The sequence below is a fragment of the Brassica napus genome, chromosome A10 (genome assembly GCF_020379485.1).
Source record: "Brassica napus cultivar Da-Ae chromosome A10, Da-Ae, whole genome shotgun sequence".
Classification (NCBI taxonomy): Eukaryota; Viridiplantae; Streptophyta; class Magnoliopsida; order Brassicales; family Brassicaceae; genus Brassica; species Brassica napus.
In genome coordinates this window covers 9678407-9746751 of record NC_063443.1, presented here as the reverse complement: position 1 = coordinate 9746751, position 68345 = coordinate 9678407, and the positions used below count along the sequence as shown (strand labels likewise).

Below are 68345 nucleotides of genomic sequence, written 5' to 3'. Positions count from 1 at the left end.
ACTAAGCGTGATGGAAACACCGACTAGGGAGAGAAAACACACCAGACGTACAGAGATCCTCAAGCGAGAATGGAATTGGACCTAGCAGGAGGAGAAGCCGTCCTCAAACCCCATACCCACCGCCAGAAACACACCAGATCTTCTACGAGGACCGCCAGATCAGAATCTTTGAAGCCCACTGCTGAGGCCAACCTCTCCCTCAACAAGAAAGCAAAGACTACAATAGATGACAGGGAGAAGCGGAAAACAGAGATGGAGGCGGTTTAGTGAGAAATTAATTGGCATATCTATTTGTTTGTTACTGAGAAATTAATTGATGATCATAAAAAGCGCTTTCAAAGAAAACTTGATAACTGTTGCTGGTAGAGAAAATTATAATGTTGCTAGTATTTTGATATAATTAGATGCAGTTATTTAAAAATCAGTTATTTTTAATTGAACATAATCTTTTATCAATAGGTTACACTGATGTTTTAATAGAATAGATTTGCCTTTGATCTCCATTTATTTATTTTGTAGCTTTAGTTGGAACCCATTTTCCTCCGGTGCCACGTAGATTTTATCTGAAAATTTAAGTTTATTGATATTACTACATATTTGGAACCCATTTTCCTCCGGTGCCACGTAGATTTTATCTGAAACTTAAGCTTATTGATACTACTACATACTTGCTTTGCCATCAGAATAAACTTTCATGGGCGATTATAAACGTATTAGAAAAAGTAACTAGTGCAGTTGATGTATCATTATTCAGATCCAAACTTAGTATAATATCGTTGTTGGTGAAAAAGATTAACTATTTTGCATATAAATTAATAATAGGTTACTGAAACTTAAGGTTATGCGCAATATTCAGAGTTTATGTGTACTTCGTCCACAACATCATATTGCTTACATATACTTGTATACAATATATAAATCATAATATATAAATCATTTCTAAACTATCTAATATAACTAATGTATAGTAAATTCAGTATTAAAATATAAATCTTACCTTGTCATTGGCCGGTTTCACGTTAATAATCGTATAAAGCTAGTAGGTGATATAATTTTAATACATAATTAACATATATAATATAAGCTGTCGAAATAACAATTTAAAACCAAGAAAAGAAAGGACACATATTAGTATAATTAATCCCTAAATTGTTGACAAAATAAAATAATCCCTAAGTTCGGCATCTCGATAATAGAAAAATCTTATATATTAAAACAGAAGTCATGACTTTTTTTCATGTGTAATTTTTTTTAGTTTGGACCATTCCTAGAAAATATCATATTTAACATAAGTTCATTATTATATCTTTTAATATCTTTATCTTTTTATTTGAAATACAAATGAATATATTTAAAATGTTCTAACAAAATCTTTTTAAAATCTTCTTAGAATCTTTTTAAATTTACTTTCAAAAATTAGTTAGTTTTAATTTAAATTATCATAAAATATAATTAGAAATTAAAATTGAATATAGTTTTGGTTTATAAACGAAAATTTAAATAAAATAAAATTAATTAATTTCACAAATACATTTATTAATAATTTTTAAAGATTTTGTTAGAAATAAATATTTATTTTTATTTTTATTTTTTTCAAATTTGTTTTCTAATAAAATAAAAATCATGATTTTTTATATTTATTTCTATTTTTATTTTTTTCAAATTTGTTTTCTAATAAAATAAAAATCATGATTTTTTGATGAGTGATATTTTTATTTGGACCATCATTTAAATTTTATATTAAATGTATATCACTAAGCTAATATACATAATATTTTTAACTACTTTAATCATAATATCTTTTATATCTTTTATTTTTTAAAAAAAATTTAAAATTCTAACAAATCTCTTGAAAAAGATTATAATAAGATCTTAATTGTCATAAATTGAATATAAATATTTTCAACTAATTTTGTAATTAGTAATGAAATGTTACTAAAAGAATAAAATTATATCCTATTTTATCAATTTTATAATAATATATATCATTTTAAAATAAAAATGTTATATTGAACAAAATATGATAAAATTATTTTAAATTGATAAGTTAACATATTTTATTTTCATAAATATAAAATATTTATGTGAAAAATATAATATGTTGGTAGAACGGATTAATATTAGTAAACTATATAATACATGTATAAAAATTTAACTTATCTTAAACTTTTTAATATACAGTAATTTATTATATAAAATTAGTGAACATTAAAAAATTACTAAAAAAATCTAGCGATTTGAATTACGGATCATGATAATAATAAATTAAATACAAAATTGTTTTCATATATGTTGTTTCATGCATTAAAAATTTTAGTTTAGTAATCAAACGCAAATTTAATAAGACAAATATGTAATAAGCAACATATATATGTGATGATTTTAATTTACAGCATGAAAACTATAAAATTATTATATTTGGTATAATTATACAAACATTTAAATATGTGAGTAACAATAAAATATATAATAATTATGTAAAACAAATATCTATATATATAAATGTGAAAATATATACCTGCACGGTTGTGCGGGTGAAAATCTAGTTCATTTTTAAATGAAATAAAATCTTCCCAAGATCGTCTATTGACATATGTCAAGGAGTTTTACAAAGTCAATGCTATTAGATTATTAAACTGGAAGTTGACAAATTCTAAAATTCTTTGTTTAGTTATACAACGTTAATAAATAACCTTAGCTTAAAGTAAATTGCAGTGTTCATTTTTTGAATTTTAGATTTATTTTTACTCTTGTGATAATCAATACACACTAATTCAAACTTGAATGGGTTATTACCGATCTTTCTAAGATTAAATTTTAATCACATATTTGAGTCTCAGCAGTTGTGAAAAAGGAATTTACAACCGTTTCTTGTTCCTGATCTAAAATGATTATGAATTTTAACCGATAATTTCTTTAATTCAGGCAAATATACCAGATTTGATAACCGGAACCAAACCCAATCCATCCGATAAAAGTGTGTCTAATTTGGATCTTGCTAAGAAATTAGAGCCTCACATTGGTATCATAGGTGTTCGGTAGGTATTATATATATATCTGAAACCGGATCAAGTATACTCATAATCTGAGTTCATATCTCCCTCAAATCATACTTTTCCTTTTTCATAATTCGATACTAAGTCTGCACATATCTTTTCTTAAACATTCTTCTCAAATATTTACTCTGATTTTTTTTATCCATTCGGCGATTTAAAAACTTGAAACCATCATTTCAGAATTTTATATAATTTTTTTGACTCTTCAAACTGGAAAACAAAATCGTCGATTCCAATCACCTCATCCTTCAGATTGTTTAAGGAAACATTCAAATGTACTAGCAATTCCTCTCCATACTCAATATATACACACACAAAAATTATCGTTTTTTGGTTCGGTTTACCGTGTTCGATTTGTTAGGAAATGATTTTGAACTTTGTTCTCACATATACAATTTGTTTTTTTTTTTTGTATATTATTTGTTGTTTACAGTTTTGCGAGTTTATTTTGAAATTTTCATATGATTTGTTGTTAACTTATATTATTCTCACTACTTGGCTTTGTATTAGTATATGATTTGTTGTTATCTCATGATTCTCTATATTTTAGGTTTGCTCTTTTTTGTTGTAAGCATAATATTTTTGTATATGAGTTATCTTTAAGAGTTATGATTATTATATTACATGTGAATTTTGTTCTTCTTTACTGTTAACATATTAATTTGTATATTCTTTAAAAATATAATTAAAAATAGTTTAATTTATTAACATAAATTAAAGTTTTATTAAAATAAATATATTATATATTATGCACCACTGTAAATTATTTTCTAGATCCGTCCATGTCTACGCATATCTCTCTATTAGATTAATGATTTCAGTCAATCGACAAAAATCTTAAAACCACTCTTTTAAGTTAAATGAGTATATTTAGAATACAAATGAGTTTTTTGTGTTACTTAAACTTAGTTTTGAATCCAATCCGAAAGTTTTTTTTGGTACAACAAGTTTTCACATAATTTACTCAATCTAAATAAAATCCAGAAAAAGATCCGAAATGAACCAAACTTTTATAATATATAAATAGTTCTAAAATTGTGCTCTCAAAAACTCAAACTCATATTAACCCTGCACCAGGAAACCGAAACACTCATCATGCCTAGTATCATGAACCATGCTCCTCAATTCATTAATTACTAGATTATCAATGACAAGCATATAAATCAAATAAACAAACTAACTTAAGTTCGTCTACTTGCACCGTACGAACAGATAGTTTGGTAGTGTAGGTTTTAATACATTACATCTATTAACTATTTCAGAAAATGTGCAACCGGCGCATTTGCTCGTTGATGTATTCGTAATCCAGAAAGTAAATTGATTTTCGATCGTGGGTTTCTTATTGACCAACCAAGTGGATAAATAAGAGAACAATTTAATTAGGAATCTAATGATGTTTCAGTCCACTTTATTCATTAACTTCAATCTTCAATACATCACATATTAGGAAAGAGTGAAAATGCCACGCAATACAGTTTACAGTTGGCAACTAAAAAACCTTTCTCATATATACGAGACTAAATCTTTGTATAAAGTTAACAATAGATTTAGCACAGTATCCATCTACACACTCTCTTTATTTTATAAAAAAAGTTTTAGAATTCTTATTTTATCGTAGGGAATTTTCTATAGTTATTGGATATTATATAACTAAGTATACTCATACAACCTTTTTAATAATTTGTTGAATTCTGTTAACATTTAAAAGGTTTTATCATTCCATATCTAATCTATTAATTTAACGTCCTATTTTTATATACTATTAACAAGTCATAGTATGACCACTTAAGAAATTAGTTAATATGATGTATTGATTATTTACATTAATAATAAACAACCTATAAATTTGATTTTTTTTTAATTATAAAAAAATTTGTTGAGAAAAATTCTAACAAAATCTTACTTAAGAATTTAAATATTTTTATAAAAAAAACATATTACTTAATTTCGTAATTAGTAATATAATATTATTATAAATAAATTTTAATTCAAATTTTATTATAAAACAAGAAAATTAAAATTATCTACTATTTTTTTATAAATTCTATAATTATATTCTGTATTATATAAAAATAGAAGTATTATATGAATTAAATATGAAAAAATTATATTAAATAGGTAAATTAACAAATTTTAGTTTTTTTTTAAATTGTTTCAGTTATAAATTTACTAAAATAATGGGGTTACAATGTTAAACTATATTTTTTTAAACACAAACATGTAAATATAAATTATCTTAAGCATATTTCTTTTATATAATATAAATAAATAAATTTTAAAAATGTATTATACCAAAATGTATATATTAAAGAGAAAACATATTTTCAAGAAGGTTATCTATTTGATTATTTCATATTGTTATTTTATTATACCTAACTCGAAAATATATTAGTAAGTAATAAAAATTATTAACAAAATAAAATGTATTAAATAAATCACTATATATTAATAATACCGAATAAAAAATATAAACAATAATATTATAGAATTACACAATATATAATACTAAATAGAAATTATATATTTAAAAAAATTGTAATAATATCAGATACATTTATAAAATGAAAAAATATTCACACGGTCGTGCAGGTTAAAATCTAGTTTTATGTTAAATAACTTATATTATAAATTAACACATCTAATTATAAATTCATTCATCTTTTATAGTATTGTGTAATATTCAATAACTCTAAACCAATAGTAATGTAATAAATTCAATAATATTTAATTATTACTTTTTGACGTTTAAATTTTATTTATATAACTAGTATAAAGGCATTATAAAGCTTCAAAATCTATCTTGGTTAATCAGAAAGAAAGAAAAACTAAAAATCCTCATTTTAGAAAAAGCGGGAGTATGATTTGCTTGTGCTACTGCTGAATTTCTCTAAAATTTAAATATGATCTTGTAAGAGTTAAGAGTTCAATACATAATTTCATAGCTAGAATTTGTTTTGTCAAATATGGTTAGTTTAAAGAAATTGACATGTGACCCTTATTTTTTTTGATCAAGACATGAGACCCTTATAAGTAGTTTACATGTCGTTTTAAACTACATCATTTCCACCTTTTTTAATATTTATATGGAGGAAAATGTGACACATCTTTCTTCAGCCGTCACATACAAATGCCAACTTCGCTATGTAAATACCTCCGTAATATATATATATATATATATATAATATAGCTAGAGATAACGCACCAAACAATTATTCGATGAAGATGATAAAGTAATCATAGAGTAGTTCGAGAGATATGATGAATATTCGATGAAGATGATGAATACAAGTCCAAAAACTTAGAACCTAAAGCTGAGCGTCTTTACATATATATATGAAAAAAATTACTGTCAGACGATTCAATCTAACATTCTACAATACACCATAGCTTCTGAAATTATGTATACATCATCACATTTTTATATCATATGCTCATTATAAACTTCAAAAAATTTACTAAACACCATATTTTAGTATGTTCATGTAACATTTTGGATAGTTCAAATATTAGCAATTTGTTTAATTCAATACAATTTCATACCTCAACCTTGGATATAATATTTAGTGATTCTGATCCACCTTAAAAAAGATATGTATGTTTTTTGCTTTACATTATTTTAGAAATTTAATTTTTATATTTAAGATTTTTAGTCATATTTATGTTTTTTTGTATAATATATTTTTTTAAATGATTAATAAAAAGTTTTAATAATTGTATTAAAATAATTGGGCCACACTTATATCAATAGATCATATTGCTATTTTAACAGAATAGATTCTTGTTTAAACAATAAGAGGTAACAATATTTAATTGGTTTGAACTTTGAACATTTCAAACCAACTTTTTTTTATCATACCAAAAGCTTTCTATACCCAAAAACTAATCACTACGAGGTCTGTAGCATCCGCGTTTTCTTACCACGCACCGGATGGCCAAGAGGAATTGAACCCAGGGCGGTACTCACACCTGTGAGCTATTTACCATTAGGCCAAGACCACTTGGTTAAAAAATAGACTATATTTATATATTTGATTTAATCATTATAAACTGCTTTATGCTTAAGAAAATACATTTATCAAAACTTCTGCTGTGTATATAATTAACCCTAACGCATGTTTCATCTGTCGCTACCAAATAACAAACTAAAAAGATCTTATTTTTTCTCATCCAAATTTTTCATGGAGAGTTCAATGAACAAAGCGTTCATGACGAGCAAGCATGAAACGGCAACGTTTTCAAGCGACCAAACTCCAGAAGAAAGTAGCTGGACAATGTATTTCGAAGATATCTTTGAGTCTTCTTCAAGTATTGTCGATGTCGGGGAGTTCAGCTCTTCCTCCGTCTCCGACGCAATGTCTTTCGTAGCGACTAAGAAGACCCTCCACGTTTCTAAACAAGAAGCATCTAATTCTTCAAACAAATTCAAAACTAAGAGGACAGGAAATAGAGAGATTCCTTTTGGTCGTCATCATGATCTTGAAGACACTGCCTCTTCTCCCTCACGCAGCCCTAACGTAAGACTCTCTCTCTCTCTCTCTCTCTCTCTCTCTCTCTCTCTCTCTCTCTCTCTCTCTCTCTCTCTCTCTCTCTCTCTCTCTCTCTCTATATATATATATATATATATATATCTCTTTGTTTTTGTAAAGTATTTTAACTTAACATTGAATATATTTTTCTTCTTTGTTTTGGTCTTTTTGGTTACACTATTTGTCTAATTAAGAACGTTGTTATACAAATTTGTACAAAACAGTCTCGTTTGATTTCTTCAAAAAAAAAAACAGTCTCGTTTGGTAATATTGAAGTAATTATTCATGCTTCTTATACTATTTATAACATATTAGTCATATGCTGATCATATATTTTATAAGACACGATAAGGTTAGGCAAGCATTACACTTTTCATACCGCCAAGAGAGGCAAGAAATTAATTAGAATCTTTTGGTTTTGACAAATAATTGAAACAATCTACAATTTGATCAAACAATCTGTGCCATGTTCCTATTTGACATAGATGAACATAATAATCAGCTTTAACAAGTCAAATGTACCTTGATTAATTTAGTCCAGAAATAATTAAAATGTATCAACTACTAACAGATTGTGAATTGTTTTCGTTTTATAGGTCTATAGCATGATGACCTCATTGGACGACAACACGAGACACGGGGGTGGCGTAGTTGGTGAAAACACAAATAATGTAAGAAACACGTCAACTATAGTTGTCTAGCTTTGTTATACAAATTATTTTGTATATCTCACAATCTTACCATGCGGTAATTTTACATAGGTAGTGAAAGGAGAGAATGCAGTGCACAACCAAGTTGGATTATCGGTAGATTTGAAGCAAAAAGGGCTTTGTTTGGTTCCCATGTCTATGGTCACCAAATTTCTTGGTTAATTATATACATAATTCCTTATTCATTTTCAAAATGAACTTTTCTTTCTCTTACAATACTATTATTTTATTAGTAATACGTGCGTGTGTAACAAATTACGTTTTGCACGTGAGTTTTATGGGCATTCCTATTATTATCTGAATACATATTTTTTTATAATAATAGATATAATTTATCTTTTGGATAAACAGAAACAAAGATGCAAATTTTATATATCTCCACCAAAATAATCCGCTACACATTATTTGAAATTTTTGTTTTTAATTTTGCTTATATGTCATCACCATATTCATCTTCATTAGAAAAAGATTACATGTATCTTAGTAAAAATGATGACATGTTTAAATTCTTATAGTAAATGTCAATTTTTTTATGTAGTTTTGAATTTTTGGTAAGATGCTTTAAATATAACAATAACTTATAGATGTATCACCATTAATATAAAATTTAAACTAGTAACATAATTCTAAAAAAATGTTTTGCATTAACTTAGATTTTTTTTTTTAAATTAGATGTGAATAAATTTTAATTAAATGTTTGAATTATGATTTAATTCAATAAATGGTATAAAAAATAATCAATTTAGTAAATTTATTTGTATATGATCACCATAAAATATGTTTGTTGAACAAGTTTTAGTCGACTTATTGAGTTAATTAATAAATTAATTTATATCACTTATATTTAAATATAATTCATATTTTATTGAGTCAGTTTATAAATTATTTAATAAACTAATTTATTATTTTAATCTAATTTAAAAAGATTAAAAACTGAAATGTATACATTTAAATATATGTATACATAAATAAACATAACATATTTTATAGTATAAATTTAACAAAATTTAAAAATAAAAAATAAAATTGATAAGACAAAGAAGTATAATTTATGAAAATTATTTATATTTATACTAAAATGGTAAGAAGTTTTTTTTAATATTAAAATTTGAATTTTTACTTTTAAAATAATATATTAAATTTATTATCCTGCGTATGGCACATGAAACTCCTAGTATATATTTCATAGAAAGAATAAAAGTGAGAATTGTAATTATCTTTGTAACCAAATTGTTTTACGGTGTTAGAATCTTTCCTATATATAGAAATAATAAGTAAGTTATACGAACCACTGAAAGCAAATAATTGGAGTTTTGAAGTCAACAAAGCGAGAGAAAGTGAGAATGTTTTTGCTCAGATATGTCATCTAAGCCACAGTACATTCTGTTTGGCGTGAAAGAAATGGGAGACACGACGGAGAGCATCCCCAAGCTGCGGCTCAGCTTTGTAGGGTTATTGCGATGACAGTCTGGTTTGGAACAAGGAACTGAACAAGGAACTATTAAGTCTGCTTTTTAAGTTTTTTTCAGTACTATTTTTTTTTTCTTTTTTAGACTTTCAAAATACAGACATGTTAAAAGGTCTTTTGATCTGAATAAATTTAACATTCATTCAAAATAATAATAATAAGTAAGTTATTGTGTTCATATGCATCTTTTAAGTTTTTATTTTTACATTGATATCACTCAATGTAACTATCGCTTTGCTAAACGTTTTTTAGTTTGTTAAAAAACTCTTGTAAAATTTGATGAAAAACAATTAAAAAAAAAACTAAAAGGAGTAGAACCACACAAGGTTTTTTCCAACGAACAAAATATCATCTTATAAATTGTTAAATATGTATTCTAATACTGTAGATATGTTTTCTGAATATAGTGGTGAGTAATGATTTTAATAAAAAATATTGGTTGCATTGTTTTTCTTGATCGATCATGAGGAGTTATACCTTAAACTTTAACCGCTTCTAGACTCGGAATCAATCCTTACTAATACTATAAACACAGCGTAGAGATTTTGTTTTACAAATGCTCAAACTAAGAGCACAATAGTCTCAATCACTATGTTTAACCACTTGCATACACAATGGTGGTAATAATGGTTGCATTGTTGCATGATTTTTACAGAAACCACACATCCAATATGGCAACCCAACCCCTATTATCAAGGGAGCTGGGGCCATGTATGCTTGTCATTTTGAGTATATACAATGGGTGTTAAATTTTACTTTGAACTATTGAATATTTGCAATAGACCTGTTGAAAACCTAAAAAAACTGAGATGGATTATTTCGTGTTGGTTGTTTTCAACATATTGAAAGTGTTTTATGTGAACCCACTATATTGATTTTGCTTCACTTTAAACCACATATAGGAAAAAGCATGATCGAATATGAGCAATTTTCTTTAAAAAAATAAAACATTATATATTGGTACACATGTAACTATGTTATTGGTTGTTTGAATTCTTTACATCCTAATAACTTGAGATCAATTATTTTTAATTTTATTGTTTACAAAATAATAAAAAGGAAAATATGAGATAAAATTGTGGATAAGGATTTATGATGTTGAGTTTTATTAAATAAATTATTGTAAATATAAAAATCGGAAAAATGTTAAATTAATAGGTGGAAGAAAGATAAGAGGATGCGTTATATTTGAAGTATAAATTAGGGTGTTGAATGTTAAAAACCATTATATGTAAACCATAATAATATGTTCAAACTAGTGTTTTTTTAGAATATATAACCGTGCAACAAATTGCATATTTTGCATGTAAACTAATGTTAAAAACCATTATACGTAAACCATAATTGTACGTAAATCATAATAATATAACCGTGCAACAAATTATGTACTTTGCATGTAAGGATGTGATTGGTGACTAAACATAGAAATGATAAAGCTATGATAGATGACTGTGCCGCCTCAGATCCAATACTCCAATACCATACACTTATTTTAATGCAAATAGTAAAATATTGTAAAACATTATACACAAAATATTTTTTTTCATCTTACAATGAATTAAATATTATTATTCTTATATTTAGAATATTATATAACAAAATAAAAAATAACTAAAATATATACAATAATATATATATATATATGAAAATAGTAGATACACAAAAAACAAATTTAGTCAATCATAATAGCAAAACCATTTAAAATTATAAAAGTCTATATTTTTTTCTAAGAAAATCCAATTAAAAACAAAACAATAAAAATCATAAGATACACTCGAACTTTGATGTATATTATTGTGCATGGTAGGTCTCGTACTTTTGTTCATGTGATTGAATCACAAGTGGTTCTGTAATATTTTACTGTTTCTACAATAAATTTAATTGTTGAATGGAGGAAAAAAATGATTTTGCCCGTTTCACACTAATGGACCACTTTATATATGCTCGCCATTCAAAACATAAGAGTACTACCAACTCCACTCATTTTCCACTTTATAATGAAATAAAAATAAATTTATTCTAAAATAATAATGAATTACTTTTATTTGTTATTTTATTTTTTACTTAATAATATATTAGAATTGGAGTAAAAGCTTGAAATAGATAACTTATGAGGCTTTCTCTCTCTACTCGTTTCTCTCACTATTTTCCTCTCGTTGAACCCGAGCTTGCCTCCGCTGCATGGCTGTTTTGCCGCCGCCGGATGGCTTTCTCCTCCCCTTTGCTCCTTTGTCTACTCTCTCCTCTCCCGATGATATGTGGGTTACTCTCGAGAAAGAGCTCCCTTGATGACAGATTCACAGCCGGACTTGATGGTTGTTTGACTCTCTGGTGTGACTACGAGGTTGGAAAGTGGCGCGGATCAGAGGCGGCTTTTCTGGGTTTTGAGTGGGTTCAATTTTTTCTCTTTTCAGACTCACTTTCACGAGACAGTGGCGCGTGTGGGGGTTGAGGCAGCTCCTCCTTCAGATCCAGGCTTCAATCTTCTAAATCTTCATGTCGTGGTCTGCTTTGAAGGTGCGGTGTCAAGGTTTCAATTTGGTGGCTTTCCTCGACATCTTGGTTGGCCATATCCTTCGTCTCGGCATCATGTGAGCTCTGGATTACCCTATTCTCGGAGACGTGTCTCTCCTAGCGGCTTTTCTGGTGCGTGCTAGAGCTTCTAGTGTCGGCTTGTGCAGGTTCAATGGTCTACATCCCGATTTGGTAGTCTATGGCCACGTCGTTGTGGTTCCAGATCTCTCTCTCTCATCTGCAGTGTCTTTATCCGGCATTTTTTTAGTCCGCCTCTGAAGCTGCCAGAAAGTTTCTTTGGCGTTTACTCATGTGTTTCCATGTGGTGGTTGTATCTATTTCATTGATGTGACAGTTTGACGGTGTGAAGCTAGCAATGTTCCGGTTCTCAGAAAGTGCAAATAGTGAGGCGGATGTTTAGCTTGGGTGGTCTCCGACTTCACGTTCCTTCCTCAATGGCTCTGCTTGTTGACTTCAACATATCACAATGCTGATGTTGCCTTTGCTACATCGGCAGTGCTGTTTTCTCGTAGTTATAAGTGTTACTATACAGTCTAGAAGTATAACAAAAATAAAGAGATTTTGTATAACTTTAATGATATTTTCATGTTAAATTAAATGATATTTACTACAATAATTAAAAATATTTCACACTCAAGTCTTATAAGCATGTCAAGGTAATTAGTATGGTATGTTTTAAATACAATTATTCTCGTTGATACAAGTTATTTTGTTCTTAATTATTGTTCAATTTTTTCGTAGTCTTATATCTATACTATTAAAGCAAAATCCCTCATAGGATTCTGCCCTTAACTTTTGGAGATAATTACAATGGAATGCCATTATAGATTTTTCTGAAATTCAAAAAAGGTAAACTAAAACAATACATAATTAACACCAACTATTTCAATCGACATATGTAAAAGCGTTTTCCTATATCAACAACCTATGTGACTAGAAACTAGAAGCAATAAAAATATATACTCTTTCTATTAAATTTATTAAGTTTGGGAAAAAAAAATTCTACGATTCTTTTCTAAATAAAAATATTATAACATTGGTTTCTTTCTTAGCTATAGGGAGGAGGTAGCTCTGAGTGGCGGATGCGTCAGAGATGGGAAATGCAGACAGTTTCTTTTTTTTTGTCTGAAGAAAAAAAAGAGAAACTCTGGTTGCTTGAGTATCAAGGTACTTGGTGTTTTCTAGGTCATTAAAAGCCCATCTTGGGGGGAATTAGGGTTGAAGTTTGATGAAACATAGAAATGATATTAGGATAAAAATAACATGTGGTTGTTGAGTATATTGATCAGAGAGATAATCTCTCTTGCTTTTGTTAAAATATTTAGTGCATATCATTCTCTATGATGAGTAGATTATTATCTCAATTCCACACTACTGTTATAAACGTAAGGAGTGAGATTAATTTTGTTCTTAGACAGTTTTGTTTTGACAGAATTAACTGAGATGGCAGAAACCATCATAGGTAGAAATTTCCAATAGATAGTTAGGTTTAAAAAGATTTAATAACACCAATAGTTTAGGAATTTCCAAAACTAATTGTGTATATTCCAAAGAATATATTTTTCATTAACTAACTTTAATATCTACTACCAAACTATAGCCAAAAAAAAAAACTTTAAGATCGACCAACCTAATCCTATAAATACAATTATAGCTACTGTAAGTAGGGGTTATTGGTTCTACTATTTTAATGGATTTGAGAATTCTTCTAGGATTAATTAAGAAATCCGTTGATTCTTAAATCAAACATATAGATTTTGAAATCAAACATACAGAATTCAGAATCAAAATAAATAGATTTTTAAAATCAATCAAATGGATTTGCAATAAATTCAGCTTTATAATAAAACAAAGTATATAAAATGTAAAACACATTCATATATCATACGTTTATAAAATCTCTCCACATATCTGTTGCTATTGTGGCTCTCACTTGATTGGCATGTTCTCTTTGCTGATCCTGAGTTACAAAAATTTCTTCGTCATTGTTATTAACTTCTTGAACATGTTCTACATCCTCAGAGTCTTTTTCTGCAGGAAAATTATCTGTTCTACAAAACTTCCGAAGAAAATTATGTAACCCAACACACGCAAGTACGATCTCTGTTTGTGTCTTGTAAGGAAAAGGGGGTGCAGATTTAAAAATTAGAAACCGAGATTTGAATATACCAAAAATTTTCTCGATAACATTCCTCAAGGAAGCATGACGATGATTAAACAACTCTTTATCATTCTGAGGAGTAGAATCCTGACCAGAAAACTCTTGTAGATGGTATCGAACACCTCGATATGGAGCTAAGAAGTTCCGACGATTTGCAAAACCGGTCAACTAGATAAAATTTTCCTGATATTAAACGATAAAGTAGTTAATTATCTGGAAAAAATATGTATGATTTACAATATATTTATATATATATATATATATATGTGTACCTTCTGGAACTGGTAGTCGATACCTCGAATTTTGACCAACTACAAGGAGAAAATTCTCACTTATAGCAAACTTGGATCTCTTAAAAGTATCTCTTGTATAGCAATACCTCGAATTTTGACCAACTACAAGGAGAAAAGATGCAACCATTTCTTCAAGGCTGATATATCTTGTATCAGTTAAACTTGTCTTCTCTCTGAGAAGATTGCATAACTTCAAAAAAATATTTGGATACATCCGATATAACTCTCTGAAATGAAGAGGATTTTCTTTTAAGACATGATCTATATAATCTTGACCAGCTCTTGTGATTGGGCGTCATGTGGGACGTTCAATTTGCAACTGAAGTTCCCGTTGTCGCTTCTTCAAACACATCATCTGGCAAAGAACTAGGAGCACCAATAAAATAATATGGGCATCTAACTCATCATCTTCATGAGACAAATATGATTCTTTTTCTTCTGATTCTTGTTGGCCAAGAAATTCTGAATCCATGTTTGATAATAAATTGACAAAAGAGCTTAGAACCTATCAAACAAGCACGAGACTTTTAGTAATTATTTGATGGTTTTCTCAATAAGCAACCTAGATCATTATTTATATAAATTTTACATTTTCAGTTAGTAAAGTTTTTTTCAGTTACATAATTCTCATTTATAAATTTATGTAAACTTTACATTCAATAAAAAGTAAAAAAAATGTAAATATTGATGTGTTAAATATAAAAAACTTTACTTTTTAATTGTATGTAAATTTTACATAAATATAAAATGACAATTGTGCAATCGAAGAAACTAAATTTTTTACATATTTACATATACTTTACATTCAATTAAAAAGTAAAAAAAAATATGTTTGTGCTTAGTGCATCGTGCTTAGTGCATCGTAATATTAGTTACATGTGCTTAGTGCATCTAATATGTTTGTATGAAAGACACATGTGCTTAGTCATGTTTCAAACTAAAACAAAGGATAGCAACACTAATTTTATTATAAAAAACCATGTAATCAAATGCAAAAACCAGTATATAAAATCCAATATCAGTAAATAATAAAATAAATAAAAACCACACATAATAATGGCTCAAATCAAAATCCTATCACGTTATGCTTAATCCATCCGTAACGTTCATCAACAGACATGCTAATGAATACGTCTTTCATTCCTAATTGATTGATCAGCTTAACGGCATCAAAACGTACATGTTCTTCCAAATCAGAAACTTCTTTGACTGCTTCCCATAGATTATTTTTCTTTTTCTCTGCTTCTCTTTGCTCAGCTTCTTGTTTTTGTCTTGTCTCTCTTTCTTCTATCAAATTGTAGAGTTTCTGAGTGATGGTTGTCAAAGTATTCAGCTCGTCAGCTTCTTCTACACTTTCTTTTTGAGTGAACAGATCATCACCTTTGTTAAGAGGACTAGTTTTTTGTCTCTTTCTTAAAGGAAGCTTTTCCAAAGTATCGTCTGAAGGACTGCAAAAAAAAGATGATTGTGATTCATAGTTTTGTTGGACATCAAAAGAAAACTCTTCACCACAATTTGCTTGCTCCTTTTCTGTTTCTGCAACTCTAACTGTTTGTGCATCAGTAGTTTCACCTAAACCAATAGCATTCGTACCCGTCGCTATATTCTTGTCAAATATAAGTTTGAGATCATCAAATTCTTCAAATATTTCATCACGAAACTTTTTGAACTTAGGATGTGCCTAAAAAAAATTAAAAAAAAGTTAACATAATGAAAAAAATAATAATAATAATACAGCCTTATGTTTATTTACCTTTAGATATTCAGCCCATACTTCTTTTGAAGCTGTAAACCTTTTTGTGGTTGAATCCCATCCAAATCCAGAACTAAAACGAAGAAGTTCAGCCGCGTTTAGATATTTTGTTTTCAAGATCTTCATTCTGTTTGAGTAGTGTTGATAGGTTTTATTGCATCCATGCATTCGATTGAGAGTAGATAGAATTCGTCTCTCCACCGTAAATTTGCTGAATGTGCCATTACTGTCACGCAAACCCGAAGCAACAGCATCTAAAAGTAAATTGATCAAAGTTTTATTTTCTTCAGGACTCCATTGAATATATGAACCTTTTTCTCGTTCTTGCGATGGGTCTTGTGTTTCTTGATGTGATTCTCCCATTGATGCTTCTGGTTTTAGGTTTTATGTGTTTGTGTGTTTATAAAATTCTGTGTGTATAATGAAGATTATATAGAAATCATGACACATGTATTATGGAAAACGGAAATCAATATAGAAATAATAGAAAATAAAAAAAATCAGGAAATATAACTTTTTGTTCAAAAGAAACGACATACTCCTACCAAAAAAAAAACGATGACATATTCTACTGAAAAATAAAAGTTGGTGTTAATAATAGAATATTGCATGATGAAAGTGCCATGGCTTTTAGGAATTTTTGTTGCATGATGAAACGTGGGATATTGGAATTTAAATGTTAGAAAAAAATTTATAAGACAAATCCATTCAAAATAACAAGCTATAACTCAATATTTGTTTCTTTGTATTTTACTCTCTAAAACACTTATAAATCTATTCAAATCCAAATTCAAATCAAATGCTTAATCAAATCCTTACTATTGAATAACACCTAATTTTGAAATCTATTTTAAAATCATAGAACCAATAACAATGAATTTGAATACAGATTTTAAAATCATAGAACCAATAACACTAGATTTTGCTTGGATTTTCAAATCCATTAAAATCATAGAACCAATAACACCCCCTAAGTTTTCTCATCTTCATTCCAAACAAAAACCGAAAATGAATTCTATTATACAAATCACCTTTTTCAGGCTTTTTGAAAAATGTGAAACCTTTCGAAATAGGTTGTAATGTTAATCTTACATATGTGGAAGCATTACAACTCCATGTATATTAGAAACCTATTACAATAAAACATCTATAAATTAATACTCGATAAATTAATAATCTCTATAAATTAGTAAATTTCGTCCGTCCCAGCTTGGACCGGTGTAAAATGACACAAATCGATAAAATAATAAGATAATAATATTTTTAAAACTCTCATGTAAATATATAACCCCATTAAAATTATAAATTAATAATCTATCTATATATTTTTTATATAAGCACAAACTAAACATTATATTGTTAGTTTTATATTCACAATCAAAATACTTCTATTTTTCTTAATATTTTAATATATTTTGATAATATTTAGTAAAATTATATCGAAAATCACATAACAATTCTATGAAACATAAAAATATACACTACATAAGATAATAAAATAATATGAAAGTCAAATTTTTAAAATTTAAATAATTTATAAACAGTAAAATCAAATATTTTCTTATTTTATTAATAAAAATATTCAAAAATAGAAAAAAATCTAAAAACAGAAAATTTTGTAAATTAATATCTCTATAAATTAATAAAATTTTAAAGTCCTAACATTATTAATTTATAGATGTTCTACTATTTTGTAAACATAAAAAATAATAAAAAAACACAAAAAATCAGCTCGAATATATCAGCACAATTCTAAATGTCTTATACACAAACATAAAATCTATAAGAAAAATACAGTTTACAAATATTTGTCTTTCTAATAAAATCTTGAAAAGAAAACAATCTCGCGCTTTGAAAGCGCGGGTCAAAATCTAGTATACAATTATTTAGATATTAATTTTCTATCAGGTTAATATTTTTTTGTCATTAACTTAACATAATCAAGTAAATATTATAAATTTAAAGAAAATGGTTTATTTAAATATTGGTATTTAGTTACTTATTCTCAACAAGTTAGTTCCTACTTTTTTATAAAGGATTAGTAATTCCTATACATATGTTTTAGGTCATATATAAATATAACTTTAAGTTAATACTATTCTGAAATCATCTACTGTTTGTTTTAAAAATTGATATTAATAATTATAATAAACGATAAACATAAATAAGGATGGGTTGTGATTGTCCTTCGGAGACATCCGATAAAACTGGAAAAATACATAGAAGAAGGATGACACACACAAATCGAAAAAATAGTCCAAATTTTTAAAATCGAATTTCTCTCTAACCCCTTCTTTCTCCTTACTCTCTTTCTCTTAACCAGCGTGTGGTCTCGATTTGCTCCGGCAGTTGGCCAACGTGTTAACAACACCGCCACTGCCGGAGGCTTCCTCCTCACCCTCTCTCCTTTTCCTTTTGCTCCTCCTCCATTTTCACTTTTCTTTTCGATATGCTTCTGGCACTGGGTAATGGTTTGGATTTCTGGAAAAGCTCAGCTCAAAAGGAGTTCAGCCGGAGACTCTGCTTCTTTTTCTGGTCTCACGGCAAGTTTGTTGCTGAGGTTCCTGGAGTAGGTGGTCGGCGTTTAGGGTTTTGAAGTAGATCGCGTTTTACCAATTCAGATCTGCTTTTGGTTTCAATCCCGATGCGGTGGAGGGATGGTTCACTCCTCTTCTCATTCTCTGGTGGTGGAGTTGTCCAGCTTTGGAGGTGGAAATCGTGACTCTCCTCGGTGTCTTGGAGGTTCTGGTGTCTAGTCTTCGAGGTCAAGCAAGCTCCGGAGGTTTACTCTGACTCGAAGGTGCCTCGTGAGCCTGGTTATGGAGGCGGTGATGGTAACTCAGCTCTGTTCCGTGTGGGAAAAAATGAGCAGCTTGGTGGTGGTCGTGTATGGCCTTCCAATTGTTGTTCTGTGGACATTCATCGCTGCAGATCTCTTCTATTTCGTCTCTCTCTAGTCCACTGGTATTTGACGACAGTCATCTTTCCTGTGGTGGTCTGGCTCTTCAGCTTCTACCTTATTCTCCTACGTCAGAGAGGTTTAAGTAGTCACAGAAACCGCTTCTCGGTTCTCAACTTGCTTCAAGTGATGGCTGTTGGGAGCATTGCTTGGTGTTCCCATTTGGTCCTCTCACACGTCCCAGTTCTGATGGGTCCAGCTTGGTTATCATTGGTAGTGTGATGACAATCATGTGCAGGTTTAAAGACTCTTCTACTCAGAAATTGGTATAGTTTTCAAGCCTGCATTTGGTTCTATGGTCGTCATTGGCGGGGACGGAACAGCTAGAGTTCGTGACGGTTTGCTCAGGTGATGTGTTTCGGTACTGTTACTCTTTCAGTTGTCGAGTAATTCAATTATGGTGAAGATTGCAAGACGATAAGATCATCGGTCGCCAGCTACTCCAGAAACGTCACAGGAAGATCCCGACATCCGAGGCCACAAGATGAATATCTAATTCTCGTGGTCAACATTAACGATTGAGAACGGTCATTTCTTCTCGAGGATTTTGGAGACGGCTAGCAGAACTCGCCGGGAACATGGGTCGAGCGAAGCTAGTTAAAAACCGTTTGATTTGAGTTATTTTGTTCAAGTCGGTTTGTAATTGAATCCTAATTTCTGGTTTCGTGTTGATTAATATAATTAATATTATCTAAAAAATGGAGATGTGGGAAACATGTAAACAAATATGTTATCACTAACAATTAAATAAGGTTCATGTCCTCCGGTTCCATTTCGATTGTGATGAGTTTTTTTATTATCAACTATCATGTTTATGTCTAGGGACATTATAAAGGAAAACATAACCAGTTCAACTTAGAGAAGATTCAACTTATGTGGACGCGAACATTTAGACGGCGAGAGTCTGCTTTGCATACAAAAGTTGAAGCATTATGATATACAATGAAGAGTATCTTACAACATTCGACATGCCAGATTTTTGGGACGGATCACAAGGATCTGATCGCGATGATAAAGGAACCGCATGCTTAGCCAAGTTTTACAACATAATTGGAGACGATAAAGACTCTGCAGATATGTTTTCGGACTCAAGATTACTTAAATCCCAAGAGCACAAAATAGAATTTCACGATTCTTTATAGGACTGCGAGGTCTTTTCATAGCGAATTTTGTTTCATTGGTTGTTCTATTCCGGTTACCAAACCGCCTTAAATTTAAATAATAAAACTAGATATTAACCCGCACATCCGTGCGGATATATTTATATTTTTAAATTAATATTTAAAATATAAAATATGTTATAAAGATATATATCTAATATTAATTTCATGTATATATTTTTTATTTTGAAAATTTATATTTGTTGAAATTTGTTTGATGATATTGTACAAATCAAAGATTAATGAAGTATTTTTGTTTATTTATTTAAAATGCAACATCAATATTAATAGTTTAATTTTAAACATTAGTTTTATATGAATTAATAAAAAAAATTAGCTTCTTTGTTTAGAAATTTTTATTCTCGAAATGTTTTTATGTGAATATGTTAAATTATTTTTCTTATATTTTAAAATATTATTTTATTTAATATATTATATTTCAGTTTATTGTTTTTATTTTTACTAAAAATATCAACATAAAATGTTACAACCAATAAAATATTATTTATTTTGTTTTATATAAAAATTTAATTTGATAATTTAAAAATAATTGGGCTATACTATTTAATTTCAAAATTAGTTATTGGAATATATAAAATATGGTCTATATTAAATATTATAAACAGTCAAATGATAATTAGTAATGACAATATATTTATGTTTTCTTAGAAATGTTATTATTTAGATGTATATTGTTTTTGTTAGGAGAATATCATATATGAGTAATTTTAGAATGTTTAGTTAAATTTCTAATGAATGGTCTAACATAGACTTGTGTATGGTAGATAAAAAATAGGACTCTATTTTAATAGAGTAGATAATTGCTTGTTGTAAAAAAAAGGAAAACATAGCTTTTATTGATATGATTTATACGATTCTCCAAGAAAAGCATTTAATTTTAACACTGCATGTTTAAGAACTATTAAATATTTTATATATCTGTGAAAGGGAAAATCTCCTTAGATATGATCTATAAAAGTATATATTACCATTTTTGCCGAGAAAAATAAACAAAATAGTAAGGAGATTTTCCATAGTATCTAAGCTTTCCATAATTCGAAGTTAAATAGTAATAGAAAACATCATCGTTTCGGTTGAATCTACTTCTCATAATACAGACTTTCAGTATATATATACAAGAAGAGTAGTTCATAAACTTCAAAAGGCAGGATGCAGAGCTTGGGACTCGTGGCGGTTATAGGCGTCTCTGTCTGTTTAATAATCATGATTTGTTTCGCAGTTTATGTAAGTTACGTATACTTTTGGAAAAATGTCGATGATTCACAATCGTGATTGTAAGTTATTTAACGATGTTTAATATCTCTTTTGAATCTTAGGCAGTTTAGTGTTTTTTTATTTATATGTTTGGTAGTGTATCTCAATTTTTTCTCGTCAATAGTGTACATTACTATATAATTGGTTTGTTTATAACGAAAAGAACATAAATATCTACTGGGAAGAACAGTAGAAAACCTTAAAAAGTCTTGCCCTTTTTCTTAACCGAGAGTCATGATCATGTGTCAAAATCATCATCTTTTGAATACGTCAAACGAAGACGACGTACCTCTACACCCGTAATATAATCTTCAAAAACAAGTAAACCTGTCTAGCGTATTGTTTTTGACCTAATTCCTTTATAAGATCTGCCGAAAAAACTAAAGAAAATCAAAATTAATTTTGGTGCAAACCAAACCGACTCAAATACGACAGAAAAAGAAAATCAATTTTCCAAGCCAAACCGACTTAAAAAGAAAAATCTTTGGCCTAAACACCTACCAACGTGTACGCCGTCAACAAACGCAGATCTATGAATCGTCTCTGTGGAACTCGTAAAGAGAAGGGATGGTTCAACGAGCTTGGCCAAAGGATATCAGCTGATATTCACCGTCAAAAAAGCATTGCTTCTCCAAACACCAATCAATGAAAAGGAGGAAACAAATGATTAGGTAGTACCCCAAAAAGAAAAGGTCATGTCTTTGATCTTTTCTTTTCAATCCTCCAAAGCTGGACCCATCTTAAGATAGAGAGAACTATCTTTAGTTTCCTTTCTACTCCGATCTTGTTTCCTTCCTGGTTCGGTGTAGAGAAGTTTTGTAATCGTTTGTTTCTCTGTTGTTCCCGGGTAAAGTTTTCATTTTTATTTGGATTGAAAAACTTTATAAATGTGGGGAGCTGTGTAAAAACTTTATAAAAAGTTTTCATTTTTATTTTTATTTGGAGTGCACCCATGTCCCCAGTATCAGATTGAAGAACAAAGTATGCTCCTTTCCCTTACAACTTGGAACCGTTTCTCTGTTCTCAATGAGATTGACCATTGCAGTTTCAAGATCAGATTGAAGAGAACGGTGCTGTTTGTTTGCTAAGGTGATTCATCTGGGCGAAGATACAACATTATAATGCTACGTCCAGATGGATCATCCAACTGAATTTTTAAAAAATCATCTCAAATTCTCACCCAACCCAACCTAAATGAGGGTGAGTTTTAATGGTGCATCGGGATGCACATACATGTAGTTCAGTCCAAAATCATGACAAAATAACTTTTTAAAATCAAAATATTATTTTCAAACAAAAAATATATATTATTCTATATATATCTCCGCCATAACAGAAAAATATATTTTTTTGCCAAAACCGCAAAAATAGACTTTTCCGCAAAAGGCGTAAAATCGCACATTTCCATAAAAACACACATTTCTATAAAAACGCACTTTTCGGCCAAACCAGTAAAACACACTTTTCGGCCAAAACAGTAAAACACACTTTTCCGTCAAAACCGTAAAACCACACAAAAACCAAAAAACACACTTTCCCGCTAAATCCGTAAAACACACATTCCTGCCAAAACCATAAAACACACACTTTTTCACCAAAATCGCAAAAATGCATTTTCTCGCCAAAACCAGAAAAAAAAACATTTCCCCGCAAAAATCGCAAAAACGCATTTTCCAGCCGAAACCAGAAAATGCATTTTCCCGCCAAAACCAGAAAAACAACTCATTTTCCCACCAAAAACGCATGTTCTCGCCAAAACTGAAAAAAATGCATTTTCCCGCAAAAAACGCAAAAACGCATGTTCCTGCCAAAACCGCAAAACACATGTTCCAAAACCACAAAACTCACATTTTCGCCAATTCACATTTTTTCGCAAAAATATTTTCCGCCAAAAACGCGAAATACATTTTCTTAGTCAAAAACGCAAAAATGCACTTTTACCGCCAAAACTACAAAAATGCATTTTCCCGAGAATATCGCGAAAAAATATTTTTCCGTCAAACCCGCAAAAATACACTTTTTCGTCAAAACTACATTTTTCGCCAAAACCGCTAAAAAGTGTTTCCCACCAAACCATGAAAAGTGCAATGTTACCACAAAAACCGCAAAACGTATTTTCCGGCCAAAACAAAAAAAATATACTTTTCCGTCAAAACATTTTTCAGCAAAAACCGCAAAAATTATTTTCCGCCAAAACCTTAAAATGTTATTTTCCCGCCAAAAATTTTAAAAATATATTTTTATCATTTCATTAACATATCCACCTGGATGCAGATGCAAGTTAAAAAAATATAAGCAAACGAACATAGTTGCATCCAAATAAATAACCAAACATATGAGATATTATATCCAAAATCATATGTTGACTTTTTCGTCCTTATAAATGGATATAAATATTTATAAAATAAATAAATTCTAATTAGTTAATGTGTTGTTTTTACTTGTTCATTTGGTTAAGAATTTTCTTAATCATATGTATGAAAATAATAAAAAGTTGTGTTCAATCAGATTAAGTTGTTATCTCAATTAAATATGTAATTTCTTGTATAATAGTTAAGATCGATTCTATTTTTATTTTTTTGTATATTGAGATGAATCTATTTTAATTGAATCACAATTTATTTTAGTTTTTCAACATATTGAAGTCAAATATTTTTAATTATTTTTAGTTTGATTCATGCGATTATTTTTAAATATATTCTATAACTATTTGTATATTTTAGTATATATTAATTTATGAAGAAAAGAAAAATGAAAATGAAGTATTAATGTAATGAAAGTTCCATTTGCCAAGATAATCAATGATATTCTAAAAATCAATACACATGTTTAAATATTCATAAAATAAATTATCAATTCAATTTGTTTTGTTTTAAAAATTTTAGATGGTTTATTTAAATCAAAATTAAATAGAAATTATTATATTTTAAATTAACTTATTATCTTAGTTTGACATATAATTTTAGGTACAAAAATTTATACCAATTTGACTGTTTATATTAACATCTCGAATTGCAACTATTCATGTAAACTGATTAACTTTTTATCTTAGGCTGGGCAATCGAGTCCAATTCGAGTTTTGGTTTGGGTTCATTCAGATTTCGTATATACGAATTCATCAATTTCAGCCCATTCGGATATCATAAAATTCTAGGTCGAGTTCAGTTCGGGTTTGTTTAGTCGGGTTTAATTTTAGTTACATGTCCGTGATCCGGTTGAACCCAAAATAAATTCGGTTTTGGATATTAATCAGGTTATCAGTTCTAAAGATATTAATTTTTTTTTGATTAAACTCAATATATTTCCAAAATTTTTAAAACATTTGTGTAAGTGGCATCCTCAAACCATATTATTGTCTCTCAAAATAACTTTGGAATTATCTCAAAATAACTTTAGGAGGCTCGTTTATCATCCATATGATACTTATACTTGAACTATACGTGAATACATCATACATATGATTCATGACAAACCAAAGCCTTGTATGAACGAGAAATATACAAAATGAAATATACACAAATTAAAATTAAAAACTATCAACTCAATAAACGTAAAAAACACTATTTAAACTTTCAAAATCAACAACATTGTTTAATCTTTAGAAACAATACTTATTTACAATGGAATCTCCAATGCTATTTCCAAAACATAAACATTAATATTGACCAAATACCAAAAATATATATTAAACTAAGTTTTTGAGTTAATTATTTATGTAATAGATAATTATTTTTGGTATTCAATAAATTCTTAGTGTAACTTGGACAAATATTAGGGACTGAGATCAGGTTTGGTGCAAGTTTTTTATTAGGATTTTTTAATTTTCAGGTTTTTTCGGATATCCATCTAAGTTTGGATTTGGTTCAGTAAAATTCATAACCTAGAATACCGCAAAACAAGATCCATTCAGTATTCAGGTTCATATTGGTTTAGATACATTTTTATTGGTCAGGTTAGTTTTGGATTTTTGTTCTTAGTTCTAGTTAGGCTAAAATTTGAATTCTTTTAGTAGTTTCATTTAATTTGTTTTCTTATATTTTAAAATATATTTATAAAATTCTATGAAATTTGATATAGACTAACATTATAAAAATATAACAAAGATTAAAACTATTTACTCTCTCACTTTAAAATTGAGTAATTATTAATTTTTATTTCAAAAAGAAACAGTAAAAAAATTAAAACCTGTATATATTTTGTAAATAAAATTCCCATAATTATCAAATTAAAATAAATTATATATTCGTTTATATATAATTGATTACATGTATTAATTTATAAAAAAAAACTACAATAGCTTATAAAATTATTATATGTTTAACTAAATTTTTACGTATCAAATATATATGTATTACTGTCTTTTGAAAACTCAGTGCAAAAATGGTTCATAAGAAGAATCCTAAGTAGCTTCAGAAAGATTCGTATATATTTTAATTTTTGTTATTTAAAAAAATAAATAAGCTATTAATAAAAACTAAAATATGAATATTGATAATGGTAGTTATTACATAATAATTTTAATTCATTAACGATATAAATGTAATTGACCTTCGTAAAAATTAACGTGAACACTACATAAAAATTAATTTTTCAAATAATATTATAAAAAATATATAGATGTCATCTACTCTTTGTTTTATTTTAACAAATAATATTAATAATTAAAATTAAAAAGAAATACAAATAAGGATCAGATGGGTTGTGATTAAGACTCGTGGGAAATTGGTTATTTTTTTTACAGTGTAGCACATATTACATCATCGTATAATTTATAACTTTATTACATATAATTATCAAATACTTGCAACATATATGATATTGATGAACAATTTCACGAATAATTATTTAATGATGAAACTCTCGGCAAAACATTTAGACTGGCGGACATTTATGCATGTACATTTTTCATAGAGAAGCTCTCTCCGCAGCAGAGGACACTTTTATTAGTGTGACTAGGGTTAAATAAATTTCAAAAACAGCTAAAAATATTTCAAATTTTAGTATATATTTGAATATAGCTTCTTATATATAACTGTTTTATAATTTTTGTATTAATGCTGCAAAATATTATAATAATTAGATATTATGTTTTACATTGTGAAAATAGATATTAATGAATATTTGATTGTGATATATCATTTACTCATTATTCACCTTTCAAAACTGAAAAGTGATTTTGTTTTGTTACTTTTAATCTCTAAATGAATAATAAACCAAATGATTATTAAAAAATATAATTAAAATAAGTGTGGGGGGGGGGGGAGGGGGGGGGGGGGTTAAACCTATAATTGTTATTAATAATTAAATTTAATTTCTAAATTATCAATCTCTAATGAATTTACAGAATTGAATTTTTGTGTTTGTGAAAATATAATTTTAACCTACTTTGTTTATATTTAAAATAAGATATTTGAAAAGTGTTACTATAACTATCATAATTACCATAGTCTAAGAATGAAAAGTTAAACTGAGCAGTTCATTGAGCTTAATGGAAAATAAAATTATACTCATGTTTTACAAATAAATTTTACTGAATAAGTTTACAAATGTGATAAAGTTCTTCACTTGACGATGTATTTTCATGAGAAAAAAAATAAAATTTTACTTTATTAGTAGTTTTTTTTTAAATATGTTTTGATTATGTAATAATCACTATTGTGTTTATCTTTCAATTTTCATGTGAATATTTTTTAAAATTGAGCATGGTAACAACAAAAAAAAATATCCATGATATTTCTTTCGTTTTTATTTCCATTGTTGGGTTTTGATGAAATGTCAAAAATAATATCGTAGATGAATTTTCTATTTTTGTTCTTATAAATATTTTGTAGTTTTTCTCTAGTTTTATATTTTTGGTTAGATCATGTTAATTTTAAAATAAACTATTATTTGTAAATTATTTTTCACCAAATTCAAGTTATTCAATGCATTATTTACAAATAAATGTACTGTTTAATTTATTATATCTTATTAAACTTTCAAACTGATTTTTATAAGATATTTGTTTTATTTTTTTACTAAAGCCTCATATTGTTTCGCCTAATTACTCATACTGCAACTTAAAAATGTATATTCTTTCTACAATTCTTTGTAGGAGAGAGTGATTATTTTGTGTGCAGGAGAAAGTGAAGGCATCCTATGATGTTCCACGCCTCTTTGATCTGATTAAAGATAACGAATGAAACATCCATTCTTCAATCTTGTTAGCTTAGCTTCCACGGCTTTTGAATTTGTTATTTCTACTTCTTTTCTCGGATTTTAAGCCTCTGTCTCCTTATCAATCAAACTCCCTCACTTTTATCAAATTCAAATTATGATAGATGTTTAATGTAATATTTATATTGTATTTGACATGTTATTATAAAACATTATATATATATAACAATATATTCACAATTAGTAACTGGAAAAATCTAAATTTTTATATCTGAAATCAAAATTTATCTATAATAAGAATATATATAATAGAAATATCATCCAACTATTATAATTAAGTTCTTATGTATAATTTTTATATATGCATGAGGTTCAATAGACTATCATTGCTATTATATAGCTCTGAAATCATCAACACGTTTTAGTTTATTTTTATTATTTTATTCTTAAATAAGGATATGTTAACTTATACGTAATCTGACTAGAATATATTTACAAATCTAAGACAATTAAAAGAAAATTAAAAATTAATCAAAAATGTAAGGACAGAAAAGTAGATTTTACCTTATATATCCAAATAAATAACCAAACAAATGAGATCTTATATATCCAAAATCATATATTGACTTTTTGTGCATACAAATGGATATACATATTTTAAAATAAATAAATTCTAGTTAGTTAATGTGTTGTTTTTACTTGTTGATTTGGTTAAGAATTTTCTTAATCATATGTCTGAAAATAATAAAAAATTTCAATTAGATTATGTTGTTATCTCAATTAAATATGTAATTTCATGTATAATAGTTCAGATCGATACTATTTTTATTTTTTGGTATATTGAGATGAATCTATTCTAATTGAATCACAATTTATTTTAGTTTTTAAACATATTGAAGTCAAATATTTTAACTATTTTTAGTTTGATTCATCCAATTATTTTTAAATATATTCTATAACTATTTGTATAATTTAATATATATTAATTTATAATTAAAAAATTAAAATGAAGTATTAATGTAACTAAAGTTGCATTTGCCAATATAATAAATGATATTCTAATAATCAATACACATGTTTAAGTATTCATAAAATAAATTAATCAATTTTGTTAAAAAAATTAAGATGGTTGATTTAAAATGTATGAAAATTAAATAGAAATTATTATATTTTAAATCAACTATTATCTTAGTTTGACATATAATTTTAGGTACAAAAATTTATACCAATTTGACTGTTTATTTTAACATCTTGAATTTTAACTATTCATGTAAAGTGATTAACTTTTTTTCTTAGGGCTGGGCAATCGGGGTCCGATTCGAGTTTTGGTTCGGGTTTATTTGGATTTCGTGTATACAAATTCATGAATATCTGCCCCATTCGGATATTATAATATTCTAGGTCGATTTCAGTTCGGGTTTGTTTAGTCGGGTTTATTTACATGTCCAAGATCCGGTTGAACCCAAAATAAATTCGATTTTGGATATTAATCAGGTTATCGGTTTTAAAGATATTAATTTTTGTTTGATTAAACTCAATATATTTCCAAAATTTTCAAAACATTTTTGTATGTGGCATCCTCAAACCATATTATTGTCTCTCAAAATAACTTTGGGACTCTCTCATAATAACTTTAGGAGACTCGTCTATCAACCATATGAGACTTACACTTGAACTATACGTGAAAACATCATACATATCATGACAAACCAAAGCCTTGTATGAACGAGAAATATACAAAATGAAATATACACAAATTAAAATTAAAAACTATCAACTCAATAAATGTAAAAACCTTTATTTAAACTTTTAAAATCAACAACATTGTTTAAACTTTATAAACAAAAATTATTTACAATGGAATCTCCAATGCAATTTTCAAAACATAAATATTAATATTCACCAAATACCAAAAATATATATTAAACTAAGTTTTTGAGTTAGTTATTTATGTACTAGATAATTATTTTCGGTATTCAATAATATATTAGTGTAACTTGGATAAATATTAGAGATTGAGATCAGGTTTGGTGCAAGTTTTTATTTGGGATTTTGAATTTTCAGGTTTTTTCCGGATATTCATTTAAGTTTGGGCTCGGTTCAGTAAAATCCATAACCCAAAATATCGCAAAACAAGATCCATTCAGTATCCAGGTTCAGATTGGTTTAGACACATTTTTATCGGTCGGGTTAATTTTGGATTTTTGGATGCGTTTTTTGCCCAGCCCTAGTTTTTCTTAGTTCTAGTTAGGCTAAAATTTGGATTGTTTTAATACTTTCATTTAATTTGTTTACTTATATTTTAAATATATTTATAAAATTCTATGTAATTTTATATAGACTAACATTATAAAAAGATATGAAAAAATTAAAACTATTTACTCTCTCACTTGAAAATTAAGTAATTATTAATTTTTATTTCGAAAAGAAACAGTAAAAAAAATTTAAACATGTATATATTTTGTAAATAAAAATCCCATAACTATTAAAATAAAATAAATTATATATTCGCTTATCTATAATTGATTACATGTATTAATTTATAGAAAACTACAATAGCTTAAAAAGTGATTATATGTTTAACTAAATTTTTACTTATCAAATATATATGTATTACTGACTTTTGAAAAATCAATGTAAGAATGGTTCAAAAGAAGAATCCTAAATAGCTTCAGAAAGATTCATATATATATATATATATATATATATATATTATTTTTTTGTTATTTAAAAAAAATAAAATAAGCTATTACTAAAAACTTAAATATAAATATTCATAATGGTAGTTATTACATAATAATGTTAATTCATCAATGATATAAACGTAATTGACCATTGTAAGAATTAACGTGAACACCACACATAAAAATTAATTTTTCAAATAATATTATAAAAATATATGGATTTCATCTACTCTTTGTTTTGTTTTAACAAATAATATTAGTAATTAAAATTAACAAAAAAATACAAATAAGGAGTGGTTGTGATTAGTTTTTTTATCGACTATAGTAATTTAAAACTATGTCTAGGACTCTAGGGAAATTGTTTTTTTTTTAATTGTGTAGCACACATTACATCATCGTATAATTTCTAACTCTATTACATATAATTATCAACTACTTGTAACATACAGTAGAACTTCTATAAATTAATAATGTCGGGATTTTGAAATTTTATTAATTTATAGAGATATTAATTTAGAAAAATTTCTTTATGTAGATTTTTTTATTTTTGGATATATTTATTTTAAGATAAGAAAAATATTTGATTTTATTATATAGACATTAATTGTTATTTTTTTGAAACTAGACATTTATATTAATTTTATTATATTATTTGGTGTATGTAATATATATTGCATAGAACATAAATGTGGTTTTAGATGTAGTTTTACTAAATCTCATCAAAAATATATTAAGTGTTAATAAAATATAAAGATAATTCCATTGTGAATATAAATCAAACAATATAACATTAGGTTCTTACTTATATAAAATATGTATATATATAAATTATTAATTTATAATTTTAATGGGACCATATATTTACATATAATTTTCTAAAAAAAATATTATCTTATTATTTTATCGATTTGTGTCAAATATTGAACCGACCCAATTTGGGACAGACGAAATTTATTAATTTATAGAGATTATTAATTTATCGAGTATTAATTTATAGATGTTCTACTATATATGATATTGATGAACAACTTCACGAATAATGATTTAACGATGAAATTCTTTCCAAAATATTTGGATTGACGGACATTTACGCATGTGCATTTTTAATAGAGAAGCTCTCTCCGCAGCAGGGACAAAAACATGACTTTTATTAGTGTGATTTATTACGATCCATTGAACATACATGTTTAAGAATTATTAAATAGTTGACGTCAAAAAAAAAGAATTATTAAATAGTTTTTATATCTGTAAAAGGGAAAATCTCTTTAATTAGTTTATCTATAAATTACCATTCTTTGGCAAGAAAAAATAGGAAGGAGATTTTCCATATATTTTGTTCAAAAAAAAAAAGAAGATTTTCCCATATTCTATTAGTATATATCTAAGCTTTCCATAATTCGAAGTTAATTTGTAATATAAAAACATCTTCGTCTCTCGGTTTAATCTACTTTTCATAATACAGATTTTCATTAGATACAAGAAGACTAGTTCATAGACTTCAAAAGGAAGGATGCTGAGCTTGGGGTTAGTAGCGGTTATAGGCGCCTTCGCCTTGTTACTATTCACGATTTGTTTCGCAAGTTATGTATGTTACATAAACTATAAGGATATTGCGGATAATTCATAATCGTGATTGTAAGTTATTCAAAGTTGTTTAATATAATAATATTTCTCTTAAGCAGTTTAGTGTTGTTGGCTTATATGTATGGTAGTTTATATCAATTTTTCTCGTCAATAGTTATCTATTGGGAAGAACAATAGAAAACCATTAAAGTGTTGCACTTAGTTTTTTTTCTTAAACGGCGAGTGATCTTGGTTTTAAAGTCGTCATCATCTTTTGAATACGCAAAAGAGAACCGCTTAACTCGTAATATGAATCTTCAAAAAGGAGAACTAAACCTATCTATGAAATTAGTCCCAAAAAAAAAAAAAACTATCAAAGATATTGTGTGTGACTTCATTACATCTGCTGAAAACCGAAAGAAAATCAAAATTAATTTTGGGTAAAGCAAACCAAACCGACTCAGATACAAAAGTAAAAAAAAAATCTAAAATCGATTTTACAAACCAAACCGATTCAAACAGAAAAAGCATTCAACGGGGTATGTCTAATAACAAACGCAACTCTTTTGTGTAGTACAGTAGTAGAGCCAACTTCTCGCGTGCCCCTATTTTCTATGGGTCAAATCTCCTATGGGCTCTTAGAGTCTCCTATACCCCTATTTCATAATTTTTTTTTAATCAAAATTCAAACTCTCAAATTAAATTCTTCCCGGTCATCAAAACTAAACCCTAACCCCCCTATGGATTAGTGAACCCATGGGCAAATATTTAAATTCTATACATTTCAAATTCAAAAAAATATATTTTAAAATCGGTTTTAATCATATTTTGATGATTTTTTTTTTTAAATTCTATACATTTCAAATTCAAAAAAATATATTTTAAAATCGGTTTTAATCATATTTTGATGATTTTTTTGAAAATAAGGAAAACAACGTTTTTGGATTTTTGAAATATTTTTATCAAATTGTATAAATCAAATTAAAAATATTAACGTTTCCATTTTAATTTTATGATTTTTCGTTTGACATATAAAATTAAAAAAACAAAAGGGTCCTTTTGAGATTATGTTATGAGACATAAGGGTATGAGAGGATTTGTCTCACAGTAGTAGTAGTCTCTGTGGAACTCGTTTGACGAGCTTGAGCAAACGATCCCAGCTCATATCCACCGTCAAAACAAATCACTGCTTCTCCAAAAACCATCCAACCAAAAGAAAAATGTAAAAGAAAAGGTCTCTCGTCTTTGATCTTTTCTTTAATCCTGCAAAGCTGGACCTCCTCTTAAGAAGAATCAATCTCTTGAGAGGGGGGAGGGTCCCAGTTTTCTTTATTCTTCAATCTTGTTTCCTTGTTGGTTCGGTGTAGAGAGTGTATAAGTAAGGAGACACAAAACGTAGTGAGCCGTGACTCTCACGACAACACAAGTCCAAGCCCACAACGGCATAATGACAAGAACGTTACTGCGAGACAGAGACAGAGACAGAGGAGTACGGAAAAGGAGTCGCTCCTGCTGCATAATAAATTTGGTCTTCTTGGTGACTCACCAGAGACAGTTGTAGCCAGTGGATAAGATCTAGATGCTTCTGCAAAGTCTATAAATCAACGTTGTATCCGAAATAATATTGAAAGTTTAAATCTCTCTGTTTTGCTTTCTTTATCATGGTATCAGAGCCTCAATAACCTTAACAGTTGTCTTGATGGCTACTACATACCCGTTCCCAGACAAGGTCCATATTACCAGTATTGTTACCCTCAAGCTAAACGACTCCAACTACCTTCTATGGAAAACTCAGTTCGAGTCATTGCTTGCCAGTCAAAAACTCTTCGGTTTCGTCAACGGTGCTGTCACGGCGCCACCACGTACTCATGCCGTCGCAACTGAAACAGGCACCAATGAAGTCGCAAACCCCGAGTTCGAAACATGGTTCTGCACCGATCAACTTGTAAGAGCGTGGCTGTTTGGTACTCTCTCTCAGAGGAAGTGTTGGGTCACGTTCACAGTCTCGAGACCTCGCGTCAGATCTGGATCTCGCTAGCTGAAAACTTCAACAAGAGCAGCATCACCAGAGAGTTCTCCCTCCGCAGAAGCCTTCAGCTCATCAACAAAAAAGACAAGTCTTTTGCCACCTACTACCGTGAGTTCAAGTCAATATGCGACTCCCTAAACTCCATTGGTAAGCCAGTAGATGAGTCTATGAAAATCTTTGGCTTTCTTAATGGGCTTGGGAGGGAATATGATCCCATCACCACTGTCATCCAGAGCTCTCTAAGCAAGATTCCAGCTCCGACGTTCAACGATGTTATAACATCTCTGATGTCCAAAACTTCGACAGCAAGCTTCAGACCTATGAAGACGCTGAGAGATCTGACTCCACTCCACCTCAGTATGTGCCAAATAATCGAGGAGGAAGGGGCAGATTCAACAACTATCAAGGTCGTGGAGGCTACACGAGTCAGACGTCAAACCGCACATCAGGAGAGAGGCCAGTGTGTCAGATATGTGGAAGAGTGGGTTCTATAAACTCAGAAACGTCGTATCTTTGACCGCACGCTAATAAAGGAGTTTGTGTCTGGCAGTCGTTTTAATTAATAGTCCAGCGTTTTGTTATTGCAGGCGAAGAAATACCATTGAGTAGTGTTTTTGTTTTGTTATTTTTTACATATTTGATAGCTCGCAAAATCTGGTGGCAAAAGCTACTGGTCAGTGATTTACAATTCCTTGGGTGACAAGCAGTCTTTAAAACGATACCGTGGAGCCCTAGTTTACACATGACAACTTTTCGTTGTAAAGTGTTCATACAAATCCATGTTGTAATATTAATTTTGATGCCATGTGTGCCTTTTTCTGGTAATATACCAATACAAAAGGAAATGGACAAAAATTATCTTCCTCCTGAATCCTAAACTCATTGTTGTAGTCGGATCATGTAAATAAAGATGAAATATTTCTTTTTGTACTAAGCCAATCGTACATCCTAGGAAGTCACTGAAAGAATATGGTCTGGTTCTTAGGAGAACAAAAGTTCAGGTTAACGAGTAAACATTTTCGTTCCTTCAAACTGCTTTGCCTATAAATATCCAGCCCACAACCAATCTTTTATCTTATTTCCCCAGCTCAAAAACGTTTTCATGATAACCAAACAGAGGCAGCATTAACGCACAGCTTGGTGTTTTAGATTGGTCAGAGGCTCGTCTGACACGTAGTCTTTCTTTGGGATATACTAGTCTTGAGCAACAGATAGTCAGATAAAATAAAGGTGAACGAGATCGAAACTAATAAATCCAGCCAGATCAGAGAAGAAGAACACACATTACACGAATGAAGAAGATAACTAACGCAATTTTACACTGAAGAAACGTTTTCATTCAGAAGAAACAAAAGACACGGAAAAGTTCATTACATAACAAACACCTAAACTCCTCCTTTATTGCAACTCCTTCCACATCAGAAAGGATCAAGTGAAATTTTTCTTGCATTAAAAAAAAAAAAACATTTTTCCTTAAACATCTACGGTTTCAGCTGAATCAGCAGCAGCTAAGACCAGCTCAGGGCTTAGGTTTCCAACGTAGGATCCATCCAAAACATTAGGCTGTCCCAAAGCTTTCAGAGCAAGATGTGCCGCCTTCTGTCCCGATATCATCATAGCTCCGAATGTTGGTCCCTGCCATCACAACTCATTCACTCAGGACATGATCTTAAAAAAAAAAACTGTGGATATATTGATCAAGGAAAATAAAATTAAAAAAACTCACCATTCTTGGTGCGCCATCGATCTCCGCGACTTCCATACCGGTCACGATCATACCGGGAACAACCTCCCTAGTCAATCTCACAATCGCGTCTTCAGCTGTGTTCATGTCAAGAGCCTTCATTCCAGGAACATGATCGATCAACCCAATGCTCTTCAACCTCTTCACACCGGTGGCTCCAAAAGGACCATCGTGACCACACGAGCTGACGACAATCTTGGCCTCCATGACGTTAGGGTCCATGCAAGACTGTGTGTCGTGGTTCATCGACACAAGAGCCCAGTTTGTCACCACACCACCGACTCTGTTTCCTTTCACAATCAGATCCTCGGCTGCGACCGCGTTGAATAGCTTCACGTTGGGACGAGCCAAGAGCTTGCTCATGATGGTGGATGTGAAGAGAGCGGCGTGCTTGATCACGACGTAGTTGTCTTGCTCATCGTAGGGTACACCGATCTCGTCAAGGAACAGGTGAGCTGGTTTGCGCACAATCTGTCAAACACGAATATACAACAATCTCAGCCTACTAATACGAATTTGGTTAAACATAGTCCTGATTTGACATTAACATCCTCTAAGCTGCGAATTAATAGTCACTGTAATTCAGTATTAGGGCTAGTTCATACATACAAATCAATCTAAATACTCAAGTAAAATATAACTAGGTCTTAACAGAGAGAGACAGAGAGAGAGATGTTATATAAACGTGTTATACCATGGCGGAGAAAAGCTGACCACCGAGCCACGCGCCACCACCGGGACTAACAGATTGTTCGATGATCGCAACCTGAACGTTAGGGTTCTTACTGATCTCGTAAGCGCATGATAATCCAGCGGAACCAGCACCAACGACGACGACGTCAGTCTCGGCGTAAGTGATCATATCCGTCATGTACCTCCTCGTCATCTCGCGAGACACGATCGATTCCTTGATAGGAGCGAACGTGAAGGCATTAAGATCGTAACCAGCGGTACTGGCGCGAACGGAGACGGCAGAAACCGAACGTGGTTTGAGACCAACGGAGACAGGAGCCGCGGAGATGGATGAGCCATGGAAAGAGGAGTCGAAAAGCCTCTGTGGCTTGGTGGAAGAGATGGAGAGAGTAGAAGTCATGGCCGCCATTTGAGAGAGAGAGAACGATTAGGTTTTTGAGAGATGATGAAGATGGTGAAGTGAAACTGTGGTGGTTATTTAAATTAGAAGAAGAAAATATCTGGAGAGTGATGGCCACGTCAGAGATAAGGAATGAAGGGCCGATGAGGTTTTGTAATCAAATTCAGTTTATGGTAATAAAAATATCTCTAAGGTTTTGTCTGGACGTATCTGTAACCATTTGCAGTGAATGTGTGGTGACACGACCACAAGAAAGTGAAATATCTTTGTACTATAGAGATGGACTTGGACAGTTCATTGTTTTGGTGTCCAAATAGAAAAAAAAAACAATTATTTATTTATTATACTGATATATTTTTCTTGTATTTATGAATTATGAGAGGCATGTTCTTTTCTTTTTTTGTCATAATCTTTTCCGTTCATGTGGACCAAAATAAAATCTGCAATTTAGCAGCTAAAATCTGGAATTTATAACTTCAGGTTGTTACTTATATAAAATTTTAAAATTCCGGAGTTAATAAATTATAAAAAAATAATAAGAGCTGATATCACGAATAAGCCGTATGTCCTGAAAGTCAAATGCATTATTTGCTCCCTCCATGGCATAGGCTTATATAAAACACAGTAAAATGGAGATAATACACTGTATTTTAGCAAAGGCAAACCCATAATGTTTTGCAAGTCTCACATAATCTAAGCATTCCGGGATGATCTTGATCTTCCTGTAGGAACATGAATCAAAACCAAAATGCAAGTTGTGTTGAGTTTCTGAAGCTAATTAGGAATTTAGGACGTTTGGCATATATTTAAGGTATGATCTTATTGTTGAGTCTTATCAGGATTTTTAATCTCGAAAGAGAAGATTCTGAAGAACCCTCAAGTTGTGTAAAATCACTCATACGTTTAAGTGAGAAATTACAATGGTTAACCAACCTGGTACAAGACATGTTTCAGAAAGAAAAAGTGTTTCAGAAAAAACCAACCTGTTACAAGACAAAAGTTGAATCGGTTGGTTATCCAGTGACCCAGAGGGAAGGGGTTGGGTTCTGGTTCGCTGTATTTTGAACACATTGATTTATTATTTTAAATAATTATTTCCATTGAATCTCAAATAAATCTTGAAAATATACTTTTGTAAGTTAATATGGAAGAACCAGCGTTAAAAAAGAAGTTAATATGGAGGAAAAGTAAGTATTACTTAATGGATTGAGTGGCTATCAAGTAACTGATATATATTTATAGAAATACTCGTTAATTAAAGCATACTTTACTTTTTTTTTTTTTTTTAAAGCATACTTTACTTAACATGTTGTTCCGGTCTGTTCGTATTGTAGCCAGGTTCTACAACTCCTCGAACACCACGATTCCTCGATTCCTCTATTATCCTTTGATATCTCGTCGCTATTCTTCTGTGTGCCTTGACTCGCCAAGTGATTCAGCACAAGAAAACGAGAGTCGTTCGGCTATTGACTCGGTAGTGAAGATCTTCTCCTTCTATAGGTTGCCAAATGTTGTCTAACCTTGGCAGACAACTGAGGAAGAATACTCAGGCTCTGGTATTCTTATTCATCTCTCTCGTGTGATATTATATCTTCAAATTCAGTTATGTTCTTTTTGTTATCTCCAAAATACTATATGGTATTGTTCTAACTTACTTTGGAACATTAATCTAGGATTTGCAATCTCTGGAAGGAGGATTCTTACAAGTGCTCATGTTGCGAATCACTCATACGTACAAGTGAGAAAGCATGGTTCACCCACCAAGCATAAGGCAAAAGTTGAAGCGTTTGGGTATGAATGTGACTTGGCCATTTTAGTTGTTGATAGTGAAATATTTTTGGAAGGATATGAAGCCTTTGGAGCTTGGAGACATACCCTTTAAACAAGAAACTGTCTTCGCTTTAGGTTATCCTGTTGGTACGTCTGGTTTGAACAATGCATATTAAATTTATGCCAAGAAAAAAAAATATTTGAACGTGAAATTGAGAAAGGAATAACAATCATGCATTTGAAGACAAGTAATTTTGGGAATTAATATGTGATGGAACGAAGAATCAAAGGAATGATTAATATTTTATGATATGCGTTCAAATGCAGGTGGTGACACCATTTCGGTTACAAAAGGTGTTGTATCAAGAATTGAATCACGAAAATATTCTAACAGCTCCATTGAACTACTAGTGATACAAACAGGGTCGGACGCAAGAAGGCGTTGGGTGTGGTCTGTGCCCCACGCAAAATGTTGTTTTTCCTTTAATAGTTAACATAAAATTTATATAGACACCCTTCGTCTAAGCATTTTTTATCCCATACTAAATGAGTGGCTGGCTCCACCCCTGGATACAAAGCGATGCGGTTATTACTAAAAAAAATATTTTTGATTGGAATCCTTAATTAATAACAGTTATTTTTTTATTTCTAAGAACTCCATCTTCGGGAACACCATTGGACACACAGTTTTGATTGGAATCTTTAACTATTCAAAAAAAAAAATATTACTAAAATATTCCTAAGGATTCTAAGGTGGAGTACACCATTGCATATGCTCTTAAGACCATCTTTATCGGTGAGTCCTTAGTGAGTTTTTAAGTATAATAAGGTATTTAATTAAATCAAAACAAAAACAAAATTAGATAATCGATCCTTAATAGAGGGTTTTGGCAACCGATAGTAAAGAGAGTTCTTAATACACGTGTAAGCAAACTGTGCATTATGAATTTTTTTTCTTTTTTTCTTCTCTCCGGTCCTCTAGCGTTCTCCGTTGTCCAGACGATCGATCCTTCGAATTCTAAGTACTTGATGTCCGATTTCAGAAAATTCCTTAAGAGATTCGTACTCGTTGCGCAACGCCGCCGTGAGGCCCGTGACTACGAGGAGGAATCAGCGGCGGAGGCCACAAATACTGATTTTGGCGAGGGGGAGATCGCGAGCGTTCACAGCGCGGGGCTTACGAACATGCTACACAATGTTGGGACTTTAGAGAGTTTTACTTGTCTGAATGGAGACCATTTTAACTAGTGTGTGGGAGTTTGAACAGTTGGGGATCTGATTTTCAGTGTTTTTATTGATCTGCTGCAGAGATCATACGTTCACAAGAAGAGGAACAGAAGAATGAGGGAGAAGCAAGAGTTATTGCGTGGTGTGAATGCTTTCGCAGCAAACATGTTTACGGTATTACCTCATCTGTGTGTTCTGTTTTTTTTATCTTGCCTCATCTGTTGTTTGTTTCTGTATGCAGTTGTTGCCCCTCCTCTTTCATTATTTGTAGAAAAATTGGGTTGCTTTACGGATTGAGCTTCTTGCAAAAAGGTACATGCAAATTTAGTGTTTCTTGCTTTGCTTCTCCCATAAGCTGAAACTTTGTCCTATAGGCCACTGCTGGTTCTTCTTATGCTCAATTGCTCATAGTATTAGCTTCTTCAGTTACTAGAATGTTCTTTGTGAAGAAATTAGAAGGTAATATTTGTTAGTTGTTCCTCTTTATGAATAAGATTGCTAGAAGCTTTTGAGTCTCTGTTAGTGGATTCCATTAAAGCTGAGCATGTTGTAACATTGTTGTGTGTGTATTTAGCTGTTGATTGAGTGGAAACATGAGCTTGATTCTGTGGAGAACACTGAGAGGAGAACTGCTAAAGGAAAGAAGATTGTAGCCACTTTTAAGCAATGTGCTAGGTATCTTACTCCTCTCTTCAACTTATGCAGGAAGAAGGTATAAAGCACAACCCCTTTTCCTTTTATTGCAAATTCTTGGCTTTGCTTTCTGTTGGGGTGTGAAACATATTAGTAATAAGAACGTTTGTGTACTTGTTGTTTGAACTTATGTATAAGATAGCAAATTGTTATGTAGTTAAATTTTTTTTTTTTTAAGAAACTCAAATCAAGAAACTACCATTGTAGGTTAAAAATTAGGTGATTCTTAACTAAAATCCTTAGCTAACATTTATTAGTTAAATAATCATTAAAATGTACTTAATAAACTTTATGGGTTTCTAGGGATAATCATGCTCACAGGGGAGATAATGGTGGTCCGGTGGTCATGGGGAAAAAGGTCGTTGGTATGTCAATTAAAAGTCGTTCATTTTCTGAAAACAAGTGAGTTGACACTAGTATGAATGTGTAGAACTTTGAGATTGAGAATCTATTAGTACCTAAAATCGTCACAACAATTTTGAATATATATAATATTTTTCTTGAGATTGAAAACAAAATGTTTAACTAATTAATGATTCTTTTGTGGCTTTTTCTGCATGCAGCTATATAATTACAACTCCAATAATTAACCATTTCTTAAGTGGTGTTGAAGAAACCGGTCAATACATTGGTTTATGTTCTCTGAATATAACATATCAATCTATGGAGGATGCTCAAATACGTAAATACTTCAAAATGAGTCCTGAAATGACAGGAGTACTTATAAACGAAGTGTATCCGCTGTCTGGCGCTCATGGGATTCTGAAGAAAGAAGATGCCATTCTTGCCATTGATGGTGTTTCTATAGGAAATAATGGGACAGGTAATACTCCTAAAAAAGTATATATGGGTAGTACTATACTCCCAATGATGAGTGTTTGTTGAAATGGATTTATATTTGTTGCATGCATGCAATTCCTTTTCGCGAAGAAGAACCCGTGGATTTCAATTATTTGTTTCCTCTAAAGAAACCAGGCGAAACAGTCTTAGTTAAAGTCTTAAGAAAGGGAAGACAACATGAGTTCAATATCAATTTAGAACTTGTAAGTCATATATCTACGTAAACCATTTTGGCTCCTTGAGATCTAATGATTAAATCATTGGCTTACATTTGTTTACGGTTATCTATGATACGGAGGAGAAACTGCTGGTTCCGGACCAATATCTTCTAAGTTATTACATACTTTCAGGTTTTGTCTTTGTGCCTCTTTCCAAACCATTCATTGATGATTCGGCTGATATGTGTGAATGTCCAACAAACGAAAAGGCTAGAATGTCTGGTGAACAGATTGTTATCATATCAAAGGTTTGTGTTTTTCGCTACCCAATTCTTTTTAAACGTGAAACCGGGCATGGTCCCTCTTTGTATTGAAAGCCTGTACAAGAGGTTGATATGTATCTTTTGGTGTAGTTCTTAATGAATGACACAACCAAAGGATACAACCATTTAAAATTATTGCGGGTAAGTTATTTATTTATTCTTCTCAAGGGAAAGTAGTCTGCAGCACCATGACTATATAGTTTTACTAAATCCTACAGGTGATGAAAGTGAACGGAGTCGAAGTGTTGAATCTCAGACACCTAAGACAGCTTGTGGAGGAGTGTTGTGCTGAACAGTTGAGTTTTGACTTAGAAAATGGAAACGTTATTGCCGAGAACTGCAAATCTGCAAAAGAAGAGACTCCGTTAATGTTGGAACATCATGGAATACGGTCGGCCCTGTCGAAGGACCTTATGAAAGAAGCCAGTGAACTAGCTTCCTCTGCAGTAGCTTGAAAAATTAGGAACATGTTTTTTTAAATAAAATTTCAAATTTATTAGATCAATAAAAATAACATTTACAAAAGAATAGATCTATAGAATGATCCTTTATGTGAAATAGAAACGAATGATGTCGAATGAAAGCTTCAAATCGAGTACTGAAAGTCCGAAAACATCTCATAAGCAATCCTGCGCATTTGTGTTCTGATGGATATTTCAGTGACACAATTCTGTTCCTCATCGTCTTATCCACTACTCGTGCAAGCTGATCAGTCTTTGTCCACTTTGTATGATGACGATGAGCACTAGCTCTCTCCATATGTGATAGATGGTGGTTTGGAAAACCATTTTAGCTCAAACAGAGCCAAGGTAGTTAAGCCGTGAGCTTTGCAACAATGTCATTGTTGTTTTCCAATCCGGGTTTGTTCCGAGTCCCAACGGCTTCCTTACCAACTTTTTCCAGACTGTATAAGACTGGGAACACACAAAAAAAGATGGTTTCTTGTCTCATTTCTCTCTCCACATAATTCACACCCCTGGATCATTCCCCAATTTTGCATTTTATCTCCTGTAGCCAACCTGTTCTTGACTGCTAACCTGACAAGTTCATGAACATGTAGAATTTCACGCTCTGTTTAGTGAGCCGAGTTAAAGTCACAGACACACTTTCCACAGCTGCACTCCTTAGAACTTTCCACAGCTGCACTACTTAGAATTCGTACACTCACGAATTCCATCCCATATTTCTGTTCATTCGCCGAAGTAATCATCAACAGACGCCCCATTCTGTTTGCAAGTAGCTAGAGAGTTACAAAGTTGCTGAAGCTGTGCACAAGTCTTCACAAAGAATCTCTTTTTGATTATATCCTGCAGCTCCTTTGCTACCTCTCAAGTGGATATAGAAGACCTTAGTTTTGGTTATGTGGTCTATTTGATCCATCCTACCAACATGTGATTATTTCAAGGGTTGAGGAGTCTACAGCTGGTTTCGGGATACTACTGTCAATAAAGTCAAATTTCTTACGTGAGCTCAAGGGCATACACAAGTTAATTGCCCACTCGTTATAGTTCTCACCGTTAAGTAACAGTGATGAAATCACTGCACACGGGTTGTCACCGGATGGGAGGTTGTTGGTGAGATAGTACGTCTTTTGGGTTCCCCTGCGGTGTATGCCATCTTTCTCAATGATTTCAATTTGAGAAGAAGAGAAAAAATAGTAACTCGAGATTCTTCAGACAAGCGGCTCTGAATGAAAACAAAGGCAACTCTAGATCGATTAACTAAAAGGAATTATACCATAACAAGTTTATGAATTGATGAATGTTAACTTGTGTATTAAGATGGCCTTAGCCGAGTATTTATATAACCATCATGATATCTCCTAAACCTAATAAGAATAATGTAAACATCTAGAATATGAAATATAGATATACACAAATCTATGTAATATCTATCGTAATATAACCGTGATAAAAGAGAAGTCGGGAACTCTTTGTGGAAACCATAATACATAATTCCAACCAGCTCTAGTTCGTTTTGGTCTGATTTTCTCCCACGTTTTGTCAGCTGAGAAACTGGTATGGTAATCATTTTCCCCATGTTTCCAGAGAACAACATCATTACCCATCGTGAGAGAAGGGGCCAATTCTTAAAGAATATGGCATGAAGTGAGTGAAAACTTTGGCTTCGTTGTCCCCTAAGACTCCAGCCCGCCTGATTAACAACATAACAAAATAACAAAATTTAGTTTGGTGAGACACTCTAAGGTATGTAGTTCCAATGGCACCCGTAGCTTCAATCAGTTTCCCCATGTTCAACCAATCATCAAACCAAAAGTGCGTAGATATACCACTTTTGACCTCAATCCTTAGAAACTTGTAGCCCAAATATTGAATCTTAAGTAGTTTTTCTCATATCCAAAAATCTTTATCGGTATCTATGATGTCCCAAAACGAGTTATACCTCAAGTAGTAGTGTATCCAACAGACCCATAACGAGGAAGGCTGTGTGTATAAGCGCTATATAATAGTCAACAAAAACACCTAGGTTGAATCTCTAAACCTTCTCACTCCTAGACCTCCCTCCTCTTTAGGATAACACGTCTTCCCAACCAACTTTCGCTTTATGAGTTTGAGTAGGTGAACTTGACCAAAGAAAACCGAAGCACATACTTTCAGTAGTATCAAGGCATCTGTAGGTAAGATGAACACAAAACACCAAAATTAACAATGCAAGAAATTATGGATTTTATCAGCTGCAGTCTTCCTGCAAAGGACAAAATTCTTATTTGACCAGCACAACATTCTACTTCTGATTTTATCAATCAATGGTTCATAATCATGAGATGTGAGTAGGGATGTTAACATGGGTAATTATCCATGGGTTTACCCAAACCCACTAATAATGGATTGGGTTTTTACCCGTTTAAGATTTATTGGGTCGATTATGGGTATTAATTTTGAAACCCATATTTATATTGGGTAAATATAAAAGGGTAATGGTGTACCCATGGGTTTTCAGTTATATTATTATATTTTCACCATTTTAATTAAATTATATAAAATTTGCAAAAAACGTTTTTTCCGCCAAAACCGTAAAAATAAATTATCTCACAGAAACCAAAATATGAGTTTTCCCGCTGAAACCGAAAAATCGAGTTTTCCTGTCAAAACCGCAAAACCGAGTTTTTCCGCCAAAATCATAAAACCAAGTTTTTCTGTCAAAACCGCAAAACCGAGTGTTCTCGGAAAACCGCAAAACCGAATTTTCCCGCCAAAACCTCAAAACCGAGTTTTCCGCCAAAACCTTAAAATCGAGTTTTCCGACTGAAAACCGCAAAACCGAGTTTTCCGACTGAAAACCGCAAAATCGAGTTTTCCCGCCAAAACCGCAAACCCGAATTTTCCCGCCAAAACCTCAAAACCGAGTTTTCCGCCAAAACCTTAAAATCGAGTTTTCCGACTGAAAACCGCAAAACCGAGTTTTCCCGCCAAAACCGTAAAACTGAGTTTTCTTGCCAAAACCGCAAAAACAAGTTTTTCCGCCAAAACCGCAAAACCCAAATTTTCCGCCAAAACCGCAAAACCCAAATTTCCTGCCAAAACCGCAAAACGAGTTTTCCTGCCGAAACCAAAAAACCAAGTTTTTCCGCCGAAACCGAAAAACGAGTTTTCCCGCCGAAATCGCAAAAACGAGTTTTTCCGCCAAAAACGCAAAGCAAGTTTTTCCGCCAAAATCGCAAAATCGAGTTTTCCCGCCAAAATCACAAAATGAGTTTTCCCGCCAAAACCGGAAAATCGAATTTTCCTGCCGAAACCGCAAAACCGATTTTCTCGTCAAAATCGAAAACGGGTTTTCCCGCCAAAATCGTAAACGAGTTTTTGCGCCAAAACAAGTTTTTTTATAAAATTGTGAAATCTTGTTTATATATTAAAACTGACATTAATGATATTAATATTTTATATGATATTTTTAGAATAAATAAAATAATATTTTGGGTACCCATGGGTAAACCTATACCCTATTGGGTTATTTTTTGGGTTTGAATTTCAACTTTGATGTTTCTGGGTTTTTACAGGTTGGGTATAAACTGGGTTGGGTTATTTGTGGGTTGGGCTGGGCTGGGTTATTTTACCCTAAGTTAACATCCCTAGATGTGAGAGATTTTGTTGTCAAAAGAATCCCAAGATATCTTATCGGTATATTTCCAACACCTTTCCAAAGAAGTAGCCTTGATAAGGAGAGGAGTCACATTTGGCCCAAACGAAAAGATGGAAGATTTCGTAGCATTGATGTGTAATCTCGACATCCCAGTGAAACACTTCATTACCTCCATTACACCCTTAAGAGATCCAACAGTTCCATTAGTGAAAAACAAATTGTCATCAGTGAAGCTTAGGTGAGCAAGCTTGAAGCTTTTACATTGTGGGTGATAATCGAACTCCCTTGCTTCTGATTACTGGTTTAATATCTTAGAAAAAATATTATTGAGAACAACGTACAAATATGGCGTGAGTGAGTATTCCTGCTCGCACGGGTAAAAAAAAAAGCCTAGCGAACAAAGTCAACTACACAAAGAGTTTGTTTTGGTCATAATTAGAAAGTTTCTGAGCTGGTTATTGATTGGTTGAGCGGAACCAGTCAAATCTAGATTAAACCGAGTTGCCCCAAATTAGGCTATTTAAAAGTTTTAACCAATAAACTAATCAAAACAAACAGACAACCAAAAGTAAACTAATCAGATTCTTCATATAAGACTAGCGCACCTCACGGAAAAAAAAAAGAGTAGAGCACACGTCGTACGATTTTTGGTGGGATCTGATTGGGTTATCAATTAGGTTATGAAGGAAGATAGTTCAAAATCGAAAATCCTCTATATATTAAAGGAAACATTTGAAAAATTGTAACCTCAATTTTGTAATAATTAAAAAAGACCTCATACTTAGGGTGTCATAGATAGTTAATTCCATTCTTTTGAAAAATAAGTAGATCCACATTCGATTTTTATATGTTGTTAGATACATTCGTTGGTCTATATGATATGATGATATGATATTTACGATAAAAACATTTATGATTGTTCCACTAGATATAATTACTATTTTATTTTTTTCCTTAAATAAAACCTACAGAATTACCATAAATGACTAATATATATATGATAATTAATGATTCTAATAATAAATATTTGATAACAATTTATATTTCATCCATCATTTTTTGTTTATTTTTTATTATTAAAATAAATTAAACAATCAAATTAGCTATAAAATTAAACTTTAGATTTTTTCGTATATGTTATATTTTGAATTTAAAAAACGAGAATAAATGACTAAAACTATTAAAATTATTATGTTAAAAATTAATGATCAATGGTTTAACATTTTTATTATAAAAAGATACACATGATTTTAAAACCATATGAGTAAAAAGTATCATTCAATAATAAAACAAAAAATATATATATATATATATATTAAACTATATACCATATAAGATTACATAAATATTTTAATTTCAAAAATTTCAATGAATTTTCAAGAACATTTATAAATTATAAACTTATTAAATTTTTTACATTGAATTTTTTTGTTATCAATGATTTAAATATCTTAGTTCTTTTTTTTTAATTTTATATTATTAAAAGATATTAAACAATCGATAATATGGTTTTTTGGTATATACCATACAAACCGAATGGATGTGATTTTATAAAAACTGTAAGATTTGGATATGGTTTGATTTATAGCCGATTAACTGAAACATGTAAATATGTATATATTTATAGCGACGCATGAATATCTATTTGTTACATGAGTTGAACTATAATTATAATTTGTAAATCACTTGAATCACTTGAACTATAATTAAGTAACAATTTACTGCAACTGAAGTTTATTATTTTCTTAGTCTTTTTTTGATATTTTTGCTTTATTTTAACAGTAACTAAATTGAAGTAAATATTATAAATTTGATAGATAACAATTAGTTGAAATTCTTTACAACTTTTTTTTTATTTAAACAAACAGAATTGTGTTCAATCGAAGACATATTAATTTGATGAACACTAAATATGGAAGAATATAAAAACTTTTCTTTTATGCTTCTGTTTTGTTTTTTTATTTTTATTTTCAAAATTTAGAGCTTTGATATTAATTCTAGATTTGATCATTTTAGTAGATGATATAAGCCTTTTTTTATTCTTTTATTTAAATATAAAATATTTTTTAATAAATGACTTTTTGACAATATGACTCTAAAATTCGTATAATATATAATATGATTTCAAACTAAATAATTATGTTTTTTGGTATAAAACTGAATAAACTGAAAACCGATGGTATATAAACCAAATCGAACCGAAGTAAATATAGATTTAGAATAGTAGTTATATTTTAATAACCGAAATACCGAAAAATTGAACTGAACCGAAACCCGATATACGGATTAAAAATCCCTAATCCAAATGAAACCGAACTATTGTTTCATTTTCCAAAACATAATAAAAATAACAACTTCATCTATCCTAGTGTAAAATATTATAGTCAATAGAATATTTAGGTTAATTTGGTTTAATTACATTACAGGTAGAGAACCAATAAAACCAGACATTTGACGATGATTCATTCCTTTATATAGGGAAAGAGACGTGGAAGGTGAGTCTCTTCTCTTCTCTTGTCTTGTCTGTAGTATATACCAAAGACGATACGTAAAAGAGATCCTTTTTTTTTGTTTTTGCTTTTCAGTTAATATATATATATAAATAAAAGAAAGATAAAAAACAAGAAGTTTGAAACAGCTTAAGGTCTTCTTTGGCTCTCTTATCCTAAGATCATCTCCCTTTTTTCCTCCTAAACGCTTCCAACAGTCTAAATCAAATTCCTTCGGGTTTCAATTCGCGTCTTCTAGTTTTTGAAATTCATTCTTAATTTACCTCTTGATTCCACAAAATAAAAACCACAAAAAAAAATTGTTGCTTTATTTGTTCGTTCTTAATTTAATTAGCGATTCAGCTTAAGTTTTGTTTTGTTTTTTTTTTTTTTCAGTTTGATTCGCTTATTCTTTGTTCTGGGTTTTGTAAATATTCAAATTTTATTGTTTTTTTTTTTGTTTTTGGTTTGATCAATGTGTCTTGCTTGAAGCAAGTTTCTGAGTTTGCGTGTATCTTGTTTCTATTTTTAGATTCCATATTTTCGTTAGCGATCAATTTCTGTTGGATTTTGAAGTGGAGATTATCGGCTCCCTCTTTCCCGGAGAGATATTTTCTCAGGCGTAGAAATAGAGAGAATCATTTGATTTGGGAGGCTACCCATCTCAAGTCTAATGAAAGAGTAGTCCATTCAACATTATTATTATTATTATTATTATGACTTCTCAGAAGCAGCAGCCGCCCACCACTTCCGACGCCGGAGTTGTGTCGCGATCAGCCAGAACCTCCTTTCGTGCTTTCTCCAACTGCCTTCGTCTTATTTCCTCTGGTGCCTCCACCGTTGCTCGCTCCGCCGCTTCCTCCGTTAACCGTGACATTGTATCTCCCAACGATCAGGTATAATTAAAAAAAAGTTGCTTTCATTACGGAACAAAGCTGCCATCTGAAAGTAAGAGCTTTTGTTATCATGGGTCAAGATTCTTTCCTGTTCGTTGAGTTTGTGTTTCTCTTTAGGTGACAATAGTCTCTACTGGGTTTTGCTTCATTTGCTTCATTATAACTTTAAAAGCTTGGACCTTTACGTTGTGGAGTGTTTTGTTTTTCTAAAAGTTGGATGCTTTCAGTGTTTTTGGTTTACCATTTAGAGTCAAATATAGAAGATGTCCTAATGGGTAAAGATTCTTCTTCTTTGGGGTTTGGTTGATAGCTTTTAAAAGATTGGACCTTTTAGGTTGTCTAAGTGTTTTGTTTTTTTTTAAAACAAAGTTGGATGGTTTTGATGCAAAAGGTACTATGGGCGGGGTTTGATAAACTAGAGAAAGAGGGTGGCTATGCTCGAAGAAGAGTTCTTCTACTAGCATTTCACTCTGGTTTCCAAATTTGGGATGTTGAAGATACAGACAACGTCCATCTCATAGTCTCTGCGCATGATGGCAAAGCATCCTTTATGCAAATGCTACCCAACCCGGAGGCCTTAGCCGACATGTTTTCTGATAGCCGTCCGCTTCTGGCTGTGTGTGGTGACTCTTCTTGGGAAGAGAACTCGAGTATAAGACAGAGCGTTTCTGACAACCCTGGAAGCGAAACTCTGGTGCCTACAAATGTGCATGTCTACTCGTTAAAGTCTCAGTCTTATGTGCATACGTTGAAGTTTCGGTCTATCATCTATACGGTTAGGTGCAGTTCTCGGATTGTTGCTGTGCTGCAAGCATCTCAGGTTCGAGATTTTTTTGTCGATTTTGTTCCATGTGATTCGGAACTAACAAGTAAAACCATATTTGACTTTGCAGATAAGTTGCTTTAATGCTAAAACATTGTAGAAGGAATACATGATTGTCACTAACACCATCTCCTATGGCTCCTTTGGTGTTGGATATGGTCCTCTTGCTGTTGGTCCGCGATGGATTGCTTATAGCGGAAGTCGTGTTGCTGACTCAAGTTCCACACTTTTCACTCCAGAACTGATCACACTGTCATCATCACCCAATGTTGCACAATTTGCAATGGAATCGAGCAGGCAGATCGCTTCTGGGATCTTGAATATTGGTATGAAAAGCGTTGGAGTTACTAATGACAGTGTGTCAGAAGAGGACAGCATAGGAATGGTAATAGTCAAAGATATGATAAGCAAAAGCGTCATTGCGCAGTTTAAGGCACACAAGAGTCCTATCTCGGCTCTGTGCTTTGATCCAAGCGGCATGCTTTTGGTGACCGCTTCGATTCAGGGACACAATATTAATGTCTTTAGAATAATGCCGAGAAGCACTGCCTCTTTTGTGCATTTGTTCAGGCTTCAGCGTGGTTTTACTAATGCGGTGATACAAGACATCAGTTTCAGCAGTGATAGCGGTTTGATAGTGATTAGCTCTTCAAGAGGGACGAGTCATATGTTTGAGATTGATCCTCATAGAGTGGGGAATGCTCCGGTTCCTCTATCGGCGGTTAATAGGATAAGAAGCGGAAACATCAGCGGATGGATGGGAACAATGAGCGGTGCTGCAGCTGCAGCTGCTGGAATGGTTGGTGGCTCTCTGACTGGTGCAGCCGCATCGACTTTCTGTGACTGCGTTGAACAGAACAAGAACAACCGGTATGGTTCTGCTGCTTCTGGTAATAGCTCAAAGAGGAGTCTTCTTGTTTTTGCTCCTTCTGGATGTATGACTCAGTATCCGGTTGGGGGTAGTAGTCGTGTGTCCGGGTTCGATTTTGAGTCTGGTTCGGAGATTGAACCGATACGAAGGTGGTCCATGCTACAAAACCAGTGTAGAAGAGAGATGCAAGATCAACAACACAGTGACATATATGGAGGTGGAACAGTTTCTGATTCTAAGAGTAGAGTGTTTCCTGAGATTGTTAGGAAGCAGAGTGCTGAGGAGTCATGGAAAGTGACTCAGAAAGAGGATAAGCATCAGATGTACATGTCTGAAGCAGAATTGCTAATGTATCAGCCGTCTCGGCTACCGTTATGGGGAAGGCGACATGTAAAGTTTTCCTCCTTAGTTTTGGAAACTGGTAATGTGTTTGTGTGGATATGTGTCTGATACTTTGTGTTTTTGCACAATAACAGTTTAGGTTTCAAGAGTTGGTGTTGAACCGGGATGATGAAGAGAGTAGTAATGGTGGAGGAGGGGAGATGGAGATTGAAGGAATCCAAACTCGAACGATTGAAGCAAGAACAAGAGATTTGGTTCCAGCCTGGGGCTATCTCCACTCTCCTAAATCACAACAAGTTATGAAAGAGTGAGTTTCAGTAGTTTGGTTTTCTTTTCTGTTGGTCTCTGTCACAGGTTCTTGACACTGATTTTATGCCACAGATCATTGCAGAGTCCAAGGAACACTACACTAGGTGATCATGTGGCTCCTACAGAGGATCATGGAGGAGAGTCCGACCCCGGAGTTGTACATAGCAAAGAAGGGAGCTCAAGATCAGAAGAAGAGAGTTCGAGATCTGATGAAGATAGCTCCATTTCAGAAGAAGAGACCCAAAGCAAGTCTGTACATAATGAAGAAGGTATTGCGGAGGTGAAGAAGCTTACTGAAGATGAGGATGACGAGGAGATGCACTAAAAGAAGGTGATGTTGTTTTTGGTTTTTTTTTTTCACCACAAACTCAGCTTCAAGATCAACAACAGGAGAACAAAAATAACTGTGGAAAATTGTATAGAAAAAGAAAATTGACATAAGTTATTAGATGTTTTTTTTTTTCAGCAATATGTTTTGTTTCTGTTACGGAATTATTTTGATTCATTTTTACCAAAAAAAAAATATACTGATTCATGACCTGTAACATAATAATAACTAGAATTTGATCCGCGCACCGGCAAGGGTATATTTTCAAAAATATGTTTTTATTTGTTTTTTATGTCAATAATATAAGAGTTAGACAAAATACCCGAATCTGAAGAACCGATCTTGATCCGAAAGAATAGTATCAAACCCAAACTAAAATTGATTAAATATCTGAATTATTCAAAATTTTAGTTTTTGGAGAACCGAATCCAATCCGAACCGAAGTATATTGGATACCCGAATGTATGTGAAATAGATTTATATACTTATATATATTAATTATTTTTAGATTTATTATATATAAAAACATCTGAATATATATGATACTTTTAAGGTGGTTTAAATACTTGAAAATATATACAAATGATCAATAGTAAAAGTATACTTAAAACACCAAAAATACTTGTGGAAACTCCTTAGTCCAGGGTTTAACTAAGGGTTCATTAATGATTCTACACCAGGAGGTATGGGGTTCAAACCCCAGAAAACGCAAATTATGCAGATCATAGAGAAAAAAAGGTTACAAGAGGTCTTCAACATAGTGCAAGGGTGTATCATCGAACAAGGATCTCATAGGACGGCTCGGAGTGATGCAGTCAGACGTGCATTCTCATATGATGGTAGAATTATCGGCTATAGAATCGTCTATGTAATATTTCTCCTCGTTGTAATAGCATAATTAATCAGACGTTAAAAAAAACACCACAAATACTAAAAATAATTATTGATTCCCTATCTAAATATTTGATCTAAAATAATTTAGGGCAATTCTCATAAATAGACGCACAAAAGTAGACCACAAGAAGGAAAATGACCAAAATGTTTCATTTAATAGGCAAAAAGACCATAATACCCAAGATATAAAAAATAAAAAAAAATAAAAAAAACAAATTTTTTTTATAGTTTTAGAATATATTTTTTCATATTCAAACTTTTTTATAAATTTTTCTTTTTTTTGAATTTTTTTTGAATTTTTTTTTCAGAATTTCTTTTTGTAATTCGAAAATACTTTTTGAAACTATTTTTAAAATTTTTATTTTCAAATTTTTAATATTTATTTTTTATTTTATAAAATTTTAAACTTCAACCCCAAATTCCCACCATTTAACTCTAAACCCTAAGGTTTAGATTAGTTAACCCTAGGGATTAGGCCTGTGCGTTTTTAACTCAATCCGAAGTACCTACCTAGATCCGAACCGGAAAAACCGAAACCAAATTCGAACTGTTATACAAAAATATCCGAACGGGACTTATGAGCTTAGTATTTTGGTGTTTGGTTATAATCCGAACCGAACCGACATCCGAACTAGGATCCGATGATATCTGAAATTAGTTAAATATGTTAAAGTTTTTATATATTTAAGATGATTTAGATATTTTAGGATATTCAAAATATTTTTTTAGTTTGTTTTAATTGTTATTTTGAATACTTTTTAGTTAATTTAGATAGTTTAACTAATTTTTAATTAGATTTGTAAACAATTTTTATATTTTGAAAAAAAAATTGTCAATTTTTAAGGTTTTAAAAAATATATTTTTGGACGATTTTAAACATTGATTACATCCGATCCGATCCGAACCCGGAAGGAACCGAACCGAAACCGATCTAATAATTAGTAAAACCCGAATGGTACTTCTGAGCATAACACCGAAAATTCGAAAATCCGAATTATCCGGACCGAAACCGAACGATCCACCGAACGCCTAGGCCTACTAGGGATATAAACGTATATTTACCTCTTTAGTGAAACATTTTGGTCATTTTGATTCTTAGAGTCTATATTTATGATCAAAACTTTTTTAGTGTTATCCTAGGGTATTTCCCAATAATTTATATGTTAAGTTTAGGTATTCTGACATATGTTATTTAAATTTATATTTAATATATTATTTTGTTTATAGTTTTGAGAAATTTAAAGTATATAAATATATAATGAATTTTAAAATTTTAAAAGTAATTTAAATGGGTTATCCGAACTCGAACCAAACCCGTAAAAATCCGAAGCGAACCTGAACTAAAATTTAGAAATATTAGAAAGAGGCTTAAATCTTTGACCCCGGAAACCTGGAACCCAAACATACCTGAACCGAACCCGATTAGGTACCAGATAAATAGTTTCTCATAATATAATGGACTTCCAGATTTTTTTAAGAATATAAGTCCATTACATTTTTTCTCTTAATATACTGCTATCCATGTTTCCAAACAAACCTATTTTTTAAAACTACAATCTATGTTTCCAATATTCCAAACAAACTTCTTTTTTAAAACTACAATCCATGTTTCCAAACAAATATTTTTTTTTAAACTACAATCTATGTTTCTAAACAAACTTTTTTAAAAAAAAATTGCTATACATGTTTCCAAACAAACCTAATTTATATTTGAAAATTTATAAAAATACGTACACAATCATATATTTTTAAAACAAATAGCATCATATTTTTTATGTTATTGTACACAATCGTATATTCTTATTCAATGTTAGATTCTAAAAACTTTTTTTCCGCAAAAGATGGTAACCAATTAGGGAAGTTACATTTAATTGATTTTGTATTTTTAGAATATCTTGCTTATCAATCATTTATTTATTGTGTGCATTTTACGTGGGGAGAAAGGAAAGAAATAACGAAGGTAATATTTGATTTGTTAGAGGGAGTTGATTTTTGGGGGATTATTTATCTTTTTAATTAGTTGTGCTATAAAAGATAAGAATGATAAATTTACGCCTAAAAACTTTAATTTTAGTCGATGGACTTTAAAAAAATGGGTATGGATTGGCTAAACCTCTTTTTAACACTACAATCCAAGATTCCAAACAATTCTCTTTTTAATAAGATATTAAAGTTTCCAAACAAACTCATTTTATACTTGAGTTTTAATAAGATAGATAATAATAAATAAAATAATGACACAAAAATGTTTTGCTACACCTTTATAATCATCAATGCCTAGCTATCTAGGTTAGGTCAAAGACTTCAATGCTCTCTGTAAACTCGAACTCCCTAAAAGAACCATCTTGCAGGAGTCTGTATCAGTGGTTTGAATCCTGATATCCGCAGAGCAGGCCTGGTAAGAATCAAGCACCGGCTTACAACAAACTAGGGCTATCCTAGAAAATTTTTTATATATAAAACTACAAAACAATAATATAAGACGAACAAAATATAAAGCTACGACCTAGAAACTACATACCTATATTAACAGAGAATTATGGTCCCTCCAACGATAGTTCTTCCCGTAAATTTCAGTTTAAGTGGAATATTGTCATGGTTATTTGTTTTTTTTTTTGAATAAATGCTAAATTTTATTCATAAAAAAAAAAACTTTTTTACATCAAGTGGATTTTTATGCTTAAAAAGACTTATATTCCTATTTCTTTCCCTTTACATCATTATATACTCTAAGGTACTATCTCCTAGCAAAACTGTCAAACCCATATTTACAGTCTTGTGTCAAACCAGTATTGCAAAATTCCTTCAAATCCCTTACTCCTTTAGACTGCACCAAGTTGAACTTGTTTCTGATAACCTTATCAATAAGCTTTGACAAGACAAGCATTGGCAGAGGCTGATTACCATGACGCCTCTTATTGCGTTCTCTCACAAAGTAACTTGAAATGTATAACGAAGACAAAACCGTTTCTTCTTCTTCATAGACTGGTTAGGGATCAACCTAGCAATTTCATCCCAGCTGGTGGAGAATGTACTGAGCAAGATTCCTTTTGTCAGAAGTTCCCAAATCTGAGATGAGAAAGTGCACTAAAAAAGAGGGGATTCCTTGTTTCTGGAGCATTTTTGCATAGCACACAAGTAGTGTCAGTACCTTGACTCCAACAAGAAACCTGATCCATGGTAGATAACCTTGCCCTCATGGCAATCCAGGCTATGAAGGCGAATTTTGGCATAGCCTGCGAGAACCAGATACCTCTTCCCCATGAATATTTTGCACATCAGAGACTCTAGTCAGCTGTTATGTCTCATGAGTAAAAAACTAATTATGTTTCAAACTACACAGTTCATCATCCTTCACTCCATCACACTGCTTTCTTTTGATGACATCCAACTCCTTCTCTATGTCATGGTTATTTTCAATATTAATCAAATTTTTTATATTGGAATTCAGTGCGAAAATGTGTAGATTTTATAAATATGAACTAAATTATACTCATGTAGTAGTATCATTGCTGCACTAGACTAAACATAACATAAAAGTTGTTGCAATCATCATATATATATTTACAAAATGGTGGAAAACTTAAAAGATTCTATGATTAATTAATGTGTGTTTGTTTAAACCTCATCAGATCCCCAACACATTGTTTACTGTTTTATTTTAACATTACATATATGTCTTTTTTACAAACACTTTCACTAAACAAAAATGATATGACATACAAACAACTATTACATGCTTATGTTTAAATGTGACATGAACATTTTCACACACATATCAACCTCTCTTTGTTTATTCTTATTATTCTAGTTTTGTCATTCTCATTTACATTAGTGATCTTGCAACTCAATATCTATCTTCTTAAAGCTGAAGTACAAATCTGTTTTGTTTGGATACATAGATATGAGGATAAATAATAATTGTTTGGAAACATGTATAGAGTTTATTTCATATTTTTAATTAAAAAAATCGGCATGTATTCAAAATGGACAATTCTCATAAATAGATCATTTTCATGTTTTGGTCACAAAAGTAGACCACGATGTGAAAAGTGACCAAAATGTTTCATTTAATAGGTAAAAAGACTCTAATACCCTAGATATATAATAAATAATAAAAATAATTTTAAAAAATTAAAAAAAAAATTAATTTTTTTTTATAGTTTTAGATTATATCTTTTCAAATTCGAAATTTTTTATAATTTTTTTTTCGATTTTTTTCAAATTTTCTTTTTGTAATTCAAAAATAATTTTTGAAACTATTTTAAATTTTTTAATATTTATTTTTTTATTTTATAAAATTTAAACCTCAATCCCAAATCTCCACCCCTTAACTCTAAACCTTAAGGTTTGGATTAGTTAACCCTAGGGTATAAATGTATATTTACCTCTTTAATGAAACATTTTGGTTATTTTGATTCTTAGAATCTATATTTGTGACCAAAAATTTTTTAGTGCTATCCTTGGGTATTTCTCATTCAAAATTACAAATATCCAACGCTTCCTTATAACCGGAGCTAATTTATTAATCTGGTTTGAGCATGTTTCTGCATACCTTGAGCTTCATATGAAAGTGCATTATCAAATCATCCGATTTCTCCCTCAACCTTTATCCAATAACATCATTTGATCACCTTCTAGCAACAACAAATGACAAATGTTTATCAGTTAGAAGATCATCAAAATTCTATATAATCCAATTTGTCAGCAATGTGCTCCTCATCAAAATTCTAACAAATCCATTCATCATTTGCTTTTAGAATTGCACAAACAAACATTTCCTGATCATAAATTTCATAACATTAATTAATTAACTATTGTAATATTGTTGTAATTTTATATCTATATAGATTTCTTGATGTTTACCACCAAAAATATTTATATCAATTTTTGTGTGTGATTAGGGTGGAAAAATTCATGCTTTTGCAAAAATAAACCAGATGTATCGTGCGCAACGTAACCTCCCTATTGGAGAATGGAGATTCATTGAGAATTTTACAGTTACGGCTGCTGGAGATCAATATCGAACAACTTCCCAATACAAAATGACTATCATTGGTGACACAATTTATGCCAAAACCGATTATCATGATGACAATCATTTTTTACGCTAGCGAGTTATGATGATTTTGGTAATGGAAAACTGAAAACGTACCTCCTAATTGGTATGAATTGAAATTATACACATTTTAAATATACCATAGTGTGTTTCTGTTGGTGATAATTTCATTTTGTATACTCTTTGATCTAGTTTATGTTTTTTTAAATATCATTGGTGAAGTGTTTGAACTTGGAAGAGTTCAAACCGTGAAAGTTCATGACAAAGACTCAAATATACTTCAATTCGGATGTGTGACACTAAGTGAGTTTGTTCTGATTTTACTAGAAACGTGATAAAATTTTAAACAATAATCCTAGTACAACTATATTTACTTTATGATACCGAGTAGTGGTTTTGATGTTATACATGTTGCCTATGGAGAAAATATGTTTGAACAATTTGAACCTCACATTGAATCAGGAAATGATCAAATGTTAATATGTTTGATTCCTTTTCCTAAAAGTAGCATTTTCAGAGGTATTAAACCGTCCATAAAAATGATTTCGAAAACTAGTTTTATATCAGTATATAAAATGTGCCTTTCTTGCCAATTAGGATCTATAAAAATTACCAATGCATTTGATGCTTCTGTTGTGACTCGCAACCCAACTATGCAAAAAGCTATTGACTTTAAGCAAAAGTAAATAGAACTATATCCAAAACACTTATTTCCATTAACAATGCGAAGATCTTATTTCTAAATTATATCTTGATGTTTTATTTCAGTATGTTTCAAGATGACCTGCCTCTTGCTATTTATGATAAAAACGATAAGAAGGTGATAAAGAAGCAAGTAGAAGACTGGAATGAGATTGAAGTGAGGTCCATATCTGAGGTTTAATTTGGTGGCATTTGAGGTTATATTTTCAGGGTTTTAATCTTTATAATTTTGCTTCTGAGATAACAACCAATTTTGAGAATGTTTATGTGTATTATTATTTAGGATGGGAGTTGAAAATTATCTGTTCAATTGAATCAATAGACACGGATTGAGGCTGGTTCTACTTCGGATGTAATAGCAATAGGAGTGTTAGTAGAATTGGTATACATAATGCGCGCATATATTACATTTTTATACTTTGATATTTGTTTTTCATAATTAGCTTTATATATTTTAGATGATTCGTAATATAACTAATTGTATTAAAAAGACCTCGACAAAATTGTGTAATATGGTTATTTTTGGTACAAATATCTGAACTCATTTGAGATACATTTGTTATTTAGATATTTTTAGATTCATATACAACAGAACCGAACTCATCCAGACTCAGAAGAACCCAACTCAAAATCCACACATAAATTTGTAATATTCAAGCGGATCTTAATTTCAAAAAAAAAAACGATGAAGAACAATCCGAAAAAGATACATAGCTGTGAGTTCAAAAAAGCATACAAAATAAGATAATATATATAGTTGTAGATATAAAAGTTAACATATGTTAACTTTGTTATTTTTAATAAAATATTATATAGTTTAATAATTTTAACTCATTTTAACTGTGGATGTTATATTATATTATTTATTAGTTTAAGTGAAAGAATTAAAAAATAAAGGTTAACATACCAATAAAATTTATATAATAATTAGATTCTAATATAAATATGTATATATATATATAATTATTAAATTTTATAAAAAGTGTCATAGTTTTTTCGTTTTAAAACAAAATCTTTATTAGTATTAATTTCTAATAATATTAAATTACTAATTACAAAATAATTAATGAATTAATTTTATTTAAAAAATTATATTTTTCGTAAAATTTTTGTTATATTTTTAACTTAAAATTATTTTAACAATAATTAATAAAAATATTTAACAAAGGTCTAATAATTTTTTAAATATTTTTATTAAATAATTCATTAATTAATTTCGTAATTTGTAGTATGTATTATTGGAAATTAATATTATTATATATTAATGTTAATTATAAATTTATTATATAGGAAAAAATAGAAAATACTAAGCTTTTTACAAATTTAATAATTAGTTATATTATAGCAAAATGGATTATATAAATTAAATATGACAAATTATATTAAATTGATAAATTAACCTATTTTATTTTTAAATGCTTTCATATAAATAAATTAGCATTCACTTTTAAAATGGCCTATGTTATATTTTATACAAAAATTAAAGTTAACGTATGTTGAACTTTTATATCTTCAGTTATATATCTTCAAAATAACATATATTTCATAAAATAAATCCATTTGATTATATCAGATTATAAATTATTGTACCAAAATCGAAAGCATAATAACATTAAAAAGGTAAAATATATAAAATAAAATAAATATATGTTAATGTAATAATAAAATAAATAATAAGATTAAGGAGTTACACGTAAAACCTTTATACGAAAGGTAAAATTAACATATGTTAAATTTTTATATCTACAATTATATATATTCAAATTATTTAAGTTATATATTTATAAAATAAATAATATCAACACGGACGATGTAAATTAAACTCTAATTGTAAATTTATGTATATGTGTGGCAGAAAGAATCGCAGCAAATCTTTTGATTACACATGAACTATTTCTCACTCGTATCCCAAGATCTCCTATTGTTCTCTATTAATAAACTATAATATAGTGACAACTCAACGTTAACAACTATGATCTGCAAGATTCGAGGACATTTCAAATTAATTCAAAGTTAGGTATGACTTAAATTATATTAATCCATTAAAGAGCAAAAAAAAACGTTTCCGAAGCTTTTAAAATTTCTTTATTTATAACCCTTTAATTTGAGGTGATGCAGATATCTTTTTTTTTTTGTTAAATGGCTTTCATTAATAAGAAAAGTTTCAAAGCAAGCGATTACAGAAAAGAAATTAAAAGAAAGGAGGGGATGGCAACCACAGCTAAACAGACATGGAAGAATGATTTTTAAAGGGAACAACAGCAGCAATGTTTCTACTCTCCCGACCAGAGAAAGAGTAGCTTGTCACCCAGAGCACGACCAGTTGCTGAAAGGGCAAGTGCTTTAATCCTCAACAGAGAAATTAAAGATTTCATGATCCTTGCTGGGGGAAATGTTAGGCCATCATGAAACCGTCGGTTCCGTTCCTGCCAGATTAGGTAGATAGCTCCTTGCCAAGCTTGGATCACCGCCGTCTTTAGAGTAATAGGAGGCGGTAGTCGATGAATCCACTCTGTGGTGTGTTCCCATTCTGTTGGTGGAGATGGGAGGCCTAACTTACCCATTATTTGTGTCCAAACTTGAGAAGAGTATTGGCACTGAAAGAACAAATGGTCTCTTGACTCCTCCTCAAGACCGCAGATATCAAAAATTAAACGTCAACTATCTATCATACGGTCTGATGGATCTAAAGAAGTTAACATCAAATGTGAAGCAAATACAAGATGATGTATTAAAGGAGATACTTACGCTTAATGCTAAAACAGAGTATCTCCGAGGCTACCTCCATGGAAGCTGTGATAAAGAGTTATTCAAGAAGAACGTACCGGTAGTAAGCTACGATGATGTTAAGCCTTATATCGAACGAGTTGTGAATGGAGAACCTTCAAATGTCATTTCTGGAAAACCCATTACTCGATTTCTCTTCAGGTATGTGCCGAGATCAAGAAAATACCAAATATTCCCGAGCAAAATTGATATCTTTATACTGGAGCTAAGTATATATAAAATATGCCCTTGCTGGTTATATATGCAAACTCAAATGTGATATGCGTGTGACATTGTTGATATGTGTAGCTCAGGAACTACTGCAGGGAAACAAAAGATCTTCCCAGTTAACAACAAGTTCTTTGAGGACATGTCATTTATCATTGCTCTACGCTTATTCGTTATATCAAAGTATATTTTTATCCTAATTAAATATACTATACTTTTAAGCTTTTACCCAAATGTATTACAAATAAACTTTCTTCCTTCAGTCAAAAAAATATAAAATAAACTTTCTTGCCCCACAAATATTTAGTGTATTTATAACTTTGAACACAAGGGTTCATCCCTTTTATTCTGGTATGTAGGCATTTCGAAGGTGGCCAAAAAGGAAAGGCGTTAACGCTGTTTTTCACCAGGCCGCAGTCTACAATGCCATCTGGTTTGCCCATTTCTACTTCGTTTACGGGTTACTTATTGAGTGACAGTTTCAAGAACCGGCCCTCAAATTGTTTTACAAGCCCAGACGAAGTGACGTTGTGCCCAGATAATAAGCAGACTATGTACTGCCATCTTCTTTGCGGTCTTCGTCTGAGAGACGAAGTTGTGAATGTGACTGCTACCTTTGCTTCATCTTTGGTTGGAGCAATCACTTTTCTTGAAAGCTACTGGAAAGAAATGTGTAGCAATATCCGGTATGGTCATGTTAGCGAGTGGATCACCGACCTTAGTTGCAGAGACGCTGTTAATAACATCCTAGGAGGAGGTAACTCCGAATTAGCAGATCGGATTGAAGAAGAATGCAACACAAAATCTTGGGAAGGTATAATCACACGTCTTTGGCCTAAAGTAAAATTCATTCAAAGCACTGTTACAGGACAAAATTCTCAATGCATTCCAATGTTAGAGTTTTACTCCAACAATGTGCCTTTGATCTCCACGGTCTATGCATCTTCAGAAACAATGTTTGGGATAAATATGAATCCCTTCTGCAAACCACAAGATGTATCCTACACTTTTATTCCCACCTTATCCTACTTTGAATTCATACTTGCTGACGAAGGAAACAAAGGTGAAATTGTTGATCTTGGGAATGTCAAGATTGGGTCCTACTATGAGCCCTTGATCACAAATTATTACGGTGAGTTATATCTGTATGGGTATTCATATAGTAGTAAATATTTATCTCTAAAAATAAACTAAATTTTTTTTATGTTGATATATATATATTAGGCTTGCACAGATATAGAATGGGAGATATTCTACAAGTGTCTGGATTTTACAATGATGCACCTCAATTTAGGTTCGTTCGCAGGAAAAATGTGGTTCTAAGCGTCAGCTTGGAAGTGACAACTGAAGAAGACATTTTAAAGGCATTGAATAATGCAACACTTGTTCTTAAGAGTTCAGATTTAGTATTGATGGGATTCACATGCTATGCTGATATCTCCACTCTTCCAGGTCACTACATTTTTTACTGGGAACTCAAATCCAAAACCATCAGTGACATTGTTAAACTTGATAACAAAGTATTGGTGGAATGTTGTTGTGTAATGGAAGGAATCTTTATGTGCTCTTTATCGAGAGCTGAGGAGTAAAGATGGGTCTATTGGAGCTCTAGAGATTAGGGTTGTGCAACAGGAAACGTTTAATTCGCTGATGGAGCTTGCCATCTCTCAAGGTGCTTCCCCATCTCAGTACAAGACTCCTATTTGCATCAATTCTTCTGAAGCCTCAGCTGTTCTTGAAAGCAATGTCCTAGCTTGCTTTTTCAGTGATAAATCCCCAACTCTCTGATCAGATATGGTCTATGTGGATTATGTTAACCCACGAAAACAATTAGATCATATAGTTGAGAATAATGAATGGACAAAGTTGTTCGATGAGGTGAGCTTTTGTGTTTATTAAGTGTGTGGTTTGTGTAATGTCTTCCTTTTCAATCACTAGGGTACCTGTGCTTTCCGCCAGTTTGTTTGATGTTTGTATTCTACGTATTTGGTTTGGCTGCCATTCGTATTCTACATATTTCGTCTGTTTCAAATTTATATTCTATGTACTTGTTTTTGAGGGTATTTAAGATTCAAGACTTCACATTTTTTTGTTTGTTTATTGTCTGTGGAAAGTAATATCAACTCTAAAACCCCGCTCTTAAGCAAAACAAAAAAAAAAACACTAAAACCCCGCTCAAACGGAGGATACATGTAATATAAATTTATTCTTGAAACCAATGTGAGCAGAATTATTTGAACGACACCAAGATAACAAAAGATAGTTTTGAAATGTTCAAAGTTCAAATATAAATATATTTTGTACATCTACAAAGCCAAGTTCTCGCGTATAAATAATTGGGTAGATATATATATATATATATATATATAAGCCGAGGAGGCACTGAGGCAGACAATGTTCTCTGAGTCGTCTAGATCGGTTTTGAATAAGTTTAAAACATTGGTTTGCATATGAACATATCCGTTGAACAAAAAAGAAGACAGAAAAATCTATAATCATGTAAACAATAAACAATTTAGAAAACGATGGAAAATACAATGACATAGTTAGACAAGGACATAATAACTAAAAAATATACTCGGACCACGTAAGTTATATAGACTGAAACATGGAGGATAAGTTATTTGATAGTGACATTTCGGAGGAGTCCGGTGATCGGAAAATTAGAATCCAATGAAGAAATCCTTTAAAGATTTTTGTATGAACTAAGGAGCTGTAGGTATAGTTGTAAAAGAATATCTATTAGGCAGGTCCGTCTCAAACATAAATTGGGTGATGTGCTACAAAAGAATTTAGGTCCATTTTTTTCTTACAATTTTTTTTTAAAATGAAGATCTTAAACCTAGCTGAAAAAAGACAAAAAAAAAATGAAATGGGTCCTGTGCAAATGCACCTCCAGCACAGGGCCAGAACCGAACCTGCTATTAGGCGTTTCACCACTCGAATTCAATTCTCGTTAGAAAAATCTATTTTACATTGTTTAGTTCCTAACAAAAAGCTAAAAACTACTTTTTTACCCAAAAAACAGATCTTTATATGAACAAAGACATGTAAGAGACTATCTTTCGTGTGATATCTATCTCTTAATAAACGTTATTTGTGAAGTGATTTACATATATGTCATAGCTATATTCAATCTCAACAAGAAAAACTGACATGTTTTGAAAAAATGTGACATGACACTAATATGATTATGACATGTACAATTTTTTTATAAAATTTATATTTTTGGTAAGGTTCTTTAAATATGGTAATGACTATTAACTCTTATATTATTAATAATGTAAATTTTCTATATACTTATTTATTTCTGCATATGCGTATGAAAACTCTTCTCTCTCCTAAGCAAAATTAAAATGTTTTGTTTTCCTTTAATCTTCGCCGGAAAATTGTAAGAGGTGTTTCTTTGTTATAACTTTGGTTTGCTATTTATAATGTGACAGATCAGGAACTGACTTTGTGGCGAATATAACTTGATGTTGTGGATGGTTCTCCTCAATAAGATCGATGACGACAACTCTTTGGGATTTATGGTTTTAAGGACAAAGCTAGGTCCCCACTTTTTCAGGGATATGTGGTGGTCTTGGAGTTGAGTGGTGCAGAAGATGAATCTCAAAATCCACTTTAGAAATTCATTTTAGTGTTTAAATTACGTGTATAAAAGATCGTATATTGATGATTTCGTATAAAGAAGTGTATCTGATTTACAATACAAATAGAAACCTGGTATGAATACACAGGGTAACTAAGAAGAAAAATGTATGTATATATTTAAGTATTGAAAGTATTTTATTGCTCCAGAAGAATCCCCCCCCCCTCTCGCGAGCATCATGAATTTTCATGGTCATCTTTAATGCTTTGACCTCTGTTACGTTATAGTTTTAGGGTCTGACTGGTGACCATTCGAAAAACAAGTTGAACGAATAAAAAAGGAATGTTCGGGAATAAAATAGCAGGAATGAAAAGGAATGGTTTTTCCTTATCAATTTTAACAAAGAATAATTTTGTTCTTTAATTCTCTACAAAAAAAAAAGAATAAAAGGGAATGAGAAGTAATTATTATTCCTGGTGAATGGTGATTTTTTTAGAAACGTTAGAGAATGCATTATTCCTCGTCGTTCCCTGGTCACCATTCATGCCCTTAATATGCAAGCTCGGTATAGGCCGTCTCTTAACCTCGGTATGGGCTTTAGACTTTCATAGGCCCATTGTATATTGTTGTGGGTCTGTAGGATATTGGACCAAATTCTCGAACCGGATTTAGAGTGGGGTGTAATCTGCCTCCAATAATAGTCCTCCAAGAGTCTGGCGTGTCTCAAGTCGTTAGACAGTTCGGATGTTAATTTCGACTTGGGTGTTATAGTTGAGAACTTGAGATCGGTACTTTATGCATTTCCAGATCTGGTTCGAGATTCCGATTTTGTGAATTAAATGCAAGATTTGATTGATGTAAATTAAAGAAGTTGATTTTTTCTTCTTTAGAAAGCGAATCGTTTTGTTGCATGACGATCATTTTCTTTTGAGGATCTCAAGTTTCAGAATACAAACTCCGTGCATCCCTTCTTTGTTTTTCTCACTTGAATTTGTAAGAGGACACATAAAGGTTTATTTTTCTTTTTCCTCTCTGTTGACGATACTTTTCTTATTAATTAGGTTTCCTATATGATTTTTTGTTCGATCTTACTTCTTCTTTTGTCTTAACTGCTGTTTTTAGAGTTTAACATTTGAATTTGTTATGTGATCTTTAATTTCTTTTAACAAGTTACAAATTTGTAAAATAATTTCTAAAAATATTACATTAGAATATGTTTACTAAGTGTAAATGTAGATATCAAATAAATATGTAAAGCTTTTATTTATGATCGAAATGCTAACATTTTTTTTTTAAATGATATTTATAGTAAACTATTTTCATATAAATTTTAAATACAAAATTAATGTTAAATTAAGTGGCATTTCTCGTAAATTACACAAAAGGTTAAGATTTTAATTAATGATCATGTTTTAATAAGAAATATATCACTAACAATTTAAAACAATAAATTAAATACTACATGCAAACTCTAAAATTATTGTATTTAAACATGTCATTTAAGCAATTAGTAATATGGTAAATGTTAAAATTATTTAACATAAAACAATATTTATGTGTATAGGTTGGGAATTGCCTAAAATATCAAATTTCTGATATCACTTTTTCATTTTAAAATATCAAACATATCACTTAACTTAACCACTTTTACCCTCACTTTTAAAGAGGTATAAAATACACTTATAGTCCTAGGGTTAATTAATTTAGACTTAGGGCATGATTAACCACTGTCTCTTAGCCAGAGTTTTTAACTCATGATTTGACATTTTTTTGTTTTTTTTTGCACTTTTCGGCTAAGAGACGGCTCTTATATCTCTTATTTAAGAGACGGTTCTTAGCTTTTCTTAATTAAAAACTAAGAAAAACTAAAAATCGTCTCTTAGCCGAACCTAAGAACCCTAGTTAAGAGATTGGGGTTAATCATAGTCTTAGAGTTTAGAGTTGAAGGGTGAGATAGGATTTTGGAATGTGGAGTTTAAGATTCTAATAAATATATAAATAAATACTTATTTTTTTTAATTTATAAAGTTTAAGAAGAAATTTTGAATTTCAAAAAGAAAATTTGAAAAGAAAATAAAAAATATTCAAAAAAAGTTATAATAAAGTTCAAATTTGAAAACGTATAATTCAAAAACTGAAACAAGTTTTTTTTTGTTAAATGGTTTTCATTAATAAAGAAAGCAGCAGATACATAAGGCAAGCAAGCACCAAATTACATAATATAAGAAGAAGAGAGGAGGATCAGATACATCACTGATAGATTAAAGATAAGAAGAGCAGATGAAGGCCAGTGATTATGGAGGATCGAACCAGAACTGAGCAAGGCGAGGGCCTAAGGGATGGCTAAGGGACAATAACGCTGAGCATTTATCCCTAAGAGTATCAGATATGTATCTCAATATACGAACATGCGGCAAAGTCAAACAGTCATGTAACCGTCTATTCCTCTCCTTCCAGAGCTCATAAATAGCGGTCTGCCACACTTGAAGAATTGCCAATTTAACCATAAAATCCTAGTGGGCATTAGGGAGCCATAGCAAGATATCAGCCCACACCAGAGGCACTGAAGGCAAGTGAAACCTCCGAAGCATTGATCGCCACACCACTGCAGAGAAAAAGCATTCAAAATATAGATGATTGCACGATTCATCTCCTTCTCAACATAACAAACAAATAGAATAAATAACAAAGTAGTAGTTGAATGCCTAGGAACTGAAGCCTTATGCCACACCAAAGGAGCCTGATGCTTTTGAGGCATTGACTTTCTGA

At 30.9% G+C, this 68345-nt stretch overlaps 3 protein-coding genes and 3 pseudogenes across 4 annotated transcripts; 4 read left to right on the top strand and 2 right to left on the bottom strand.

The window, feature by feature from the left end:
• Positions 1-5693: 5693 nt before the first annotated feature.
• Positions 5694-8614, top strand: BNAA10G08570D (vascular-related unknown protein 4). Of its 2 annotated transcripts, none has more exons than XM_013810265.3 (3): positions 5694-7570; positions 8179-8253; positions 8344-8614. In XM_013810265.3, the coding sequence occupies exons 1-3, from the start codon at positions 7169-7171 to the stop codon at positions 8452-8454; spliced, it is 588 nt and encodes a 195-aa protein (XP_013665719.2). In that variant the 5' UTR covers positions 5694-7168; the 3' UTR covers positions 8455-8614. The 2 variants fall into 2 exon arrangements, with proteins under 2 accessions (XP_013665719.2, XP_022548714.1); XM_022692993.2 differs by having other exon boundaries at positions 5695-7570; positions 8348-8473.
• A 7201-nt stretch (positions 8615-15815) lies between these two features.
• Positions 15816-16628, bottom strand: LOC106369522 (uncharacterized protein At2g29880-like). The gene is made up of 2 exons (XM_048742149.1): positions 16503-16628; positions 15816-16430 (listed from the first exon to the last, which is right to left on the bottom strand). The coding sequence occupies exons 1-2, from the start codon at positions 16626-16628 to the stop codon at positions 15816-15818; spliced, it is 741 nt and encodes a 246-aa protein (XP_048598106.1).
• An 18925-nt stretch (positions 16629-35553) lies between these two features.
• On the bottom strand, positions 35554-37302 carry LOC106371241 (thiamine thiazole synthase, chloroplastic). Its single transcript, XM_013811284.3, has 3 exons — positions 36767-37302; positions 36055-36543; positions 35554-35963 (listed from the first exon to the last, which is right to left on the bottom strand). Exons 1-3 carry the CDS (start codon positions 37172-37174, stop codon positions 35802-35804), a joined length of 1059 nt encoding a protein of 352 aa, XP_013666738.2. The 5' UTR covers positions 37175-37302; the 3' UTR covers positions 35554-35801.
• A 216-nt stretch (positions 37303-37518) lies between these two features.
• Positions 37519-44569, top strand: LOC106369523 (annotated as a pseudogene).
• Positions 44570-48892: 4323 nt separating this feature from the next.
• On the top strand, positions 48893-52620 carry LOC106371243 (annotated as a pseudogene).
• Positions 52621-61050: 8430 nt separating this feature from the next.
• On the top strand, positions 61051-64529 carry LOC106370215 (annotated as a pseudogene).
• Positions 64530-68345: the final 3816 nt, after the last annotated feature.

Bases quoted from the DNA above. Each gene is read 5' to 3' on its own strand.
- BNAA10G08570D (XM_013810265.3), top strand. From the start codon at position 7,169: ATGTTTCATCTGTCGCTACCAAATAACAAACTAAAAAGATCTTATTTT. The intron at 7,571-8,178 runs GTAAGACTCTCT...TTCGTTTTATAG, and splicing joins CTCCCTCACGCAGCCCTAAC to GTCTATAGCATGATGACCTC. The intron at 8,254-8,343 runs GTAAGAAACACG...AATTTTACATAG, and splicing joins TTGGTGAAAACACAAATAAT to GTAGTGAAAGGAGAGAATGC.
- LOC106369522 (XM_048742149.1), bottom strand. From the start codon at position 16,628: ATGAAGATCTTGAAAACAAAATATCTAAACGCGGCTGAACTTCTTCGT. The intron at 16,431-16,502 runs GTAAATAAACAT...AATTTTTTTTAG, and splicing joins TATGGGCTGAATATCTAAAG to GCACATCCTAAGTTCAAAAA.
- LOC106371241 (XM_013811284.3), bottom strand. From the start codon at position 37,174: ATGGCGGCCATGACTTCTACTCTCTCCATCTCTTCCACCAAGCCACAG. The intron at 36,544-36,766 runs GTATAACACGTT...CGTGTTTGACAG, and splicing joins GTCAGCTTTTCTCCGCCATG to ATTGTGCGCAAACCAGCTCA. The intron at 35,964-36,054 runs GTGAGTTTTTTT...TTGTGATGGCAG, and splicing joins TCGATGGCGCACCAAGAATG to GGACCAACATTCGGAGCTAT.